The following is a 72089-nucleotide window of genomic DNA, read 5'->3' on the forward strand; positions in this document are numbered from 1 at the left end:
AAACCTGAACAAAAGATAATTAGTTAGAAAAATTTGCCTATTTTGGTGGGCTTCTACAAGCCTAAAAATTTTGGTTTTCGGTTACAAGGAATTTTCTTACAACTCTTTGTTACAATAGCTCTACTCTGTGTGAAAATAGAAGCGCTATTTAACACGAAAGAGCAACAATATTGAATATAGTGCTAAAGTATCAATTCGCGAAGGCGCTAAACTGAGAACAAAAGCCCAAAATTAACATTTAATTTATGGGGCATATTTCTTCACACCTATTTTTCTTTCTTTGAAACGATGCGATAAAACCGCACCGTCTCAAAGAGGGGCAAATGTAGTCACATAAATTTGTCCACTTAATTAAATGAATATTTAGTATTTATTTGATTATTTAACCATCAATCAATAATTAATTAAATTAATATTTAATTAATTCATCTTAACCCTCTTCTCTTATTAATTAAATAAATTATTCAATTTATTTGATTTAATTCACTTAACCAAATTCAGGCCATTAATTAAATAAATAAATCATATTTGTTTAATTAAATCTTCTCTCATATTTAAATAAACTAATATTTATTTAAATCCCCCAAAATCCCATCTCTCACATTTAAATAAATAAATATTTATTTAAATCACCTTTATCCTCCACCCACTTGCATTTTCTTACAAATGCAAGTTGCACAACTATTTTAAATAAATAAATTATTTATTTAAAATTCTATTTATCCTCACCCACTTGAAACCTTTGATGGTTTCCCTTAAAGTCTTCAAACTTAATGCTTTATCTTCCTTTTTTTCATGTAAATAAATTAAGGTTTATTTAAATAAAATCCAAAATATTCAGAAGGTTGTGTGTTCAATTCACGTCAAGTTCACCAAATGATGCTTTGTAAAAAGGATTAGAAAATCTGTTTGATGGCAACACACAAGAGCACAAGAAACAAATGTTAGCGTTAGCAATAAAAGATTATCCTACACAGGCATATCAAGAGAGATATTAAGCATGAAATAGAAAGTTTACAAACATAGAATAGATAAACTATACTCCTCCAAATGCTAATCAAGATGCTCATAGTTGTTCCTCCCTTGTTCCTCTCCTCTCCAAGTTCCACATGAGTGTAGCTCTCAGCTTTTAGCACTAGCCATGGATGTCATATGGAGATTCAAGATGGTTGAATATGATAAGAAAATGCTATGTAAGTGTAGATAGTGATGCTATGAAAAATATCTATGCTAATACCAGTATAACAACAATACTCTAATGCTTCCTTCTTTGCTTGAGGAGAAGGGTTCTATTTATAGAAGAAATAGGGAAATGAAGGGTTAAGATTGAGCAATCTTAACAAGGGTTAGGATTGAAAGATATTCAATCCATGTAAGACTTTCAACCCAATCCCATGTTGACAAGTGTCACCATGAGGAGGCTTGAGAGGAGAGATAAGGATCATTAAATGCTTGAGGAGACATGATGGTTACCCTGGGGGGTTGGGTTAGGGTTAGGTTAATGGATATTCCTTTTATCCAAGGGATAAATGAATGTGCAAGGGTTAAATGGTTACCTTAGTCAAAGAAATAAATGCTTTGAAGAGACCCATGAGTCAAAAGGATGTTTAAGTTAGAGGAAAGTCTCTAACCAAAGGTAAAAGGTGAGTTAGCCATAAATGGTTATGTAAGAGCCTTTAATGGTTTGGAAGACTTTCAGGTTAACCATTTGAAGACATAAAGCCTTTAATGGTTATTGAAGACTTTGAGGACTTTTTGAGAAGTGACTTCCTTTTATTTAGGAATGTGACAATGATTAGGATAGGATTAGGCTAATTAGAAGGAGTTAGAAGAATCTAGAAGGGATTTAGGCATGCAAGTGGATTTTGTAGGAGAATGCAAGTGGGAGGAATTTTGGGATTTTCAATTAAAATAAAATTATTCATTTCAATTAAATGGTGTAATTTGCATTTGGGTAGATATTCAAATAAATATTAATTTATTTAAATGAGAAAAAGGAAGATAAAGCATTAAATGCTTGAAGACTTTTAAGGGAAACCTTTAAAGGCTTAAGAAGACTCTAGAAGGAGGCCATTAAGTTTGAAGACTTTAAGGGAAACCATTCAAGTCTTAAGAAGACTTTAAGGGAAGCCATTAAGTTTGAAGACTTTAAGGAAACCATTAAAGGCTTGAGAAGACTCTAGAAGGAAGTCATTAAGTTTGAAGACTTCAAGGGAAACCATTAAAGGTTTCAAGTGGGTGAGGATAAATAGGATTTTAAATAAATAATTTATTTATTTAAAATAGTTGTGCAACTTGAGGATAAAGGTGATTTAAATAAATATTAATTTATTTAAATATGAGAGAAGATTTAATTAAACAAATACAATTTATTTATTTAATTAATTGTCTAAATTTGGTTAAGTGAATTAAATCAAATAAATTGAATAATTTATTTAATTAATAGGAGAAGAGGGTTAAGATGATTAATTAAATATTAATTTAATTAATTATTGATTGATGGTTAAATAATCAAATAAATACTAAATATTCATTTAATTAAGTGGACAAATTTATGTGACTACAAGATTCATTTGTCGTATGTCCATCCACGGTTATTACTCCATTATCAATCAAATCTTGGATACATGTTTTAATCGATGACAATTATTCGTGAGATGTCCTTTCTTTTGATGAAAATTGCAATAATGGTTGTCTTTCCACCAAGAGGGTTTCACTTGAGGTTCGTGGTTTCTTCCTTCTAGCAAAGTAATCAATTTGTTTGCGAGAAGCTTCTTTAGTGCTGACCCAAGTGGTTCACCAATGTTTGTAAATTTCCTTCGAAAGAAATTGTTGAAAATCGATTTGGTGATTTTTGTTTTGTTGAGCTATTGCTGAGTGAGTGGATAAATTGAAAATTGGTTGTTTCAGTTTTACATTGTTGTTATCCACTATTCCATCATTGATGGCATTTTGATTTCTATTCCAAAATTTAGGCTTATCATTGTTATTATTGCTAACATTTTTGTTAGGAGGATTAACTCCTTCTTTGTATAGCTTCAACTCACCCTCCTTTACCATAGCTTCTTCCATTTTGATTCCGTTATCAATCATCTTTTCAAAATTTTGGTGGCATTGTATTTTTAGATAATACCTCATTTGTCTATTTATGTTGTCAATGAATATGTCTATTTTCTCATATTCTGGCACTATTCGAGGATATCGTGAAGCTTACTATCTCCATCTCTGTAGAAACCTCATGAAAGGTTCTCCACTCTTTTGTTTAGTATTACATAGGTCTATCATTGTGACCTCATGTTGAATATTGTAAGAGTATTGTAAAACAAAATTATCCACCAATTCTGCAAATGATCTAATTCTAGGTGGAAGGTTGGAAAACCATTCCATAGCTAGTCCACTTAAGCTCTTTGGAAATAACCTCATTAGGTATGTATCCTCATTTGCAAACTCCATACTCATCATCCAAAATTCTTGTATATGATCCTGGGGATCAGTGCTTCCATTATATTTATTATATCAGGGAGTTTCACAACCTGTAGGAAATGGTATCATGTTAAGATTTATGTCGAATGGGTAAGGAAAGATTTCTTGAAGCGAGTATCTTCTAACAGTTCCTCTCTACATATCTTGAATTTGTGTTTGCAGTGTTTGTATTTGTTGTGTAAGAGCTGTGATAGGATTATCAACATGATTTGTTCTTGTATAAGCATGAGTTTGCATTCTAGTATTGATCTCTTCTTGTATCATCTCGACTCTTTCTTGTGTCCTCATTAGATTTGACATGGTTGAGAATTTTTACATCATGATTTTTGGGAATGGAAGTTTCCTTATTAGTTCTTGTGTTATTAGGAATTGATGCACAATCATTATTGTGACCGAAAATATCCTCATGTCATTCATTATCATGGAAAGGGTCACTTCTCTTTTGTCCTAATTTGCTCACATCAAAATCTTGGGGGAGTGTAGCACCAAATTTTGCTAACATTAGGAAGCTTTTTTCTTTTTCTCCCTCCAGTATTTTTGCCAAAAATTTAGTGAATTTAGGATCTTGTTTGATTTCCCTGAGATGTTGTTCTGTTATTTCTCTTTCTTCTTGTATTTCATTTTCATGTTCCATGTTCCTATAGTCTTCAATTATTTCAAATGTTTCAATTTCCATTTCTGCGATCTTTTGTCTCTACGCTCTAGTTAAAATGGGCATACACGTGTGTTGGATATTGTGCAAGGATTTTATTGTCTAGGAGGTGTTTCAATAAATGACCAATTATCAACGTAGATATGATAGAGTGATATGACATGAAAAGAAAATTCAAGTGTTTAAAAGTTTGCAAGTTTTTTGATCTTCGGTTTTGGAGTGCAATGATGATGATTTTGATAAAACCAAGTCCAATAGGAACGATATATCCTACGATGTGGGACAAGGTTATCTTGACCAAACATTGTAGTTTCGTGATACAAGATGATAGATCTTGATGAGAAACTATGTTTGAGTGATTAGTTTATCAAAGAGGGTGATAATGCACTTTGATATGTTAGATCTTGAACTTGTTGAAAGTCAATACTTGAAAATCTTGAGGGTTTCTACCTTTTAAAATCTGATTTGACAGAAGATAACTTGACCGAGTGAACCAAGAAGACAATCTAAGCACAGACTAACAGATATCAAGTGTTTATGCTCACTATAAGTTGACCAAAAAACAAGAGAGGTCTGAAAAAGACCAAGAAGACTACTCTGGATTGACAGAGACAAAAACTCGTACAATAGTTTAGACAGCACCAGATGACAATTTAGATACGCCCATACGATAAACTAGAAATCTTGCACAACAGAGGCATAAACTCTTATGACACTTCCCACAGAACTAGAGGACAAAAGATAACACAAAATCCTTTGCTAATCTAACTCGTATGACAATTCTCACCGAACTAGACGATAAACTAGATTTGCCATATGAAAAACTAGAAATCTCATACAATTGAGGATAGAACAGAGACAAAAATTTTGTTTGGACAAAATTTTTATCGAAGAAGTTTGATGTTTTGATTCTGTTTTCCGATTTTTTAGATGTCTGATTTTTTGTTTCAGGGATGAAGACACAACAAACATGTGATATGATAAATGACCTCAAGCACATCACACTAAATCCGAAGGAAATTGGCTGAGAGAGAAAACATTCGCTTGCAAACTTAGGTACACACCCAATAGCTAATCAGAATACGGTTGTTGAGTCTCACACAATGGATTCTCAATGCTATATTATTTGACTCCAAATGCTAATTGGGGCACAATATGGCAATTGTCTTGGGAGAGTTGATATCTCTCTTGTACAAAGATTATCACCCTTTCGGAGGTGAATCAAGTAGCTTCTATCTTATGGTTCATTGTAAGGTTTTCCATTTGAAATTACCCCTTTCATTCGTGCAAGTGCAATTGAGGCCTATAGTCCAACAAGGTATCGAAACAAGAAAGTAGTCACACAAGCGTGATTGAGACTGTGAGGCCCTACTAAATGTACGATATGAGAGATCTCAAAAGAGAAAAATCAAATAATCCCATCCTCTGAGACTTTAATACTGAGAGGCCTATTTTTTAGAGTGAGTCGAAAAGCTTAGGCACAGGGTGATTACTTTTTTCCACTATGACAAGCCCAATAAAGGTAATAAAATCTAAAACAATAGAAGCGCTTCAAGGGTCGGGATTTCTGATTGTCCAAATGGACAAGAGCATACTCTCCTACCTTTTAGACAATTTCTCAAGCATAGAAAACAAGATATTCATTTATCATTAGGAAAATAAGTGTAACTAGAAAACATAAAGAATACACAAAGTTTGGTTGAGTTCTCCTTTAGGAAACTTGCAAAATAGTTACATTAGTAGTCATTTTTTTTATGAAATGAAGCTTTGACAAGCGTAATTTTCGACAATCGTCCTACAAAAACCAGTTAGGTTGCTAGAAAACTCACAAACAGACCAAGGTTAGCATTAGTAATATCCAAATTGAAGCATGAATACCCTAAAATGCAATCTCTTTCAAAAACACAGAGGCAGAAATTCATACTAGTATTCTCACCTGCTCATACGAGAATTCTTGCATACCCGTACGAATGCACAAGGAAACTCGTACGACACTATAAAGGTACTCATACAAGATTCTAAAATAGACCCGGCTAGAAACTTGTGAGATTGAAGATTTGATGATGAGAGAAGCCAAGAAATTAGATTTTTGGCCCTATGGTGGACACAAAATATTGTGCATGTGAAGTAGGGTACTTGCAGCTGCAACACAAACACTCAATAGATCATTACAAGCATGGTTAGAAAATTAAAAGAAAATGAAAGATAAACCATGACAAAGAGACCTCTCACATGCTAATAGATGCGAGTGTGGATTTTCTCTCAGATTTGGATAAGCAATCTCAATGAATTGACTACACCTAGATGGAGGATTTGAAATGATATGATATGAAAGCTAGATGAGATTAATTAATATGATATATTCATCCAAGAGTCTAATTAAGCTAATTATATGCATGATTAAGCTATGATGATGATGCAATTAATCTAGAAAAGAGATTGATTAAGCTAAATGATTCAACAATTATGCTAGAAAATGATCAAATTAAATTAGATCTAAGATGAAATTGCCTATAATAACAATGCTCAAATGATATGCTCAAATGGATATGCCTATAGTAACAATGCCTAAATTGATATGAGATGGGACCCTTTGTGCTCTAAAATGGGGGATATTTATAGGATTTCCAAGGCGAGGGGTGAGGTGGCAGGAATCAATGGTCAAGATTGAGTCTAAAGATATCAAGGGTGAAATTGGAGGAGGTTGGAGAAGAGGTTGGAGGAAGGGACACTTGTCATCTTTGTGGTGACAAGTGTCAAGGAGCCTTGCTCATGAGAGGGCAAGTGTCCAAGGGAGGAGACATGTGGCCTAAGTGCCATGTGTCTTAGGGGGAGAATATCAACACCATAGGAGGTTAGGATAAGAAGGTTAGGATGTGCAAGATAGGATAGGATTAGTTAAACCCAAGGTTAGGTGGAATGGGTTAGGTTAGGGGATGGTTAGGTTAGGTGGTTAGAAGTTAGGAGGCATGTGGGTAATTTGAATTTAAAAATTTAAATAATAAGAAAAGGCTAATTAACTTTCAACAACTCATAAATTGATTTGTTTTAATTAATCAGGGGATTAAAAGAAATGAATTAAATGGGGGGAGGATTAATTAATTCAGATTAATTAATCAAAGCGGACTATTGAAATGAACCTATTAAATAAATCCTTAGATTTATTAATAAGTAGATGAATGGGAGAATTTAATAAAATCGCTAATTAATTCAATTAAATTTGGGAAGGGGGATTAATTAAATAATTGCCATTTTAATTAATTATCTTCAGACCATTTTTAGGTGTATACACTAACCTTTTATATTGTTAGTAGATTTCAACCTTTCATGTTTTCTTACATTGTATAACCACGTAAACTTCCTTATCAACAACCATTTAAAAAAACTTACCTTCATATTGCTGATCAATCCTCAATTCCTTTTATATTTTCTCTTCTGCAAAAGTCATCATGTTGCACAGAGACTGTTAGCTCTGTTACTATGTTCTTCATGCCCCACAACTATACACAAGTTGTTTCAAGTTCTTTATAATCTCTCTTTTTATTTTTGACAATGATTCCCATTTGCATGGAAGCATATATATCCTTCATCTCCTCCTATATAGTTGTTATAAGATAGCCTATTATTTCCATTTTGTTAGACCTGTCATGACACTTTTATGTTGCATCATCTTTATCATTCAATCTATCCAATGATCTGTATCCTTTCCTGTTTAGAAACTATTCAACATACATCATTTTGCAATATTAGTTGTTAATAAATAATTTCCAACACTTGCAGCTGAACACAACCTTATCTATGTCGATATGCAGCTACAACCAAAAGCAATTCTACAATGACCTTCATGCCAACAATTTTGAACCTTAATATACTATCAAGGCATAATCTTTTGCAACACAAACACCTAGATCAGAAATTTACAAACATTTTAAACTAACTCAACATCAACTATAAAATCTGTCATCCCATCTTCTTCCTCCGTGTCTTCTTCTTAGAGCTGATTTTCCTCATATCTACACCATGTTGTTCTTACACCTATCCTTTTCAACAATTGGGGGGTGAAAGATATGATCAATATGAAGCTCCTCCTAAGATCTTGCACATCCTAAAGCTTGAGGAGATATCACTTGTGCATGGAATGCATAGTGTCTGCTCATGAACACATTCTTGTCATTCTCATTTTCTTCGCTGCACTTTCTCCTCCAAATCCGTTTGATCTCCATCTATCTCTCATTTGCAATGTTTGGAGTAGCATTGACCATCTTTCTTTTCTTGACCACCTTTGATCTACAATATTTTACAATATGGCCAAAGTTGTTGCAACTGTACAGTATGGCCAAAGTTGTTGCAACTATAGCAAACTATCTTAATACTAAATTGAGAATTAGTGAGGTATTTGCTGGACTTATTTATTCTCATTCCCCAAAACATATTCTTGTGACCAGTTGATAGAACAAATAAAATTCTTGACAAACCAAAGACCCTTCTATGTTTTTTCCATGCATATCCCCGTTTCTCATCATTTCTACCAACTCTTCCATGCTTACCATAGTTGTTGTATCTTACATTTTGCTGAAAGAATGTGTGTAGGGGCTACCATATAATTGAAAAGTTTTCTTTCTACATTCATGACTTCTATCTCCAACTTTATTGCAGCTATAAAAAAATACATTCATATTTCTTGAGATAGCAAATGGACCATTCCTATCATGAATGGGATTAGATCTATGCTTGTTTCTACAACTTAACATAATATGTCCATATGCACCACATATATGACAAACCAATCTATTATTTCTAGAGAAATCAACTTGACCTTTTTTGGACCATTCTCTACACTCACTTTCTCTAAGCCCATATCCTATGCATGAAGAACAATAGCCAGAGAAAGAAGAATTGTAACTTACAAATTTATTTTTCCATGTATGTGGAGATCTTGTTGACCTGTTTGTTCCTTCTCCTCTTCTTCTATGGTTGGACTTGGGTTGTGCATCTGTACTAGTCCTTTCATCTAATCCTTTAGGTCTCCAACCTTATTTGTGGGTAGAAATTTTTTATCTTCTATGCCTTCTTCTTGTGTTCTTTTCTCTGGTGAAGTCATCTTCATTCAGCTTGCCTTTTCCTTTTGAATCAACGTTATTTTTCTTTATTTCAGAAACTGTGAAGGTATTTCCATTACCATCTTGACTTGAGGATACAAAATTTATCTCTCTTTTAGATGTCTTTCCACTAATAGAACATTGGCCAACCTCATAGCCTAAACCAGTTGAATCTTTTCTTTTCTTTTGTTGATTCAACATCTTGTTTAATGCACTTGTTCCACCCTCATACTTCATTCTTATCTTGAGATCTTCTTGCCACTTCTCTATCTCTTTCCTAAGATTCGTAACTTCATCTTCCAAATTCTGACACTCCTTTCCTTTTGTCTTCAATTCTAGCTCTAACTCCTCACACCTACTCTTCTTCACATAATCCTATTTTATTCCTTCACACATCCCTTTGACTTCTTGTAGTTGAGTTGTATATGTCCTGATATTCTGATTGGACTCTTCAAGACATTTTCTTTGCTGATCACATTCCTCTTCAACTGATTTTTTGTAATTTTTAAATTATTTCCTATCTTTTTTAACTCTTCAAGGGCACTTATCAACTCACCTTCAAGATCCAATTTATCATTATTATCTTCATTGCTTCCAAAAAGGTCTATCCTGCTAGATTGAGAAGCACTATCACAAGTAGATGTTTTCTCTACATTTGAAGTTTCTTGTGCCATGAGTAATTGAGCTTCTTTTTCATCTTCACTGCTACAATAGTCTGATCTTCTTTTCACATTTGTACTCTTACAATGTTCTCTCTTTTTATTTCTTTCACTATCTGACACTGCAATTCTTTGTACCTTTGAATATATTTTCTTTAACTTATCCCATACATCTTTTGCAAACTTAAATTTATTGACCTTTAAAGATATAGTATTAGTCAACCCACTGAGAATAGTCTTTTTGGCTTTAGCATTGCACTCATATTTTCTTTTCACTTCAAGATTAGTAGGAGGATAAGTAGGAATAGAGTAACCATTTACAATAGACATCCAGACATCATAGCCTAAGGCAGATAAATAGACTTTCATTCTTGAACTCCAAATGAGATAGTTTGAACCATCAAACTTTGGAACATTAGCAAAGGGTGACTCATACATCACTATTATGTTCACACACCGTAATCTACCCAAGCTAGAGAAATCTTATCTAATCAAGAACCTAGGGATCTGATACCAATTGAAGGAACAAAATAGACCACTGAGAAGGGTGGTGAATCAGTGGTAATTAAAAAAAACTAACTTCTAAAAGATCTAAGATTTGATCACAGTAATCATAAAGCGATGAGCAGAGATATAAAACACATTAACACACATACACATAAAAAAATCATAACACAATAATATAAGAGGAAAACCCATGATGGGGAAAAAATTGGTGAGAAAATTTGTTGGAGTCTACTACTCTAATCCAGTCTCACAATTAAATCACTGCTTACAAATTTTAGGGTACAAACCTAAAGAGTACCAACTCCATTAGTTTATGGGCAGCAACCTCTAATCTCTGATCTCTGTTGTCAATCTCTGCTCTCCAATCTCTGTTCTCTAATCTGTATTGTTAATCTATGTCCTCTTCTCTTTCTCAACCTCTAATGATGTATATAACCCACTGTGTTATCTGTCTCAACTTACTTCTCTCTAGGTCTCAATTCTCTACACTCCACCTTGGTATTATCCTCTATATACACTTTGTTATGGCTCTTAGCTACCTCTTGTCTCCTCTGCACATTTCAACATTCTGCATACTACCTCTTCTACAGTGTTATTACTGCATTGGCATCGTGTTATTGATATTTGTAGAAAATGATTTCTATGAGTTGTTCTCTCTATTCTATTCTTTCAGAGCTTCTTCACCTATGTGTTGGCTGCAAATCCTCTTCTTTTCTTTAGGTTTTTTCTTAGGATACTCAACTTTCTATTTTTGTAGCACACACTTTTTCTTCCAGTATGCCTCCTTGATTCTTTCACCTTAGCGTCCATCTCATTATCACCACTAGCTCTGCACTCATACCTCTATCACATCCCCTTTCAATAAGCTCTGTACTTGAAGGATTTCCCTACAAAAAAGAATTCAAAGACTGATCTCCTCAGCCTTTGAGAGATCATGTCTACAAACTAGTCAAATTCTCTATGCATGCCACTCAGACAAATAGCCGCCCAAATTTAAATGCATTGTCTTTTGCTCTGCGGTTGATCTTAGATAGTAGGTTACTATTTTTAGTAACTATCACCTACTCTATGTTAAAATTTCATGTAAACTGAGGCTACTTCTACAACCCTTGTGGCTCTGAAATAACACTAATTGAAGATATCGAATCATCTTGTAGCCACCAGCCATCTACATTTGGATTCTCATTAAATGCAGTTATCAATATGATTGGATTTCAAACTGCTTCGATTAGTTTATTCCTCTCTACATTCAATCTATGTTCTATTTTCATCCAAGTGGAACTTTATTTGTCCTATTTTTCCATGTTCTTACTTTTCTTTACTCCCATTGGGTCAACATTAATCAACTTGCCATGTGGACCATTCTCCAATCACCATCTCATTCACACCTGCAAGACATCAAATTTGATTTATTAAGACTGTGAGAGAATTTCGCTCAAACAACTAATCCATCACAATGAAATGGAGCTCCATTTCTATGTCTCTCACGGGTCTACAAACAGAAAAAAGAGTCTTTCAGAACTGTGAGGTTATACGGAAAAGACAAGCGGCCCCCACAAAACACATCAAGTTGCACAGGTGGACCAAGGAATGTGAGGCAGCTGGATGACAGGGAGTAGAATGGCGAAACTATTTATCTCTCTATAGTCCCCAATGATTACACTTACTTCTCCATGTGAACTAACGAATGTTGATGTGTCAGTAAACATGTCACATCAAAGCCCTTCAGGTTTCCTTATGGGCGCCATTTTGATATAGCACTTAAGGGTCATCTCGAGTCCTAAACTATCTTTTCGAAGGTTAAATTATTTCCGAAAATACTTTTCCCACCTCACAAACATGGGCCCCCATGAGCACAACATTGCATGGGAGAGTCAATCGAAGGCTGCCACATGGAATCAATGAGCAATTGCCAAACGGATGTCTACAGACAACTGGATGAGGTGGGCCCAACAAAGGACACATCAAAGGGACATATCGCTCCTCTTTGTTGATATGACAACACTTATGTCACATAGAAAAGTGGCATATCGGTATGATTCCATGAAAGTCTCCCCAAAAATGATATATCAGCAAGATGTGGGGGCTCTACGTAGACCAAATTTGGTCTTGCCAAAACAAAGGGTCACCCTGAAAATAGTTGCATGTCAGTAGTTGGAAGTCTATGGACAAGGAGCAAAGTGGGCTCGACAGAGGTCCCACCATGGCACATGTGGACCAATCAATGGCCGCCAACTAAAAATCTTGTAGACACACGAGTGAAGTGGGCCCAACTATCAAGAGTGGGAGGGTAGTCAGAACTAGACGAGAAAACAAAATAGGTTTTGATTTTCAAGTCGGATGTGATAGGCTAATAAGAGATTCAACTAGGTCACAAAATATGTCACTACCATAGAGAACTAATCAACAATAGCCAGCAGGATGCAAGTGGACATGGGGGCGAAGTGGACCCGATAGAGGTCCTACCGCAAGCAAAGAGATCATGTCGGCAAGTGTTGGGGGCTCTACATAGTTTGAAAAAGGTCTTGTCGAAAGGTAGTGTCTTGCCGAAAAGCCCTTTTGTCATCCCACCACCATGGGACTCACACAACAGGAGAAGAAATCCTTGTCCGACATATGGCACCACCAAACGTAGGTGAACCCACAGTGGGTTAGACGTTTTTGGATGAAGAAATTGCACTCATTTGTCCAAAACATAATTTTCACCACTTTTGATTGAATGCCATGTTCGATCAAACCAAAAAAAAGATTCAATCAAACGTATTATTTTAAATGTGTGCGATCAAATATAAAATTATTAAAAAAGGGGTTTCGATTGAACTCCCTTTTTTTATGGTTTTTTAAAAATAACATAATTGTTTAAAAAAAAATTCTCAAAGGGGTTCGATCAAACCCTAGGGGGTTCGATAGAACATATGTTCTATCGAATTCGCCTCCTAGATATCTCCCCCAAACTCTCCTAGTTTCTGCAAATTGCTGGCCTTTGAAGCTCAAATTGGGGGCTCAAATGGATGAATTTTGACAAACCCAAATGCATGATAGTAGTGCTTGAAGTGATATTTCCAATGATTATTATTTTAATATTATTGAGTTTATTAAGATGTTTTTTTAGGTGAACTAAACATAGGTTTCACACCAAACATCAACTTCTGAGTTCAATGCTTATGAAAAAATAGTAAACAAGTGAAAAAATTTATGAAAAATATCCATTCACTAGGTATTGAAGTCCTTTTCCCAAACAAAAAAAAAGAAGAATTTTGTTATATACACAACAAGTTGTGAACGACCAAATGGACATATGTGAAAATTACAGTTAACTCAACTTCAAAACTTAATAAAATATGAAATATTGAAGATAAAGTTATGAAACCAATTGCAAACATCAGATATGGATGTTACAAAACTAAATTTGAAATAGTCGCATTCTTATCTATTTTTAAAAAAAGTTATGTCTGACAAAGTGAGTATCACTCTTTAAAAATGTTATTTTTTTGTAAAAAAACTAGTTTTCGGAGGAGATAGAAAAATGGAAGCAAATTAATTCCAAAATTTTCCAAAAAAATATTTTTTGAATCTACACACAAAATGCCACAAATAACTAGTTCACATCATCTACAAATTACTTACGTTTTCATAGTAATTAGTGTCTGAATGTGAATTTTTTTTCTTTTGAAAATCAATATTGCAGTGTCAAAGTTGGCAAAAAAGTGTCACCTGCTATTTTGGGTTCACCCACACACAAGGTGAAGGGACCCACACAATCACAAATTGGCAGAGAGGATGAAAGAACAACTATCATTTAGATGAAGTGGGTTTAATTGGAGTGCACCAACCGGGAAATCCATGTCGATGAGACCTTCAAGGGTTGCCACCACAAAGTCAAGGTCTTATCGAATCACAATGTCACACTGATAAGATATACATGTCACTAAGAAATTTGTTTGTCATACCAAAATTTGCAAAAAGAAGGATTTTTGACATTTTTCAATTCTGCGTCTTGCACACATCATTGGTGATGGAACAAACACAATGTGGGACACCTATAGAATATGAAATCATCTTATGTACACCTCTACAACACATGAAATCATTTCTTTTTGTGCCTACAAATTCCACTACAACTTACATTTATGTAGCATAACACAATGTGTTATACACGATTGCATAACTTGTGTGTTATGCACTTCACCTATCTTCTCTTCAACCTCTTGACATCCTTGGAACTTCATCAAATCAATCCATACAGACACACATGTTGATATCAATGACAACCTGAATGCCAAATCCCTTACCAGATCTGTTGCAGGCTATGGGATGAAATCACTCATTGGTTGGCACAAATGAATGGTGAAATAGGGGTGATTGGGGGAGATTTTAATGCCACTTTAGACAATTCAAAAAAGAAAGGGGGTTTGTAAACCATGACAAGAGGACAACTTGACTTCCAAGCCTTTATTGATGGCAACAACCTGAGGAGCATTCCAAACAAGAATGGGAAGTTCACATGTATAAATTGAAGGAAGGATTTCCCAAGTATTGTTGAAAAATTTGATCATTTCTTCTGCTTTGGGATTGGAACAATGAACTATTCATAGATGAGGCTAAGATTCTCCCATATACCAGCTCATATATTTTCTTGGTTCTACTGAGGATCAAACCAGAGGATCCCAAAGGAGGTAGTCCATTTAGATTTAAAAATATGTGGTTAAGGGATCCATCCTTGAAGGAGTTAGTCCATAAATGGTGGATGGAGACAAGGTTTGGTAGTAAATCTAAATTATATCTATTTAGTAAGAAGATTTCTCATGTCAAAAGAAGACTCAAGGAATGGAATAGGAAACAATTCAAAAAAAATTGTAGAAAAGGACAGGATACTAAAGGAGCTTGAGGATTTAAATAAATTCATTATTGAGAATGGGATGGGGTTGAAATAATATGATTTAGAGAAAATATTGAATCAAGAATTGAGCGAGATATCAGTTTGTGAGGAGTTCTACTAGCATCATAAATCAAGAGAAAAATAGCTCCACAACTCAAATGATTGGAAGATGAGTTTGTCCATGGAATAATTCGAGCATGTCTCATTATACGAACAAGTTAGGAGGAGATGAATGACATTTTATTCTGAACTTCTATAAAGTAACATCTTCTTGGCCCAAGAATGACAAGTGTATCCATCTGATCTTGGTTGAGTGTTCTATTTTGAATTGCTAACCATGAAAAGGCTCTTACTTTAGGTAGAGACTCTCACAAGGGCTTCACTTAGTGAACCTAGGTTATAAAAGGTGCGTTCATGGCATACTTAATAATCCTCCTATTTTCAAAAAATATTTCCCTAAAATCTTTTTTTGTCATCCCCTCCCAATACACAAACCAAATTAAAACCCCCTATTTTAACCATATATTGCATTTTTTCATAGCCCAAATCAAAAAACCCTTTATTTTCACCAAATAGGCAATATATTGCACTTATTTTTTCAGATATTAAACCCCCCAATATGAATGCATGTGATATAATATTGCCTAGCCAATGAAGCCCCTGTGGAGACTCTTTCCCCCATAAAATGCGTTTAGCCCATTTCTAATCATCCATAATAGCTTCTTTGATTTTATATCTTTCCTTCACCTTATATTCCTCATCCAGAGAGGCACACCACCAAATTACATCTTTGTCCTCCGATAATTTGAGACTTCTTTCTTCTAGAATCTTAGATAGGGTGGTATTTTGGTCTTGAACCATATTAAAATCATTCAAACTTTTTTATTTCTAGTTTGGGATTCAATTGGTCACCACAAATTTACCATAGTTACATATTTGCTCCCCTCATAACCTATTTTTTCCCTTCTAATATCATCCAAGATGGGATTATTGATCAGAGCCAAATGTCCCTCCCATGAGTCCTACTAAAAGGATGCATTTCTTCTATTCTTAACTTCCCAAGTGATGTGCTTGGTGATTATCTCTCTACATTCTAATAGATAGTTCCAAATTGTAGACCCCCTAAATGGGTAAAGGGTGTTGAGGATCCATATTGCTTCATCAAAATCTAGATACTTATTTTCTAAAAATTTGTACCCACATTTGATTGCCTTTAGTGTACATGCTCCACACTAGTTTATCCCCCATTGCTAAATTCATAACATGAGGGCTTCACTTAGTGAACCCGGGTTATATCACGTGTGTTCATGGCATACTAAAGAACCTTTTTTTTAAAAAAATATTACCCTAGAATCCTTTTTTTCCACCCCCTCCCAATACACATCTTGAATTAAAAGCCCCCGTATTTTCACCAAATATTGCATTTTTTCATAGCTCGAATTAAAAACCCCCTTATTTTCATCGATAAACCATATATTGTACCCTCATTTTTGGGATATTAAACCCCCCAATATTTACACATGTAATATAATATTTCCCAACTAGTGGCACCCCCATGATTCAATTCTTAGCTAATTTAGATCTGGTCCACTAGGTACTTGTAATCAACATATTTTCTCCCACAAAATGAAAGGGACTTTGTGTGTTTCCTCCAACCCATTGTAAAAAAATGTCTCATGATTTGAATGAAAATGTCATCAAACGCCCTAGGTAGCTTCATGTAAGACATTGAATAGACGGGTATTGCTAATAGAACCACTTTTAACATGAGGATTCAACCTATGAAGCGAAGCCACTTTCCTTTCCACATCTGCATCTTCTTCTTCTAGTTGATAGTCAAAATTTCTCAATAACATTTTACATAATTAATCCCAACAAATAAAGGAATCCCAAGGAATCTTCCTAGGAAATTGGCTATCCTCAAATCCAAAATTTGAGCAATCTTTCTTTGTACAATTTGTTGGATATTTATGTGAAATAGTTCTGACTTCTCCTAATTGATGATTTTCCATAATCATCCAATACTTTTTTGATGTTCCTAGCCTCAACTCTACAAACTTTCTAAAATAGATAGTGTCACTTTAATGTCTTTTCATTGGACTTCCCTCCTGACAAAGGATATATATCTCCCTAGTGCTTCTGCCTTTATTATGGAAAGAAAAGGAGACAAGGGGTCCCCTTGTCTATTGCCTCAGGTAGAATACAAAAACCCATGTACTACCCCATTCATTAGTACTGAAAACTTCGGAGTGCTAATACATTTTCCTATCCAATAAATTCATTTTCCTTCAAATCAAAACCTTCTTAAGATAGATAGAAGAAACTTTCTATCACCAGATCATATGCCTTGAGTATACCTAATTTAATCACCATGTTGGGGGTTCTTGTTTTCCTTTCTATATGGATAGACTCATGAGCCACAATTATGCCTTTTACTATAGATCTTCTAAGTGAAAAAGCACTATGTTCTTCCGAAATATTTTTTTGCAAAACCTTCTTCAATGTACTATCAATCACCTTTGTTGCCACTTTGTAGATAGTATTACATAGTGTAATGGGTCAGTAATCATTTATACATATTGTATCCTTCTTCTTTGGGATCAATGCTAAAAAAGTATGGTTCAACACTCCCAGCATACTAAATTTCTTCATGTATTCCTCTAAAGCCTTATGCACATCATCCCTTATAATATCCTATAAATATTGATAAAATTTGGTCAAGAATCCATGTAGCCTAGGACCTTTGTTTGGATCAAGTTGAAAGGTAGTAATTTGAACCTCTTCCTTGGTTATGATTCTATACTATTCTGCATTATCATCTTCACCAATAATTGCTAGTATATTTTCCAACACATCATCCCTAATTCAATCATAAAATAGGGTATCACAGATTGATATTGTTTGGAAATATCTCATCACTTCCTAGTTAGCTTCCTCAATCATCTGATTTGTGGATCCATCCTCTCTCCTTATCTCCACCATAGCATTTTCATATACAATAGCTTGAGTCAAACTTCTTAACTTAGATTGCAAAGAAATAAAGTTGGGGAAGGTTTTGTTCATGCCCACATTCACACGGAAGTGAGAAAATACTAACCTAGTCTTTGATTTAGTCATCCTATCAGTAGTCATGTAGTGACCAAAGGTGTTGCAAATCCATTTAAAGATATGTTCATCCCAAAACTCAAGTAGGAGACCTAGGAGGCAAACCCACATAGGTGCAATTTTATTCAAATCTACATCTAGATCAAAACTTAGCTTCCATCTACAGCTTGACCTATGATGTTTTCCATAAGATTGTGGTCCTTTAGTTAGAACTACAATGAGATCTTCAATTCTAAATTTGAATAGAAAGAGTACCCCAGGCATGGCACTAGTAGTAACACTCCCCTCGAGCTTCCATTTGACTACAACCCAACTTCAAACCATATCAATGGAAGGACAGAAGGAGAAAAATGTACCTACTAGAGTGAAGCTCATGGTTGAGACAACACGGTTCACTATAGTGAAGCAACACACTAGTTGTACCATCTTCTATTTGTAAGTAACCTAGGATCACTTAAAGAATATTATGAAACATAGACTCTCTTGTGAGCACATCTTTTGACCCATTGGGTTTCGGGATTGCCTTTGGCGGTGCATGCTCCAGATTCTTAGTCATTGCAGGACTATCATCATTGTTGTGCATGTGTTGGTTGTTAAGCTATGAGACACACATAAGTCCCTATAATTGATTTTATAATCTATATTTTGAAAGACATAAAAAATATTAAAATTTATATTTATATAGAATAATCATTTTATTTACAATATTATAAGAATAAAAAATGAATTAAAATAAAATCATCGTCCTCAAAAATTTGCTCCTATAACACCAAAATTTAAAATCAATTTTTAAAATCAATTATAGTGTAGATAAATAATTTTTATATCATATTAAGTTTAAAAATACAAATCTCAACTTTATAAAAGTCAAATTTATTTTGAAAACAAAAATAATAATCAGTTTTGATTGATGCAAAGCAATTAATTAATTGAACTTTAAAATAGAATTTATCTTTTTCTCTCCCATCATTTTATGTATAGACTATTAATAAATAATATATAAATCCTCTTTTTTAGAAAGATTTATTCTCTTACCATTTTGATATATTAAAATTTTCTAACGTGCATCAGGTTTTAGTGGGCACACATGAAGTGTAAATAAAATTTGGATGTCTGTTCACATTCCTTTCTTTGAAATAAAATAGCCGCACATTTCGTAGATGGTCCGAGTAAGGAAAAAAAAGCACGTATATTTCGCTGCTTTAGAAGATGCCACCGTACGAAAGTAAATAGAAAGTGATAGATAGTTACTTTTCGTATATATTGTTTTTATGGACCGCCGACCGATGATGGGATAGGTGGAATAATGTTGAGCTGGAATTCAACTAGACAAAGGGTAATGGGCAGCTTTTAAGGAATATAGAGTTCAAAGAAAAAGGAAAAGTTAATGGGCATGAGATTTTCATTTTCATATTTTATTCAACATTTTGATGTTTGTATAAATTATTAGGAAGAGTAGGTTAATGTAGAACAAATAAGTATCATGGAAATTGATTATTAGAAAATATATGAATATTATATGTGATTGTGTGTTTTTTATGTGTGTTGGCATTTGATTTGGTGCTTTATTTTTTTAGCAGAGGATCCTTAGTTTGGTAAATAGCTTTCCTTCTGGATCTTTATAATAAGAAGCAAGCAACAAAAAATGAAATCTGAAGTTATGAATTTGATTTCTGAATTATATCATTTCACTAAAAAATTCAAATTCAAATTGAGCCTCCACCTTTGATTCCTAGTGGGCTGGTGATGATTTGAGCTCAAAATTTGCATAATGACAATTGAAGGTGGGTTTGTAAACATGGGAAAAAGTCAATGATATACTCTCTTTGCATGATGCTAATTTGGAAAATTCAAATCTTTAATCATTATTTCAACTCATAGAAAGAGGAATAAAACTTGCACTTTTCCTTTTTTCATGTTAGTTATGAAGTAAGAATATGTGTGATCATCGTCCGCCATTATTTTAAAAGAGTCTCTGTGTCGTTGAAATGTTATGCGATGACAAGATAACACATGAATGGGGACTATTACAACAATGTAAATATTATTAAAATATAATTTAAAATAATGTTTTCACCTTCCCACTCCCCTAAACAAGAGAATAATATCGAGGAATGGATAGAGAGGTTGGTAGTGATGTTTAAAATTTGTATAATGTTGTGAAATCAACACTCACATTGTCTTATGCTACAACCATCATTTCAAACATCATGTGCAATTTGAAAATGCCAAAGCCATGTAAAAACCAAAAAAAAAAAAATAATATGATTCCTAAATATGTTGGGGTAATTAATTAACAAAGTTGAAAAACATCCTATAGTTGATACAAACTACTTTAGCCATGCTTTCAAGTTCATAACTCAATGGTAATTATCTTGCCATACAAATATTCCTAGTAGAGTTAAAATGTTAGGTCATAAATGATGAGACTTCCAACAAAGCAAGGGAAAATTCCCTTTCATTCAATCTAGAAGAGAGAGGGAGCTAGTCATAATCACATTTGGTATTTGTTTTCATTGCAATTCATTGATAAAATTTTTGATGTTGCATCTACTTTTTTTTTTTTATCATTTGTTTTCCATGCAATTTTTTCTAGTGCTCACATTTCTTTAAAAGTTATACATGAATTTGACATTAATCATATCTCGAATAGAAGGATATGATGTTTGGGGATAACCTAAAGAGACTTAAAAAAATGTTTGTAGATTATGTTATATTAAAAAAGTAGGCATAGGAAAAATGTGGAAATAAAATAATTGTAGGTTGTGTTTAAAAATATTGTATTTCTTTAAAAAGAGAAATAAGGAGCTTTTGTACTAAAATTTCACAAAAAATATTATTTTTTATTTGAAGGTGAAGTGATCTAAATGCTGATGAGTTCGTTTTTTCACACGTGAGGTGAATTTCATGTATGGAAACACATTCTACATATGGGTAAACAATTCTCATTTGAATGCAAGTGAAATTTTGAGCAACTAATTTGAATTTGCTAAAATGAAAAAAAATATATGATATTTTAAATATGGTATGACAGATTCATGTTTTTTACAATAGATTGACTATATTCTCAATATTATATAATTCTTAGCCCTTGTCATGGGTTGGGAAACTCATCCTAAAGGGGATATTGAACTTGAAGTATTAGTGATGTAAGCCATTTTATGAAAGAATTAAATATATTTTGAATTTCTTAATTATTGTACTAATAATCTTATTCTATTACTTTATATAAATGACAATTTATAACAATGTTGTCTTTTTTTAATATTGTTGTTTTCTTGAAGGGATGTACAATTTCAAGAAGGTAAAAAAATGTATATTCGTCATATGATTTGATCATATGTTTAGTATACTTTCAAGGAGAGTGGGAGGTCTTTTTAAGAAAAAAGTGATATTTATCATATCCCAAAGGGATTATTATGTATGATTTTGTAATTAAATTACATATATAGGTTCAAGTTATTGTAAGTCAAAAACAATCATTGTAATTTAGTAACTTTTGATGATTGAACCCCAATGATAATCTTGTTAGTCTAGGGTTACATGTGCATTTTAAAGCTCTACATCTCTAAGGAAATTGTGTTGATTTGCCTTCATTTTATTGACCAAATTATTATCTTAAAAATGGAAACAAAAAAAAAGATAAAATTATTGTGTTGATTAAACTATTCATACTTTAGAGTTCATGGTATACAAAATGTTTAAATAACTAGAAGATTCTTGTAAATCCTTAACATGTTTTTTATGAATATCTTATCTACTATGCAAGTTGATTTAAAATAATTTTTTTTCATATAAAAAAGAGTGTGCATTGATATTGAACAACCTTTTTGGTTTTGTAAAAACTAAATTATAGGAGAGAATCAAATTTCTCAATTGGTGGTCACCCTCCTAGGAATTCTAAGCATTAAACTTCATAGCCTCTCAAGAATTACTAAATGCAGGTTGAAGAATAAATAGATTGGTGATTCCATTAGGAACTTGTCATTCCTTTTACAACATGCCCTATTTTGATCTTGCTAAAATAGGGAACCCCTATTTTTTGGAGCTTAAGCTAGTCTCAAGTATAATAGTGATTTTCCAGTTTAGGCTCGAAATATACAAATAGTCCCTTTTTGGGGTTTGATCTACTTATGTTAAGAGAAAGCATGAAAAATAATCCCAAGTCTTTCTTGGAAGTTTATTAAAAAACAAGCGAAGAAAAGAAATAAATAATCATGCAAACTTCACCCTTTCAAGTGAAAAAATTTTGGCTCACATGAATTTTCCTACAAAGTCTAGTTTGCTTTAATATATCCTTGCAACGAGAAGTAACATTAATTTTTTTAAATATCCATTTTAAAAAAATTGATATCTAATTTAATGTTTATTTGTAACAAATAAATAAATTTTAATTCACTACATTTATATTATAAGCTTACATCATTATTATATCATTATAGATATTTCTATTACTACTAAACTTGAGGCTTTTCACTTGCACTTAAATATGTGTTTCAATTTCCTTCTCTTGCATATGTACAATGATGGTGTCATATGTACTTGATCATGTCAAGTTGATATCATTATTTTTCTTATGACTCTCCTCATAACATCATTCTTATGTCTTAAACATGTACTACTTCACTAGGGCCTAATTTTTCACCCTTATCACTTCCACCTTACTCTTTGTCCTCCTAAATAATTGCTAACGGTTTCCCATGAAACCCCAAGCTCTATTTTGCTCCCTATGGCTACTACTCTTGATCCTCCCATTTGCAATTAACACTCTATTGGTTGGTTTCACTATGTTGTCATTGATGGCAACATGATTTTGTGTTTTGGCTTAATGTTTTGATTCTATGGTGTACCGACAGGCACTTCATAGATACTACATCGGCACCAGCACTGGTAGGATAGAAGGATTTCTTTGGTCACTGGCAATGCAGGCCAACATGGTATAGTAAAGGTTATCGATACTGAAGGCCAACATATCTTGGACCCGACATCGGCAATTCATTATAATGCTTATGCATTTATGTTATCTGGCCGGCATGTAATTTGATATTGTATATATCTTTGTAAGCCGGCATAAGACATAAAAATTTGTATAAGGTATATAGGTCAGTTAAGATGAGATCATTTTGAGATATAGACATGTTGATGGATATGTGAATGTAATATGATGTGAAATTATTTACAGAGATTATGTATATGAGGAAATTATTGTAAGGGTAGTTCTGGTAAGGGGTTTAGGGTTTCAAATCAGAATAGACAGAGCTTAAACCAGAACTGATACTCACATAGAAGATGTTATCTTAGTAGTTCACACTTCTCTGGATTGTAGTTTGGAATTTTATGTAGTCAGTGAGACTAGTTGTAAGCCTTCCTGCAAGTGCAGGCCCCTCATATTTTGTAATATCTCTTCATATGGCTAGTGGATTGATATTGTGGGTCACAAATCCCACCATGGTTTTTCCTCTTTGATATTTTCCACGTATAAATTTATGTGTTATATTTCTCATTTATGTGATTGGCTTATTAGTTTCTTTACTTCTTTCAATTTTGTATGTACTAGTATACCAGTTGGTGTATGCATGTTTTAATAAGGCTAAAATTTTCTATTCCGGTATAACACCAATTCACCCCCCCTCTCAGTGTTATTGATTTCCAACAATTGGCATCAGAGCCTTGTGCCTCGAAGGAAGTTTAACAGCTTGAGGAAAATCCTGAAACTGGAATCCATAAATATGACCGGTATACCGATTGGTGTATGCATATTTTAATAAGGGTAAAATTTTCTATTCCGGTATAACACTAATTGACCCCCCCCCCCTCCCCTCTCAGTGTTATTGGTTTCAACAATTGGTATTAGAGCCTTGTGCCTCGAAGGAAGTTTAACAGCTTGAGGAAAATCCTGAAACCGGAATCCATAAATATGGCTTTGGAGAAGAAACTTGAGATGGCACTTGAAGATTATGATGCTGAAAGATTGAAGAACTTAAAGCGACAAGATGAATTGAATTTTGCTAAGGAATTCATTCTTGTCCTACAAAAGAGGCTATCATATGTTCAAGCTAGGAGGAAGGAACTTTTGCAAAATCAGGATGATGAAGAGAAAGATGCACTTAAGGAATAATGTTAGAAATTGAGTCAAGAGAACATGGTTATGATGAATGAAATGTAAGTTATAACTACGAGGATGTCTAAGGAGATTGAGGACAGAAAGAAGAAGGAAGAAAATCTTGTTCTATCCCTGAAGAACAAATTTGAAGAATGTGGTAGGTTGGTTCATGAAAATGATATGTTGAGAATTGATTTGGTACAATCCTAGAGTAATGAAAAATAGCTTGAGAGACAAATGATAATACTGAGAAAAGATCTAACTATTGCAAGTGAGTATAAAGAAAAATTCAAGATCAGCTCAGCACAGCTTGATGAGTTATTGAAAAGACACAGCCAGATTGGAGATTCCAGTGGACTTGGATTTGAGCAAGGACAAAGTTTTGGTACTGCTAATGAAGATCAAAACCATAAGGCATCGGTAAGACAATTTAATGCTTATAAGGGTATGTGCAGGATCATGGTGTGCCAAAATAGGCCCTTAAGTGGCAATAAAATTTCAAAAAATCAGAGTTATGCAACTTGACATGAAAATTTGAATAAGTTGTGAACATTATTTTTAAACTATGTAAGAAGAGAATCTATAGAAAATTGAATGTAGTTTCTAAGCTACTAGTTGTTTTTTGAAAAAAAAATCCTATTTGATGAAAATTTCAAATTTCAATGCAGTTGTACTAAAATTTTAGGAAAAAGATAAGAAATAGACGTATGTCTGACCACCCTAATCACAATAAAATCATAATATTTTTTAATAATATTTATAATATAAGTATTAGACTCATGTTTGGATGTGACACATAATTTTTTATAATTTTTTATAGAGTAAATAATTATTTATGAATTTTTTACTACAGCTTTTCAGAAATTTGGAAACTCCTACATCTGACCATCTTAACTTGGTCAAAACCTTATGAAATTTTATTTTTTTCAATTTTCCCCTATAGTAGACGAAGCATAGGATGTGATGCATGTTTTTGTTTCAAAAACTGTAATACCATTTGAAAGTTATGAGGGTAAGTGCACAAAGATGGTGGTCAGAAAAGTGGACACACCAAAAAAAAAACATGAAAAACACCAAAATGCGGATGGGGTATTTCAAATTTAAAGAACCTCATAAGCATTTAGGCTCATTTTTTTGAGCCTAACCAAAGCTAAACCATGTACGTGGTTTAAATCATACTAACTACATACACGATTTAAATCATACTAATCGCGTATGCAGTTTTAGTTTGTAAACGATGTACATGTTTGTCTGTCAATAAAATGCAATTCATTTAACATTCCATTAGGTTTTTTGATAGGATATATACATAAAATATAACATTTAAGTATAAGTACTTATACTTTAAGTTATATTTTATGTATATATTGTCAGGATGTTTGAGAGTGGTTCCAGATCTCTAAGAGTTATAATGCAGATTCTAGTTTTTTGAGTATTCTTATAAATTTCAGACTTAGTCAAATTTTAGTAATCAGCATGCTCATATCAGCATTACCTCTCTCATCTCTTCCTTGTATTCCTCCTCTCTCTTCCTTAACCCCTACCTTTTTGTCTCTTAGGAAACTCCCTCTCTACTTTCTCCCCTCTCGGGTATGTCTCCCTCTCTTTCTCATCTCCCTCATGCTCTTTCTCTCTTTCATCTATCCCTCTCTTTCTCTCCCTCTCTCAAATATCTCTATCTCTCACTCTATCCCCCTCTCTTAAGTTTCTCTCTCTCTCATTCTCTCCCTCTCCCTCCCCTAACTTTCTCTTTCTTTGTCAAGTATTTCTTTCCCTCTAACTCTCTTTCTCTCTCCCCCTCTTGCTTCATTTCTCTTTCTCTCAAGTCTCTCTCCTTCTCTCTGTCACATCTTTGGCTATCAACCTCTCTCTCTCTCTCTCTCTCTCTCTCTCTCTCTCTCTCTCTCTCTCTCTCTCTCTCTCTCTCTCTCTCTCTCTTAAGTCTCTCTCCCTATCTACCTCTATCTCTATATCTCACTCTCCTCCTCTGTCAAGTGTATCTCTTTCCCACTCTCTCCCTACCTCCCCCCCTTCCTTTCTATTTTTCACTTAAGTCTCTCTCTCTCTCTGTCTCTGAAGTCTCTCCCTCTCATCCCCATTCTCTCTATCTCACTCTCTCCTTCTCTTAGGTGTGTCTCTCTCATTTTCTCCCTCTCCCCTCCCCCTCTCTCTCTACCTTTATCATTACCTCTCTTTCTCATTCTCTCCCTCTCTCCCTCTCTTCTCACCTCTCTCTCTCTAGTCTCTTGTAATATCCTTCCATTGCTTCCTCCCTTTCACTTAGACTCTCTCTATCTCTCACCCTCTCTTTCTCTCTCTCTCTCACCTTTCCTCCCTTCACCTCTCTCTTTCTCTCCCAAAACCTCTATCCACCTCTCTCTCTCTCTCTCTCTCTCTCTCTCTCTCTCTCTCTCTCTCTCTCTCTCTCTCTCTCTCTCACACACACACACACACACACACACACACTCCTCCTCTCTTAGGTGTATCTCTCTCCCATTCCCTCCCTCTCCTCCCCCTCTCTCCCTCTCTAGGGTAAAATGGTATTCTTAGGGGTCATATGGTATCCTAGGGATCCATGCATGTGTCCTAAGGGGTCATAGGACACCATATGACCCCTTAGCACACCATACGACCCATAATGACACCAAATGGTGTCCTAAGGGGTTATAGAACACTATATGACCTCTTAGGACACCATATGACCCATAACGACACCATATGGAGTCCTAAGGGGTTAGATGGTGTCCTAAGGGGTCGTAGGAGAACCTGAACATGAAGGACAACATTTTGTGTTTTTTCATGTCATATGGTATTCTTAGGGGTCAAATGGTATTCTTAGGGTTCATATGCTATCCTAGGGATCAATGCATGTGTCCTAAGTGGTCATAGGACACCATACGACTCCTTAGAACACCATATGACTCCCTAGGATACCATATGACCCATAACGACACGTAAGAGGTCATATGGAGTCCTAAGAGGTCATAAGACACCATATGACCCCTTATCACACCATACTACCCATAATGACACCAAATGGTGTCCTAAGGGGTCATAAAACACTATATGACCTCTTAGGACACCATACAACCCATAATGACACCATATGGAGTCTTAAGGGGTCAAATAGTGTCCTAAGGGGTTGTAGGAGACCATATGACCCCTAATGACACCATATGATGTCTTAAGTGGTCATAAGGTATCCTAGGGGTCATATGAAACCATAAGAAACATAACGATACCATATGGTTTCCAATGGGTCATAGGACACCATGTGACCCTTAGAACACAATATGACCCCTAACAACATCTAAGGGATCATATGGTATCCTAAGGGGTCATAGGACACTATATGATCCCTTAGCACACCATAGGACCTATAATGATGCCAAATAGTGTCCTAAGGGGTCATAGAACGCTATATGACCCTTTAGGACACCATATGGTGTTGTTATGGATCGTACAGTATCATGAGGGGTCATATGGAATCCTATGACCCCTTAGGACACCATATGGTATTGTTATGGGTCGTATGGTGTCTTAAGGGGTCATATGGTGTCCTAAGGGGTCAGAGGACACCATATGACCTCTTAGGAAACAATATGACCTCTAATGACACCAAAGGGATGATATGGTTCCCTAAGGGGTCATAGAATACCATATGGCCCTTTAGGACACCATATAACCCATTACAACACCATATGGAGTCCTAAGGGATCATATGGTGTCCTAAGGGATCATAGAACACCATACAACCTGTTAGGACACCATATGACCCATAACGACATATAAGAGGTCATAAGACACCATATGACCCCTTAGCACACCATACAATACATAATGACACCAAATGGTATCCTAAGGGGTTATAAAACACTATATGACCTCTTAGGATACCATATGGAGTTCTAAGGGGTCAAATAGTGTCCTAAGGGGTCGTAGGAAACCATATGACCCCTTAGGACACCATATGACCCCTAAAGACACCATAAGGTGTCCTAAGTGGTCATAAGGTGTCTCAGGAGTCATACGACACCTTAAAACTCATAATGATACCATATGATGTCCTAATGGGTCATAGGACACCATATGACCCTTAGAACACAATACGACCTCTAACTACATCTAAGGGGTCATATGGTATCCTAAGGGGTCATAGGACACTATATAACCCCTTAGCACACCATAGGACCTATAATGATGCCAAATAATGTCCTAAGGCGTCATAGAACACCATATGACCCTTTAGGATACCATATGGTGTTGTTATGGGTCGTATGGTGTCCTGAGGGGTCATATGGTATCCTATGACTCCTTAAGACACCATATAGTGTTGTTATGGATCGTATAGTGTCTTAAGGGGTCATATGGCATCCTAAGGGGTCATAGGACACCATATGACCTCTTAGGAAATAATATGACCTCTAATGAGACATAAGGGATCATATGGTATCCTAAGGGGTCATAGAATACCATAGGACCCTTTAGGACACCATATGACCCATAACAACACCATATGGAGTCCTAAGGGTTCATCTGGTGTCCTAAGGTATCATAGAACACCATATGACCCCTTAAGACACCATATGACCCCTTAGTACACCATACGACCCATAAAGATTATCCAACCAATACATCCACACAATCCAAAGAATCCAATACATTCATTTTCTTCAAACGTTCTACTTTATATCCTATCTTCTTTATAAAAAAAAGAAAACCGACCACCTTACCAATATTCTTATATGTATATACACATATTATATATACAATATCATATTATATAGACTCCCAAAATTTAAGCAAACTTAGCGCGTACGTGCTATTTATAATAAAAATAACACGTACGCGCTTTTTATAGTAAAAATAGCACATATGTGCTTTTTAGAGTAAAAATAGCGTGTACGCACTTTTATAGTAAAAATAGCGCATACGCACTTTTTATAGTAAAAATAGCGCATACGCACTTTTTATAGTAAAAATAGCGCATACGTACTTTTTATAGTAAAGATAGAATGTACGCACTTCTTACACCATAAGTACCCCATACGCGCTTTTGATACCATAGGTACCCCGTACGTGCTTTTGTCTGTTTAGGCTTGGAAATAGGCCTGGATGACAAAGCTATGGTTTGGAAGTTTGATTTCCTTCCATTTCCCTCCTTTTTGGCATGTTTTATTTTATCAACTTGGTTTCTCGACTTTGTCATCATCAAGTTTACACATCATCAAGTGGGTATTTCTAAAATTTCCACCATATTTTCACCCATCTTCTGAGATTTCTAACCATATAATTTTTTTAAAATTTGAACAACAATAACATATTATTATTGAATTTCTTTTACCAGTGTCTCCATAGTTCTCACAGACATGCGTGCACCATTTTTTTAATAACTTTTTTTTTTAATAAGTAAATAGTTGCAGAGGGGCAGCATCCTTGTATTAATCAAAATAGGAGAATACAAGGCCTGGTTCAGTGAGAGCGGTAGGGGGAAAGAACCAGGAAGAAAACCCCTTACCCTAGCTCTATTCCTCATATAAGAAGAAACCAACAATGGAGGCTAGACAAGTACAAAACACCAGTCGACAATCGCTGGAAGTGGATAACAGAACCAGTTAGAGGCCTTCAAACAAAAAACAATAACTAGAAAACAAAGAAATATGAGAAAGGTGGCAAGACTGAAATCATTGGGGGTCTTTAGAGTCATCTTCCACAGGAGCATGATCCGCATCCAGGATTATTGGGCAATCAGTGCCACAGGTCGAGTGAGCCACCGATTCAACCTTCTCCCTAGGGAGTCAATAGTCATTTGGGAACCACTCCTCACCAAGCCCAAACCCCCAGACATTGCCATCAACCAAATCTCCATTCTCCAAAATGCCAAATCCTTTTGCACTTGCTAACCCTTCATCTCGAAGATATTTTTCCCTCTATTCCAACGTGAAGCCATTTTGAATGCATGCCACCTCCGCCCTGTTGCCCAAGGACATATAGTAATTTTGGGGAGGTGGTATTCTCAGGTTGCCATCAATATTGTCCAATGCGGCATCAATTTCTCCCAGCAAGTAGTGTTTAAACACCATTTGAGTTAAAAGCTTTGCTCTCTACTTGCTAGTCCCCATGTATATCACCATTGCAAGGAAAAAGGCTGGGATATCGGCATTGGCTCTGTACCTATGATAAGCCATAAGGAATTCCTTCACCAGTATCATTTTAATGTTGTGAAGAATGAGAGGGTGTCGAGAGTAGAGGACCTCCTACAAACATTTGTCAATGATTTTGCCCAGGAAGGCCATCTATCGACAAGTAGCTTCAAGGAGAATTGGGGATTCCATTGCAAGTCACCGAGTGAAGAATGCAAATGTTTGATGGGGAAATGAGGGAATTCCTTTGTTAAGTAGGAAGACATCAAACCAAGGGAAATGAGCGCCTAGCAAGTAGTTCTATTGAATACACACATGCATGAAGTGACAGTGTCCAATCAACTTCAGAGACAAAGTTCATCAACTTAATGTCGATTGTCTTTATCCATCAAGTAATTACATGCATATCCTGATAGGATCTAGTCATAACTAGATATCAATTAAAAGTTCACACATGTCCAATTGCCACAGGGCACATATCAGCATAGGCCAATATTGATGGCAGAGAGCCATGTCTCAGTGGCAAGAAGAAACCTTAACTGGTGACCCAAATCAATTGACCGATCAATCCACCAGGAACCACGACCATTAGATTAAGTAAAAAATATAGAGGCCCAACTCGGGAGGCAATACAACTGGTTTGCACCACAACTGGTAGGTCAATCAGAGATACATCTCAACTGGTGGGAGAAATGGAGAATGCAACTAGCAAGTACCTCAACCAGTGAGCACCACCACCAGTAAGATAGTCAAGAGTCCATATCAACCGATGGAGACAATACAACTAGTTAGCACCATCACCGGTAGGTCAATTGGAGAAACAAATCAGCTGGAAGGAGAAGACAATCAGTTGAGACCACAACCGACAAACTCAACTGGAAAGAACCATTACTGGCAAGATAATTGGACCATGTCAACCAGTGGAAGCTCATGTGGGATAACAAAATCAGTCAAAAAGACCCAATCAAAGTGCCTAGGGGGGGTCACCATTGGCTATCACCATTTTAGAGAGTCTATCAGCCTCTCCATTGCCTTCCCTATAAATATGGCCAATCTAAAATTCATCAAAGGTGGCTAACAGCACCAGAACCGGTTGAAGCCATTGGTTAAGGTGCCAACTAGGGGTGTTGTTACAACAGACAACATTAACCACATTTAGTGAGTCTCCCTCCAGATGAATTCTTTGCACCCCAAGATCCATCCCTAGATGTAGTCCTCTTAAAGCTGCTTTGAATTCAGCTTCGTTGTTAGTAGCAACTCCAATGTTTTCAGAGATTTCTTTTATACAAATACCATTAGAATTCCTCAATATACACCCAATACCACTTTGATCTGGGTTACCAGTAGAAGCACCATCGAAGTTCACCTTGAACCACCTAGGCTTTGGCGCTTCCCATTTAACACCCAATCTTGGATTGACCTAATCCATCGAGGATCCCTTGCCAAAAAGTGGTGGAATGAGCAGATTTGGAAATGCCAACTTAATCTTCCAATCCCAGTCCATATATATATTTTTCTTTAATGATTTGGATTGAGCAGCCTCAATCAGGAGCTCAGTCAGATGGTTATCAATTTTCTCACATAGAGTCATTAAGCTCATCTCTTTATCCTGGAAAATTATGCGATTTCTTTCTTTCCAAATTTCCCAAATTAGAAGAGATGGTAAAATATAAAGTAAATCAGCAAATATAGCCTTTCCTTCTGGTTTAGGCCATTGCAAAAACCACTCATCCAAACCTAATGGAAAGGGGCCAAAGATTCTCAATTTTCCCATGAAATGCCACCAACAGTGACTAGAGAACTTGCAGTGGAGAAGTAGATGATCCGCAGTCTCTTCTTGCTATTGACATAAAATGCATCTACTCGGTCCATTGATGCCCATTGAATGGAGTCTTTCTTTAGTTAGAATCTTTCTTTGACAAGCCAACTAGGCAAATGAACCTGTTTTGGGTAGGAGATGTCGATGCCAAAAAAGATTAACAAGCCAATCTTTTTTGTCTATAGCCGCTTCTTTCAATTTGTAACCAAAACATACCTTGTATTTACCATCAAAGGAACCACACCAACTAATAATGTCCTTATCAAGGGAAGGGAAAATAACCCTTTTGCTGAGAATGTCGGCAAACACGTCTTTCTGGTGCTGATCCAAGTCCAAGGGATCCAAGGAGTTCCATTTCCACTTAGCAATGCCATTTTCTTGAATAGGGTAACCATAATCACAGATATTGTGACCAAAAAGGCAACAAGTTTCTACCATAATAGGTTGCAAAGAAGGGTTGAGACATAAGGCAGCTTAACTAGCCCAAGAATCAATTTAAAAAGAGGCATCCCTTCTGTTCCTGACATCCCAGGTAACCTGATCACTTATGATTTCCCTACTTTCCACAGTAAAAATCCAGATGGCCGAACCTCTTGGGGGGTTATTTATAGTAAGAATCCTTTTTGGCTCTAGGGAGTCCAAATATTTACATTTTAGAATCCTTGCCCATTTTTGTTTACCACCACTACAAAATTCCCAAACCAATTTAGCACCCGTAGCTAAATTCATAATCGAAATTTGTTGAATGCCAGCACCCCCTGCCTTTTTTGGTTGGCAAATCTTTTTCCAAGCTATTATAGGAAATTTCCCTTTATCATCCAAGCCATTCCATAGGAAATTTCTCATTATAGAGATTAATTCGTCTTCAATTGCCATCGGTAATCTTAGACATGCCATGGAAAAAACCGGTAGCACGAAGAGGACCGATTTTATCATAGTGAGTTTTCTAGCAAAGGACAACCACTCGCCTTTCCAATTTGTAAGCTTGGATTTGCACTTATCAATAAGATGCTTCCAATAGAAAGTTTTGTTACTGGCAATGAAGAGAGGGGTTCCAAGAAATTTCCCTGGGAAGTTTGCAACTCTGAGATTAAGAATCCTTGATAAGACACCTTGCAAGTTAATCAGAGTGTTGACAAAACACACTTCAGATTTGTTCCAATTGATTTTTTTCCCAGAAGCCATACAGTAATCATCGAGGCATGATTTTATTGTCCTTGCCTCTCTCCTACAGGTTGAGCCAAACAAAATGGTATCATCGACAAACTGCAAGTGAGTCGTATTTTCAACCCCTGGTGCCACATTGACTCCAAGCCATTGATCATCTTGTTGAAGAGCTCTTATTGATTGACCTACGGCTTCAGCCATTACGATAAACAAAAATGGTGATATTGGATCACCTTGTCGTATTCCTCTTGACGTGGAAAAGAAGCCATGAGATGAGCTATTAACCAAAATGGAGAATATAGGGGATGATAAACAACTCATGACCCATGTGATCCATTCCTTGCAAAAACCAAATTTATTTAATATTTCAATTAAGAAACCCCTATCCACCATATCATAAGCTTTTAGAATATCTAGTTTTAAAATCATGTAGGAATCCTTGGTTTTCCTAGCCATATGAAGTGTTTCATGGGAAATGATAATGTCTTCCACAATATATCTTCCAAGGGAAAATCCACTTTGTTCATCTGATATGATGTGTTTAAAAAGAGGCTTCAATCTATTGGTAATGATCTTTGTTACAATCTTATAGACCGTGTTGCATAAAGCAATGGGCCTAAAATCACTCATTTGTTGAGGGTTTTGCTTTTTTGGGATTAAATCCAAAAAGGTGTGATTAATAACACCTAACATAGTCATTTTATTACTTGATTCTTCTACTGCTAGGTGTAGATCTCGAGCAATGATATCCCAGAATTGTTGGAAGAAAGCCACAGGGAAGCCATCAGGGCCAAGAGTCTTATCAGGATTCAGCTGGAAGGTAATTTTCCTTACTTCATCAATTGTAATAGGATTAAAGAGAGCCGCATTTTGATTATCAAATATTATGGATGAGATTGAGTTATGAAGTCTAACTCTTTCTTCATGATCATTCTGGCAACCACCATTCATTAAAGATTCAATGAATCTTATAGCTTCCTACACAATATCCTCATAGTTTCTGACAATGTTTCCATCCGGTCTCTTAATCTTTGATATTTCGTTCCTATTGCGAATGGCAATGGCTAATCTATGGAAGAATTTGGTGTTTTTGTCACCTTCCTTAAGCCATAACTCCCTTGATTTTTGTCACCAATGGATTTCCTCACACCGAAGGATTTCATTTAGATAAGATTTGAGGGATTTTTCTTTGTTAAACAAATCCTCATTCATTCCTGAAGTAATAACAGAATTCGTTATTTCTTCCAACTCGGCATTAATTCTTAATTTCTCCATATGAATATTCTTGAAATGGCTCATATTCCATTCTTTGATCTTAACCTTAATATTCTTGAGCTTATTATTAGGTATGAATAATCTCAAATTATTCCCTAGAACCAGTTCATTTCACCAATCAGATATAAGATCATATAGCTCAGACACTCTGAGCCACATTTTCTCAAACTGGAAAGGGGTACCTCCCTTCGATTGTCCCTTGGCAACCTCCAGATAGTATGGGTAGTGATCTGATCCAATAAGCGAGAGAATAGATGACTCTAATACAAGATTTTGTCCTAGCCATTCAGCATTATTAGTAAAACCCGATCTCCTGTTCGTCCATGTGAAAATTCCATTAATAGGAACAATGTCTATAAGGTGATTCTTCTCAACAAATTCCAAAAAATCCTTTTGGGACGTACCAATCCTTTGAATGCCCCCACTTTTTTCATTGCTAGAATGGATCACATTGAAGTCCGCAGCAACCACGCAACTGCCTTTGGTAATACTGCAAAGTCTGATAGCCAAAAGATCCCAAAGAGCGTGTTTATCACCAGTAGAAGATGGTCCGTAGACATTAAAAATATTGAAATTTTCATTCCATCCTAGGATAGTTACCAGAAAATGTTGCCAATACTTGTCTTCCCCAACAAGAGAGATCCTAACATTCATGGGATTCCAGATGATTCCCAAGCCACCAGAGGCTCCATCTGATTGCCTAAACAGACCATTCCACTGTTTCCAAACTCTCATTTTTGCATCAATCTTAGAATCACTCCATTTAGTCTCTTGTAGTAGCCGAATATCTCCTTTGGTGTCATCAATCTGGTTCTTAATCAAGCGTCATTTGTCAAGGGCATTGATGCCCCTGACATTCCAAGATAAGAGTTTCATTTCTCTTGGGGAAGAGTGTTTCCCTTCCCTAAATTAAGTTTAGTTTGTCTTGTGCCCCCACATTCCTTTTGGCTTGAAGTTTGGTTTGTCAATGGTTGAATCCGACTTCCTAATGCCTTTTGTGGAATCCTCCAATGTAAGATCAAAGTCAAGCTCAAAGTCTTCTACCCACTCCGAAGAGGAAGACTCAATTTCTCCATCTTCCAATTCAATAGCCAATGAAGAGAAAATCTTATCTCCCATCTCCCCTAGATTTTTAGTAGCGTCCTTTTCCTGAGTGTGAATTTTGTAGTCTTCAATTACCAGCTAACTCCCAATCTCAAGAGGAGAGGATGATATTGAATCCACTAGTTTAGTTTCAATATCCGTCTGTAAGGTTTTAGTCTTTTCCAGAAGCATGAGTAGATCTTGTTGGCTCTCACTTTGATCAGAGGAGGGAGGAGCTATGTTCAAAGGAGTTACCTTAGTCAAGGGAATATTCTCATTTTCATGAATTTCATTTCTCAAATCCTCCCCAGTATCAATGGAGATAGGAGGTTCCGGTTGCAGATTTTCTTCAATAGGAAATTGCATACAGGAATAACTTTTCTGTATCATAGCCGAAACATCACAACCTAAGCTGGTGTGATCCAGGGAGAAGCGTTTATGAAAAATATGCAACTGATCTTACCTATCAATATTTTGGATCCAGAACTTCCCTACACCAATAATTTTAACTTCTTTGGGGATCTTGGTGATTTGATCTGTGCAAATGCATATTCTGAGGAAGCTTCCCCATATTTTCTCCTCCAAAATGTCATCAAACAATACAAATGTGTCAAGATATTTGCATATATCCTTAATGACATCAATATGCCAGTAATCTGAGGGACAATTATAGAGTCTTATCCATACCTTACTATCCGATAATACATGAGTCCGAGGATTGAAATTGGGCTACCATTCAATGATGTGAACTTCAATACCATCCAAGATATATGGACCTTTGTTTTTAGCTTGCCATTTCTCCTCATTACTCATAAATTCGATCATATAGAAGACATTTGGGAGAATATTGATGTTAATATCCTTTCCCCATTGTGCTCTACACCAAGATTCAAAGTTACCCCTAACCCATTTTGCACCTCCCCATTTGATGAAAAAGAAAAACTCAAGCAAATTCGACCTAGTAGAATTAATTTTATTTTCATCCAAAAAGATAGTAGGTCTTGAATTTTTTCTTACCGGTTTAGGATGATGGGGACGATGAGGGGGAAAGGTCCATCCTTAGAAATTAGTATTTCCCACTCGATTTGAACAAGGGTTCCAATTTTTTGGATGAAAATTAGATCTCCAAAACTTGGCATGGTCTGCCTTAGAGTTGTCTTGCCCGAAACACCCATTTTGTATTTGGAAATTACCATGAGATTTCAGAGGGACCAAATTGGGTTCATAATGTGGATTACTTTTCTTGATTACCGCACCAGGGATGCAAGTTTTAGGCAATGGTTGCCAGTTTCAGGGAAACTTGGAAGCATGACACTTGGCCTTCGGAAACCAACCTTTATTATTCCAGATGAAACCATTTTCCTTCAATTTTAGCGGGTCAATAGGGAACTGGTTGCCACTTGAATATGGATTTCCATAATTCATCCATGGTTTGGAATATCCATCTCCATGGAAACTGTCTTTTCTCCCAGAATTAGCTGGTTTCTGAGAGGGTTGAAACCTACCTGCTTCAATAGGAAAGGCAATATCTTCTTCATCACTCCATGAACCGATCTTTGGAGCGACTTTGTTTTGATTTGGAATCTTCGCAGCATGAATGCCCAAACCTTGCATATCGGCATCCCTACTCCTACTGCCATTGTCACTTATGCTACCTTCAAATGCCACCATTCGCCCCAGAAATATCAGTTTTTGTAGCCTTGCATATGTTGTGAGAGTGTGTGTGGAAGTTTTGAATTTTATTTTTTTTAAGTTTTTATATACTTATCCAAATTGAAAAAATTTATATATTATTGTAGTGAACTTGATTCTTTACAATTTAAAAAAAAAAATTGCATTTTCGATTATTTTAGTGCAACTTATGCTTCATGCACGAATAGGTATCTAATTTTTCAGGATGTGCTCGATCGGAAAAATCATAAGAAACAAAATACTCAACAAAAAAATACACATCTTCTAGTGCTCACTCTTAACCATCTTTTTGCCAAAGGATTTGTCAAAATACTAAATCTAACTATGACTTTTTTGATGCGCACATCAGACACTATGTTATGTTTTTTTTGAAAAATCAGGGTCTATTTTTTGTGCACGAAGGATTTGACCCCCTTAATCTTATCCAATTTTGAAAAAGTTTGTAATTTGGAAACTAGATTCAGAGTACTACAATATTTGATCTTTGATTATCTTCATATCTTGAGTGGATGACTTTCAAATTTTGCCTCCAAGTTTAGGTTCACCTGATTTCAAAAAAAAAAGTGTCCACTTATACCCCCCTTTTTGACCACCATCTTTGTGCACTTACCCATGAGTGTTTTTCAATGAGTCTATCAAACAAGACTATTGTTAGAATTCAATTAGAAAATAAATAATAATTATTTATTAAAGTCGAAATAAGACAAGTCTTATATTGTTGGAAAGTTGAGAACATCCTTAAAAAACCCTTTTCGTTTTATCAATTTTGGCTACAAAAAAAGTCGTTAGCCACTAGTGTAAAGTCTGGAAAACCAAGAAATACTGAAAAAACACATTTTTTTTCAGTTGACTTTCTAGGCTTGTCACTTCCAAGCCAAATCCCAAAGCATTCCCGAACCAAAATTTGAAATTTGAAAATTTTACAACAAAAATCGGATATCCGATTTTAATAAGTAAATTCACTAACTAAATTTGCACATAATTAGGGGATATATATATATATATATATATATATATAGAGAGAGAGAGAGAGAGAGAGAGAGAGAGAGAGAGAGGGTGAAGGGAGAAAGAGATGGGGAGAGGGAAGGGAGAGATAGATAGAGAGATTAGGGGAGAGGGAGAGAGAGATTATGGGTCCTATGGTGTCCTAAGGGGTCATATTATGTCCTACAACCCCTTAGGACACCATATAACCCCTTAAGACAGCAAATTGTGTCATTATGGGTCATATTATATTTTAAGGGGTCATATTGTGTCATATGACCCCTTTAAGACAACATATGACCCCTTAGGACACAATATGATCCTTTACGACTCTATACAGTATCATTATTAGGTCATATGACCCCTTATGACACCATACGGTGTCTTTAGGGGTCATATTGTGTCCTAAGGGGTCATATGGTGTCCTACGACCCCTTAGGACACCATATGATCCCTTATGACACCATATTGGTTCATTATGGGTCCTATGGTGTCCTAAGGGGTCATATTGTGTCCTATAACCCCTTAGGACACCATATGACACCTTAAGACACCAACTGTTGTTGTTATGGGTCATATTGTGTCCTAAGGGGTCATGGGATGACATATGACCCCTAAGGACAACATACAACCCCTTATGACACCATATTGGGTTGTTATGGGTCTTATGGTGTCCTAAGGGGTTATATTGTGTCCTACGACCCCTAAGGACACCATATGACCCTTTAACACACCAAATTGTGTCGTTATGGGTCATATTGTGTCCTAAGGGGTCATGGGACACCATATGATTGTAGAAGTTGAGAAAGCCAACTTCACAGACCCTGAAGATCACCTGCATGCAAATAACCTGTCATAGAAAGAAGAGATGGAGACAAACAAGCAAGGGTGCTCTGAAAGCTAAAAAGATGTATTCATCTGAGAGAGAGATAAATTACAATGATGAATCCTTATAAAAGGATAATGTGCAACCCTAAAAGAAACCCTAATAGGTAGACATTTAATAATTAATATAATTATTAAATGTCACAAATGCAAACTAAAGTGAAATCTTAAGAGAGGAATAAAGGTAATTTAATCAACATGATTAAATTAAAACCTTTACTCTAACACCCCCCCTTAAGATGAGCAAAAGTGCAGTTACAAACATGTGCAAGAAAGCAAAGGTAACTACAATGCAAGAAAGTAAACTTGGGTCTCGGCAACAAGGCCTGATCAGGTACCCAATTACAACCAAATCTTTGTAAAGTGGAGAAATAGAGAAAACCTCATGGGAAAAACTCTACTCCAAAAAGAGATGAAAGAAATAAATGCACTAATAACAGAAGGATAGGAGGTGGATAACATGATACCCCCCATAGACAACTTCTATCATATAAGTACATATACAATGGTCTCCATAGGAGAAAAAGAAAGAGACTAGAAGCCCCCCCCATAATGAAGAAACTCAGGTCGCACATATGGATGCCTGAGGTAGAATCCAAAAAGAGATCTTGAAGTGGCATATAATATTCCTCCCCTTGGGAAGAAATGAATCCAAAGGATGAAGATGAAGAAACCCTGTGAAGAGAGAAGAATCAATCTATCTCAAGATGTGTGCCATAATAGGATGCTAAAGAATCCCTCTGTCTGAATTGAAACAAAAGATGTCAAATCCAAACTGAACTGAAGACTCAAAAACTGCAACCTCGGAATGCACAGATGATGGTGGGCTAATAGCTGGAATATGGCTGTCAACAAAGAGGAGCTGAAAATCCTCAAAGTAATCCTCCAAGTTTGCAATATAGGACTCTACAAACAAAGACGAAATGCCTGCAAGATAAGAATCCCAAGTAGCCATGTCTAAAAGATGTATGGTGTCCTGCTTAGCTGAATCAATAGGAGCCAAAGAAGAGGCAATATCAAACTGATCAGGAACAAAAGGAGATGATGTTGATACATGTATAATCTCAGTCTGAAGAGTAGGAACTGTGAGACAATCCTCTGATTCATTGGAATATGTAAGGGTGTCTAAATATTGAAGTTCCTTTAAAGTATCATGATCAAAAGGTGTGTTATCTCTCCAACCAATGGGTACAAGACAATCTGAAGCAGGATCCTTTGGGAATGGAGAAAGACTGGGCTCTCCATAGATCTCCCAAAGACGTGTCCAAAGTGAGTGAGGACAATCAATGCCCGATATAGCCCACACAATGTTAGAATCAACACTAGACAAAATAACTCCTACTATGTGATTTCTAATGATATCCCAAGCTAGTTTTCCCTCTAAAGTTGCTGGTTTAGGTATGAGATCATACAAATAAGGCAAAATATTAAGCCACCTACAGTGTGTAAGTATGCCCTTTGCCCATGACTCATAATTACCCCGCTCTAGAAATACAACTGAAGGGTGAGTAGAAAAACCCATGATAACTCTTCAAATTAACAAATCTGAGACTAAATGACTTTAATATTGATAAAGCAAATCAAATAAAGCCATCCCACGCAAACAAATCATTTCCAAGTCTGAAACGTCCAGGTAATTGACAAATGTGTGAAAAAACAAAGTAATAAATAAAATGTAATTGGTGTAAATTCTAGAAAAATAAATGACAGATCTGGAAAGAGCACAGAAACCCCTTTCCAATGCCTATTCGTTTGCGAAAAATGGAGTCCGTATGCAAAAGATATGGCTCCTAGAATGCAAAACATTTGTTCTAACTTTGGCTGGCAAAAAACACTGCAAAATGGAAAAATCAAAGAAAAAGACCTCATCAATTAGATCGGGCTCAGAACCAGCTTTCCAACGCCTATTTCCATTTGAAAATCTGAGCTAAAATGCCCGAGTTATGCCCGATTTCATGAAGGTAGGTTGAAAGGTAAAAAAAAATTCACAGCCCTCAAGGGCTAAGACCTTCGGCCCCTAGTCACATGACTGACCAGGGGGCTGGTGCTGCGGTGGCGGCATGGCTGCATGCTGGCAGGGCGCGGGCGGTGTGTGGGCGTCGCTAGGCGGCGTGGGGGCGGTTACTGCCGGTGGCGGTGGCCGCCGAGCTGCGCACTGGCGGCGCTGGCTTTAACACTGGCTGCGCTCGAAAATATTTAAAAAATTGCATTTTTTATTTTTCTTGGAATTTTCTGCCTCGTACTGCATGCCCTAGGGCCGTACGGCCTTGGGGCATAAAAAAATTGGCCTTCTGGGGCAACTGTGTCCAAATCGGATGAATTTTATATGGAAATAGGGGTTTTTGGGCACTATGAGCTCAACGGTGAGGTCCGTTTGGGCTCAAAGTGCACCGAAAAAAAATACATCCCCCCCCCCCCATTCCAAAATAAAATAGAAGACAAACACAGATCTGATGCAACCAAAACCTGAAAGTTAGATCTAACCCTCGTAGCTCCAAATTCTTCAAAAGACGAACAGGAAGCAGCAGGTCTGGAGCTCTGATACCATGTAGAAGTTGAGAAAGCCAACTTCACAGACCCCGAAGATCACCTCCATGCAAATAACCTGTCACAGAAAGAAGAGATGGAGACAAACAAGCAAGGGTGCTCTAAAAGCTGAAAAAATGTATTCATCTGAGAGAGAGATAAATTACAATGATGAATCCTTATAAAAGGATATTGTGCAACCCTAAAAGAAACCCTAATAGGTAGACATTTAATAATTAATATAATTATTAAATGTCACAAATGCAAACTAAAGTGAAATCTTAAGAGAGGAATAAAGGTAATTTAATCAACATGATTAAATTAAAACCTTTACTCTAACAATGATCCCTAAGGACAACATACGACCTCTTATGACAATGTACTGGGTCATTATGGATCCTATGGTGTCTATAGGGGTCATATTGTGTCCTATAATCCCTTAGGACACCATATGACCCCTTAAGACACCAAATTGTGTCGTTAGGGGTCATATGGTGTTCTATGGGGTTGTAGGACACAATATGACCCCTATGTAAAACATACAACCTCTTATGACACCATATTGGGCTGTTATGGGTCCTATGGTGTCCATAGGGGTCATATTGTTTCCTATGACCCCTTAGGACACTATATGACCCCTTAAGACACCAAATTATGTCATGAGGGGCCATATGGTGTCCTAAGGGGTCGTAGGACATAATAGGACCTCTAAGGACAACATATGACCCCTTATGACACCATATTGGGTTGTTATGGGTCCTATGGTATCCTAAGGGGTGATATTGTGTCCGATGACCCCTTAGGACACTATATGACCCCTAATGACACAATTTGGTGTCTTAAGGGGTCATATGGTGTCCTAAGGAGTCATATTGTGTCCTATGACCCCTTAGGACACTATATGACCCCTTAAGACATCAAATTGTGTCGTTCTGGGTCATATGGTGTCCTAAGGGGTTGTAGGACACAATATGACCCTTTAGAATACCATATGACCCCTAACAACACCATATGGTGTCATAAGGGGTCGTATGTTGTCCTTAGGGGTCATGTTGTGTCCTACAATCCCTCATGACACCATATGATCCCTTAAGACACCAAATTGTAGCGTTATGGTTCATATGGTGTCCTAAGGGGTCATGGGACACTATATGACCCCTAAGGACAACATACGACCCCTTATAACACCATATGGTGTTGTTAGGGGTCATATGGTGTCCTAAGGGGTGATATTGTGTCCTTAGGACACCATATGACCCCTTAAGACACCCAATTGTGTCGTTATGGGTCATATTATGTCCTAATCGGTCATGGGACACAATATGACCCATAAGAATAACATACGACCCCTTATGACACTATATTGGGTCGTTATGGGTCGTATGGTGTCCTAAGGGGTCATATTGTGTCCTATGACTCCTTAGGACACCATATGACCCCTAATGACATAATTTGGTGTCTTAAGGGGTCATATGGTGTCCTAAGGAATCATATTATGTCCTACGACCTGTTAGGACACCATATGACCTCTTAAGACACCAAATTGTGTCGTTAGGCATCACATGGTGTCCTAAGGGGTCATAGGACACAATATAACCCCTAAGGACAAGATACAACCTCTTATGACACCATATTGGGTCATTATGGGTCCTATGGTGTCCATAGAGGTCATATTATGTCCTACAACCCTTTAGGACACCATATGACCCCTTAAGACACCATATTGTGTCGTTAGGGGTCATATTGTTTCTACAACCCCTTATGACCCCATATTGGGTTGTTATGGGTCCTATGGTGTCCTAAGGGGTCATATTGTGTCCTATGACCCCTTAGGACACCATATGACCCCTTAAGACACCAAATTGTGTCATTATGGGTCATATTGTGTCTTAAGGGGTCATGGGACACCATATGATTCCTAAGGACAACATATGACCTCTTATCACACCATATTGGGTCATTATGGGTCCTATGGTGTCCATAGGGGTCATATTATATCCTACGACCCCTTAGGACACATTATGACCCCTTAAGACACCAAATTGTGTCACTAGGGGTCATATGGTGTCCTAAGGGGTCGTAGGACACAATATGACCCCTAAGGACAACATACGACCTCTTATGACACCATATTGGGTCGTTATGGTCCTATGGGGTCCATAGGGGTCATATTGTGTCGTACAACCCCTTAGGACACCATATGATCCCTTAAGACACCAAATTGTGTCATTAGGGGTCATATGGTGTCCTAATGGGTCATGGGACACAATATGACCCCTAAGGACAACATACGACCCCTTATGACACCATATTGGGTCGTTATGGGTCCTATGGTGTCCTAAGGGGTCATATTGTGTCCTACAACCCCTTAGGACACCATATGACCCCTAATGACACAATTTGGTGTCTTAAGGGGTCATATGGTGTTGTAAGGGGTCATATTGTGTCCTAAGACCCCTTAGGACACCATATGACCCCTTATGACACCAAATTGTGTCGTTATGGATCATATGGTGTCCTAAGGGGTCATGGGACACCATATGACCCCTAAGGACAACATACAACCTCTTGTGACACCATATTGGGTTGTTGTGTGTCCTATGGTGTCCATGGGGGTCATATTGTGTCCTTTGACCCCTTAGGACACCATATGACCCCTAATCTCTCTCTCTCTCTCCCATAATCTCTCTCTCCTCCTCTCCCCTAATTTCTCTCTCTCCCCCTCCCCAAATGTCTATTTGTCTCTCTCCTCCTCTCTCCCTCTCCTCTCTCTCTCTCTTTGTCTCTATCTCTGTATCTGTCTCTCTGTCTCTTTCCCCCCTCTCTCCCTTCCTCTCTCTCTCTCTCTCTCTCTCCCTCTTCGATTTTTATACTTAAATTATTTTAAAATAATATTATATTATATAATATAATAATATATTATATAATATATTATTATATTATATAATTATATAATATATTATTACATTATATACATTATAAAATATAATAATATAATAATATATTTTATAATCTAATATTATATTATATATTATGTATTATATAATATATAATATAATAATATATTATATAAATATTATTATATTACATTATATATTATATAATTAATTTTTTAATTTAAAATTACAAATAAAAATCGGATATCCAATTTTATTCGATATCCAATTTGCTTAGGTGTTTACCAGGCCAAGGTGTACTAACACCCAGAGCAAGCAAAAGGTCAACATGGATTTTTGCATTTTTAGGTGAGTGGAGAAGGCTATTTTTTTCACATCGCCACTTTTTGGCCCCCCATGATCCTGCACTAACCCATAAATTTAATGGTAGATGTTTTGTTTGTAATAGTTTTGGTCACATGGCTAGGCAATGTAGAAACAGAGCAAATCAGAACCCTGATTCTGCTCCTAGTAAATGTTCTAAATGCAATAAGGTTGGTCATAAGACAAAAGATTGCAAAATGAATGTTAAATGCTATGCTTGTGGAAAATTTGGACATATGGCTAAGTGCAAATCAAGCAATTTCATTGGTTTTAGCAAAGCAATTCAAAGGAACAATGTTACATGTTATGCATGTAATGAGATTGGACATATTGCTAAGTTCTTTACAAGCATAAATCCACTGGTTAGTAATCAAGGATCAAATAAGAAAGGAAAAGAGAAGGTTAGTGAAATCCAAAAAGATCATACTCAGAGATGGGTTAGGAAGACTGAAGAACAATCATCAAATGGGAATGTCCCGATTACTTATCTGGTAGAAAAGGTTGCTCCTGAATTGGCAGGAAGTTCATCCAATAACTAAGGTAGATGCCTTAGAGGTAGGCAAAGTTCATGAAAATGATGCATATGCCCTGAGAAGAGGTTTTGGAAAATGTTCTAGATATTGGAAATGATTATCTGGCATAGATATGTTTTGAGCAAGATCTGGTATCTTTCATCGGCAGTCATTTATGTCAATAGAAGATTAGGGTTTTCCTTGAAGGTTAAGAGGTCAAATACACTTCATTGTTTTGATTAATAAGAAAAACAGGTTTTTAGGACTCGAAACCTTTAACATAGAAGATTAAGAAATATCATCATAGAGTATCCAGACCATAAAAAATTGCTTACAAAATGACTGGAAAAAAAGCCACTAAATAGAAAGGACAGCAAAAGATAGAAACAACAAAACAATAGAAACCAGGAAAACATTGCATAGTTAAATAGTCTTCAAGAGGTTCTTCGCCTTAATCACCAACTGGTCATAGGTGGCCACAACAACTTTGAGTTCATCCAGGTCCTTATTAGGCTTCTTCTCCTTCTTTTTACCTCTGGTTCTTGTTTTGGGTCCTTGAACATCTCTTGTGCCTTTAGTGTCAGGGTCAATTTCCAGGGTGTCCTTCTCCTCATCCAATTTACTGATGAGAGTTTTGGTATTGCCAACAGAGACCTTCAGAATGTTTAATCTTTTCTCTGCAATACTTTTGAGACATTCCTCAATTTTGTTGACTTTACTGACAGTTCTTGAAATAGTTTGATCCATAGCATTAGCATTTGCTTTCCTTTCCAACAGGTCTTTCTCAATTTGCTCGAATCCGGGGTTGAAGGAGTCTCTTATATTTTCAGCTTTAGCAATAGTATTTGTCAAATCCTCCATATAATCTGCCATAGTCTTCCCTTCACTAGTGTTGATAGTTTCTAGAATTTGGATTTTGTGGCTGAGATTCTTATTGTCATCTACAACTTTCTTGTAACTGGTGATTAACCATTCCATGGTGTCCATAAAAACTTTCAAACCCTCAGGAGGAGGGTTTGAGGAGGGATCTATCTTACCGGAGTTGTCCTGATCCTTATTTGGGGTGTCACCAACATTCACTTTATCTTCATCCCTATGAACATCTCCAGTGATCACCTCCTCCAAGTTCTGATCAGCTTCCAAAATCTTTTTTTGCTTATGTTCCTCCATCTCCTTCAGATTCTCATCCTTTCTCTTTTAATTGTTTCTGGCCTTAGTATGGACTTTAGTTTTCTTTTTCAGAGAACCCTGGGGTTTCTCCTTCTCTAAATCTTCAGAGACCTCCTTCTCCTTTAAGGAGCTTATCTGGAGAATTTTGCCATTAGATTTCTTTCCCTTTGAGGAGGAAGGCCTGGTTTTCAAATGTTTCCTCTTCTTTCCTACTTGAACTTTTGAGTCATCCATACTCTCCTCAGATTTGTTCATTCGATCACTGTCAGAACCCTCATCCAAAGAAAAAACAGAGTCTGACCCATCCCCCTCAGACTCAGAAATAGAGGGCCGTGGGCGGGCTATTTGGTTAGACTTGAGGTGGTCATAAATAAGAACCATTAAGCCTTGATGCGTGGTAGTGTCACCCGTAGGGTTCTCTTTATAGGCCTTACTGGTGGCAATCATAGAACATAACAGAAAATATGGAATGTTAACCTTCTCATCATGCCTAAAATGATTTAGCAAAACAAAATGGTAGCTGTATACTTTAGTGAATCTACCATCCAAAGTAATATAGCGCATTATAACAAAAAGGACCTCCCTCCATGGTTTAACAAAAGCCCTAGGGGGATAGTAATTTTTAATTAGCTTCACCAGGCATTTTTTCTCCTTTTTAGTTTCAGGATATCTTTCAATGGCCTCCTTGCTCACTTTTCTATCTTTGTAGTAGTTGCTTCCTTCCCTTCGGAGACCCGTGGCCTGGGCAATAAGGTCTTCATCTGTGACAACAAACTGGTCTCTCATCTTCAAAGTGCTCTTTCTCCAATTTTTACAAAAGAAATTAGTGATTGTGGCGTCCCATCCATGAAGCCTCTCCTTAAATTTTGAAAACCCGCCCTTCTGCAGAATGTTCCAGACCACCTCCTTTTGCTTCCACTCCTTACAACTGCTAGGTTCGTAGCGGCGTCTATTTCCTCCCATATTTTTGCTATTCAGAGTTGAATGTCAAAACTTTTAGAGAGCTTCAGATAGAGAGTTTCTCAGAGCTACTAAATTTACCCAAAAAGCATGGGAAGTGATTGATTGAGTGTTATAATAAATGGTGCTAACAATATTATAATTGCTCGAAGCACTCCTTTTAATCCGTTTCATTATTGTTTTGTACATTAATGATCTTTGGGGTGCTATTATATCAGACCTTAAAAATGATTAATCTGACATCCTCTAAGAGGCCTTGTTCTCCCTTCCAATTAATCATTTCATCTTGATTGAACGCCTCATTGGCTGCCTAGTCAACAGAACCATTCGCTTCATGGTAGATATGAGATATGTAACTTTTCTCAAAAGTGTTAATGAGGTCTCTAGTGGCCTTTATAATGTTATTGATAGACCATGAGGGCTTAGAGGTCCCCTTGAGACATTTGATGATGTTGTTAGAGTCCCCTTCAATCCATATGTAGGGACAATTCCATCTTTTTGCGAGGAGAATACCTTGGAGTGCTGCCATTACTTCTGCCTTGTGGTTTGTTTGGCTTCCTATTGGAACATCGATCATTTCCTTGCATATACCTTTGTCATCTCTAAGAATAGCTCCACATCCTGCAAGGCCCAGATTACCTTTTGCAACACCATCAAAATTGACTTTGGACCAACCATGAGGGGGAGTTTGCCATCTTGCTTCTAATCTTTTGTTTTGCTTGGGGTCAGAACTGCCAGCATTCTTCAAATTCCAAGAACTTAAAATGTGAGATTCCAATGGGTTGGTCAAAAAGAAGGAACCCTCAATGATCCCAATGTTCTCCACAATTGCCCATTGTATTATCTGGAACACAATATCCTGAGTAAGAGAAGTGTCCCTAAAAATATGATTATTTCTTTCTTTCCATAATCCCCACAGAATGTGAGGGAGTGATAGCTGCCACAAAGATCTCAAAAAGGAGTTAGACCAATGGTAATTCCAGGAGTAGAACAACTCACTGATAGTGTTAGGAAACACCCAATCAATACAAAAACTCTTAAGAAATCTTTCCTAGATCGAAGCAGAATAAGAACAATGGATAGGGAGATGGTCCACTGACTCTTCCTCCTTAAGACACAGAGCACATCTATTAGGAAAGGCAAATCCTCCACCCTCGAGGTTATCTAAGGTCAAGATTTTATTTTGAAGAATAGTCCAATAGAAAAAGTTGATTTTGGGGGTCAAACCCTTTACCCAGGCTTTAGACCAGAAAGGACTTTTAGAAGGGGCAGGAGAGAGAACACCATACATTGAAGAGATAGTAATATTACCTTTGGGTTCATATTTCCAAATGAGGGAGTCTTCCTCTTTATTCAACTAGGTTGAAGACAGATGATTTTTGAGCTTGATAAGGCTTGGGTGAATACTTTCAATGTTCTGCCATTTATTACCAATCCAATACCCTTCAACTAAAGGACCAAAAGTTCTAATACAAGAGGAGGCATAAGGGGCCCATTCTGAGAAATCAATCAAAGTTTTATCAAAAAGCCAGGGGTCTTCCCAAAATTTAACTTTCCTACCATTGCCTACTTTCCAAGTAACCCCTTTAGCAATGCTATCTTTGGACTTAGAGGCATGATTCTAGATATGGGACCCATTAATGCTAATTTCTGAATTGATAAAAGAGGAATGAGAGGAGGATAGAAGAGAGTATTTACTTTGCCAAATTTTTCACCATTCACTATCTAAGTGAAACATTCTCCAAACCTGTTTAGACAGGAGAGCTTCATTTAAGATCTAGATTCTTCTCAGGCCTAGACCTCCTTTACTTTTTAGTCTGCATACCTGATCCCAAGCCACAAGAGACATTGTTTTCTTATCCTCAACCCCTGACCATAGAAATTTTCTTTGAATTTTCTCAATTGCATCAGCATACTTGACTGGAATTCTAAAAAGGCTTAGGGCATAGATAGGTATGCTTTGAAGAGAAGCTTTAAGAAGTTGAAGTTTTCCAACATGACTTAAAAGGGCTCCTTTCCAATCAGATAGCTTTTTATGAAATTTGTCCACTAGGGAGCTCCAAAAAGAATTAGGAGGTGCAATGCCCAAGGGGAGGCCAAGGTAAGTGGTAGGAAAATCAGTGATCCGACATTCCAAGATTCTACTAATTCTATGTTGTCTTCTCTTTGGTGTATTGACGAAAAAAAATTTGCTTTTGACCCAATTAATGAGCTAACCAGATGCAGAGGCAAACTTACAAAGAGTGTCCTTCAGGGTTCTAGCTTCTGAGATACTAGATTCCCCCATGACAATGGTATCATCCACAAACTATTGGTGAGAGCAAATAAGATCAGCTGAAGAAGGTTGGAGTCCCTTAAAAGATCCTCGCATAACCATGTTTTCCATAGACCTACCAAAACATTCAACCATAATAATGAAGAGGATAGGGGAAATGGGATCCCCTTGCCTTAGTCCTCAAGATGCTTGGAAGAAGGGGGTTGGGGAACCATTAACAAGAACAACAAAAGAGGCTGAGGTAATAAGTTGACTGAAGAGGTCAACACATTTGGTGGAAAAACCATAAGCCACAAGAACCTTCACAAGAAAAGACCAGTCAACCTGGTCATAGGCGTTAGAGAGATCAAGCTTGAGGATGAGACCTTGTTTCTTAGCCCTAACAAGATAATGAATATTCTCATGGATAGTAATAATGGAGTCGATAATTTGTCTTCCTGAACAAAACCATTTTGCTAAAGATTAATCAAAGAACGAAGGGCAGTCAGGATTCTGGTGGTAAGAACCTTGGAGATAATCTTATAAAAAGAATTGCATAAGCTGATTGGTCTGAACTTGTCCATGGAGTCAGCACCTTGGGTTTTGGGAATAAGAGCAATGAAAGTGCCATTAATTTCTTTCAAAAGTCTTCTAGCCCCCCAAAATTCCTTGACCCCATTGGAAACATCTTTCCCGACAATGTCCTAGAAATCTTGGAAAAAGAACATGGGGAAGCCATCTGGACCGGGGGCTTTGTTACCATCAAAAGAAAAAATAACATTTTTAATTTCCAAAATCAAGGGAATTGAAGAAAGGGGGGCATTCATCTTCTCATCAATGAGACAAGGAATATTTTGAAGAAAGGAAGATTGAGCATTAGCATCCAACCTGTGATCCCTCCTTAGAAGTTCTGAAAAGTACCTTTTGGCCTCATTCCTAATTTCTTCCTCCTTGACCAGCTCCCTGTTGTCCACTACCAATTTAGTAATCCTATTTGTCACTTTATGTTTGATCGTTGACACATGAAAAAATCTTGTATTCCTATCTCCTTCCTTTAGCCAAATGCATCTTGATCTCTGCTTTCGAAAAGTTTCCTCTTTAGCAATGATTTCATGGTATTTTAAGGGTCTCATTTTCTTCAGCAATAGATACAGTACTTAATCCATCCTTCTGAATTTGGACGTATATTTTCTTAAGGTCATCCTGGACTTTACCTTTGGCCTCAAAAATGTTCCCAAAGCTGGATTTATTCCATAGTCTTATATTGTCCTTAACACTTTTGAGTTTCTTTACAACTCTGTACATAGTTGTTCCCTCAACTTGGATACTCCACCATTTCTAAATATTACGAGTGATATTAGGGTGATGAGTCCACATTTTTTCAAATCTAAAAGGAAAATGTCTTCTTCTATTAATTGGGTCAGCAATGAAGGTGATGGGAAAATGATTTGACCCAACCCGAATGTGAGCAGACAGGGAGCAGAAGTAATGTTTGTACTAGTCATCAGAGATAAGAGCCCTATCAAGGCGAACTTGGATAAGATCATTACCAGTCTCCTATTAGTCCATGTGTAATTGCATGCCTATATCTCCACATCATTGAGAGCCTGTGTATTTATAAAGTCCATAAGGGCCAACCTACTTTCCATCTGAGAGGGGCTTCCACCAAATTTTTCCTCCTCTCTCAAAGGAGTATTAAAGTCTCCCATGACCAGCCAACTAAGATACTTGAAGCTGTCCCTAATTTCTATAAGTTTTTTCAAGAAGGAGTTTCTAGCCTTCAAGGTGTTGGGTGCATAAATGTTGGTGAGGACCCATGATGTTCCATCTTTTAAATGCTCAAATCTAATGCAAGAGAATTTTTTTTCTTGAATAAGAACATTGCCTTTGACACTATTAAGATTCCAAATGGTAGTTATACCTCCTGAAGCACCTTCTGAGCTACCACTACTAATACTCCCATTTTAAAAAAACTTCAGAGATTCAACTTTTTCTCTACTCATTTTGGTCTCTTGAATTAGAAAAACATCAAGTTTACTATCCCTTATCATATTCCTAATAATATCGTGTTTGTGAGGATTATTAAGTCCCCTAATATTCCAAGAGATAATGTTCATAGTTACTTACCGATTCCTAACTCCTTAAGAGTCTTCTGAGTCCCATCTGCAATGTTCTTACTCCTCTCCTTGTCTCTGAATTTATGGTTAGAAGGTCAACTTGGGGAAGAGGAGATATACCCAACATCAACTTGAGCTATTCTGCTAGATTTCCTTAGTTGAGAAGCCGAGGGAGTGGAAACTTTCTTGTTCCTATATTTTGGAATTTTCCAGTCAGCTTCTTTCTCAAGAACCGCTTCCGGATTACTGAGGATTTTGGATATTTCATCTTCATTTCCCCAATTAGGGAATCTAGAATCATGTGAAGCACTATTTACAGATTTTGAGTTTTGATCTGAATCCAAAAGGTTCACACCCAGTATTGCACATTATTGGGCTTCTTGTATTTCAGAGCTTATCATGAGTGAGGAAGAGTCAGTCTCTTCTTGGGAGCCAGAGATCTCCCCTTCCTCAGATTGATCTTCTTTCTTTTGCATTTCTTTACCAGCATAAGTATCAGCGATTACTACTTCAGTTGTATCTTTTGAAGATTTTGTCTATTCTTCCAATTCATCTATTCAGATCTGTTCTGTCATAGGGTTGTTTACTTTGGTTGACTCATTTCTCAATACTTCCTGAGTTGGGGGGTTGGAGACAAAAGTTGATACCACTTATTTTCCCCCAAGGGTTCAAAACAGTTGTTTTCAGGAAAGTTAGCTTCCTTATTTTCTGAGTTTTTAACTTGTCATACCTTTTTTTTCATAACCTTTTTACTTTCAACCTGGGGTTTAGTCTGCTTGAGCTCTCCTTTAGGCTTGATAGGACAAAATTTTTCCCAGTGTCCTACTTTCTTACAATGGAAGCAGGCAAAGGGGATGGATTCATATTCTATTTGTTATTTCCATGTTCCCAACTTTGACACTATATCTATCTGTTCTGACATGTCTGCATCATGGGCTATCCCTACACAAAACCTAGCATGAGTGAGTCTCCTTTTTGAAGCTATGATTGGCTCTATAGAGAGGACTTCACCAAAGGAGATTTCTATTCCTGCGAAGATGCTTTCTGCCCAATATTCAAGAGGTAGACCTGGTAACTTTACCCAAACTAGAACTTGTGCCAAAAGAGAGTCATTCATGTTTAGATTCAGATGCCATTTTCAAAGAACCAAGGCCGTCTTCCCTACCATCCAGGGACTACCACAAAGTATCCTTAATTTATCTTCTTCACATGAAAAATTAAAAGACAAGTTGCCTTTAGGCAAAGCTGATATTTCAACGTTACCCTTCAGAGCCCATTTCTGTTTGACATAAGCCCTTACAACTTTGATGTTTGGGTGCAAACCCATAAATTTGCCTACCAAGGAGTTCAACATATTGTTTATATTATGATCTAGAACCAGATCAAAGATAGAGATAGAGAACTTTCCATCGGATGGATCATAAATATTCTTGACAGGAGGTAAAGAGGATTTACTAGATGGTTTTGTTCCAAAAAGGGATGACCATTTTCTAGATTCTTTTCTGTTCTTCAAGGTCTCTTCATGCGGGTTGGATCCCTCCCCCGAAAACATAGAACCCACATTCTTCTCTAGCAGAGTACCACTAGTCTGCAGAATGTCAACAACCTTCAGAATGTCTGGAGGTTTGTCATTCTCTCCTATAGGACTAGTTCCTTTGTTCTAGCCACTCCCACCATTGGAACCAGAATTCTCGCCTTTCAGAGAATTTAAATTTTGAATTCTCCCATTGCCGCTTCCTACTCCTTCCAGCTACATGTTTGCATGTCATTCACTAAGTTTTAATACACTTCATTGTTAATCAACTTGCATTCAGAGTGATTTCAGAGCGATTCAGAGCGATTCAAAGCGACTAAGTGCAATCAAAGGCAATTAAGAGCAATCTGATTTCTTCTTGAGCGATCTCACTGACGTCGGGAAGAATTTGTTGGAGGTTTTCACCGAGAGCTATCAAAAGGCATTTGTCTTTAAACATGGAAGGATGATCATCTTCTATTCCTATTTTTTTTGCAAACTTGATTGCAGTAGAGGTCAAGGATTGCCCCAGGCCAATTTTCAAGTGGTATCCACATGTGGGTACTCTGGAAGATTCGGTTGGAGCATTTTCTCTTGTTCTGGAGGGATTTGTGTATGTAGAGGATGTTAGTGCATATATTCATTGTCATATCTAGGACTTGGGAACTTCAAAAATTAAGGGCATGTACATGAGTGAACTAATGGGAGAATCTAGAAAGATCAAACCGACATACAAACATATTGAAGAACTAGGGTTTACATACATTCTGGATATTCTGGAGTTTGAGGATGAGATAATCTGATATGTCTTGAGAAGAGTACATGTGGAATTCATATAGTTGAACAAACCTTACAAAATCACCAAAGAAGCCATCCAGGCAATCACTAGTTTACCATCAGTTGTGCAACATCAAGACAAGAAAGTTTCAAATGATTTCATGAGGAAGATCACCGAAGCTACATCTAACAAAAGATCCATGAAAGTGAGCACTATCACTGACACTGACATCAAATTTGGTAGCATGATCATTGAATATAAGGTAACTTAGTCAAACCGACTGTATTCCATTTCCAGTTTATGCATTTTGGCTGCATACAAAATGATGAGAGAGAATGTGAAATTAGATCTATGCGGTTGGATGCTTGATGAGTTGTTAATAAACTTAGGAAAGATTAAGGGTGAAAAGAAGGGTACATTCTAGTATGACAACTTGTTAGTTTTCCTAATGTTATATTTCTCGAATGATACACTCGGTTCTGGTAAGAGGTAATGGGCTTTTGACATCCCAGTTGGGAGACAATTGAAATAGTCAATTGCTACTTTAGGAAGCCAGAGAGATGATAAGGTTTGGGGGTATTTTAAGGCATTTTAAAAATCTATGAGGTCTAGGGTAAGAGTACCTAAGCATATTATAGAAAAATATTCTACTGACATATGCTTTATGGTAAAGAAGGATGAGACACTCATGGAAGCAGTTAAGACCCAAAATATTTGGATTGAGGAAATGGGCTATGAGGTGGATGCATAGATTCTTAATGCCTATGCAAAAATTCTGATTGATGCACCAATTGATGAGGCAGAGAAGACATGTGGTACTACACAATAGAAAACTAAAGAGGTTGAAACAAAGTTCAATCGGAAGAAAAGAGAGAAACATGAAGAAAAAGCAAGCAAATTTGTGCAGAAGGTCTCAAAGGATATCAAAGCATTAATTGATGTTGTCCCAAAGAAAGGTAGAAAAAGGAAGGATCTTGAAGTTCATATTGAGCTTGTTACTGCAAAATCAGAACTAGAGGATAACACACCATTGGCATTTGAGAGGGTTGTTAGGAAGAAACCGAAGGAAGCAAAGGCAGAAGCTAAGAAGCAACTGGTTAGGAAGGTTACAATCAAGCTACCGACACAGAAGCAAGCACCTAAAGATTCACCTGTAGTTGCATTCGGTATTGCCAATAGGAAGAAGAAGAGTGACATCGACTTAGCAATTGAATCTGGTAATGTGACTATCATACCACCTGAAACTTGTGTAGTATTAGTAGATGAAATTACTAAAGATGGCATGTTGAAAAATGTTCAATTTATTATGAAAACTTAGAGGATGATGAACAAAGAGAGGTAGAGGAAGTAGTCCTATTATACTTGGATAAAAAAAAGAAAGCCTTAATAGAGATAGAAAATCAAATACCGACTGAATTGTATAACATGTTAGATGCTAGAAGATTCTCAGCTATGCAAGAGGATAAACACATTAAAATTCAAGAGCTATTATCTATCTGTGTTTCTATAGCTCCATATGAAATTGAAAAGACACTTTAGGTGGCAGATAGAAAAGTTTTCAATAGAAAATATAGGATAACTAGTCTGATGCTAGGAAGAGTAAATGAAATAATAAAGGAGACTCAAATAGCATGGGTTAAATTTCTTGGAGAAAATAGAGGATTCTTTACTTCACCAAAAACCAAGATAGACACTATAGATACCCTGATTGAAGGAAAAGGAAAGGGGATTATGGGTACTTCACCCTCAGTTTTGAAAAATATTAAGATAGTAGAAATTGAGCCCCTGGTAAATATAGATGTACAAACAAATATTGAGATACCGGTTAATATAGAGAGTGAACCAGCTAATATTGTACATGATACTAATATTGAGGACAACTATCCTCCGAATACAAATGTACAGGTTGAGATTATTGTTCCTACAAAGGAATTGACAGTTACATAGACTGCATCAAGTGGCGAAGCCACTGGTGCAAGTGAGGAGGTTATTAAGGATAAATCTTCAAAGGAGAAAATAGGGGAATCTGATAGGGAAATGATTTTTGGTCCATCATTATTGTCAATTGACACTTCATGGGTAGAAAAGAAAAACATCATAGAGATGAGTCCCATTGAACTGATGATGATGGCAACACAAAAAATAATGAAGGAGGGATCCACAGACAAAGGGATTATAGATCAATCAATCACTGTTTTACACAAATTGGTCCCGGAGTGTAAGATTGAAAATGAAGCGAGCCCATCCGGCAAGATTAAGGTAATCAATGAGCATATTTCAAAGGACTTTCAATCCTTACAACAATTCTCAAATTGACAAGCACTAGAAAGATTTACCTAGGCTAAGAGAGCAACATTTGATCAGGTAATTGAAACTAAGAAGAACAAGATTGAGGAAAAGCTAATCCTAATAGAAAACTCTTTGAAACAATGTACAAATATATATAGGGTATGCTGTAACACTGAAATACTTACAACTAATGTGGATAAAAAGATAAAGGAGATTCAAGAGAAAATTGCAGGTATAGCTAACTCTTTTTACATATTGATTTCATTGACTACATCAATTGATGGTCAAATTTTGATTTTGGAGAACCAAATTTCTACTCTTGAGAAGGAGAGAGACAAAATAATTAGAAGAGCCAGAAGTCTAAGAGGCTTGGTGAATCCATGGCTGGATTCACTCTATGTACACAAGATAGAATGCATGGTGTTTGGGGGAAAAAGTGACACTAAGTTAATATGCCCTAATCTCACTTTCAATCACACACTTGTGGAATACGAAAGAGCCTAGAGGTATCACACAATTGGCTACTTCTTTTTGTGGAAGAGAGAGCCATGGGCTACCTATTAGGATTTCTATTCCTTTGTTGCAAATGATAGATAGAATGATGCAAGTTCAATCCCTAACCCTAAAGTGCAAGTATGAACTAATAGCAAGATTTGCAGAATTGAGATTAAACAATGGAAAGCTATAAACACAAGGACAAGGCAAGAATGCAAATGCGTACCCGGTGTTAAAATCTGAGTGAAAATGTTTGGGATGGGGGCACGAGTGCCACTGTTCTGATTCTGCCCCTGAAACTGTTGTTTTTGGCAACCTGAAAGCTATTGAAAAGTGCTGAAAACTTGCTGTTTGACAAAGGGACCAGGGCGCCTAGCGCCACTGTCCCAGGGACCAAGGCACCCAACGCCCCTGTCCTGGTAGGACCAGGGTGCCCCATGCCCCTGTCCTGGTCTTTTTCCCTGAAATTTGGTGTGAAGTTCTGTCTCGGTCTGCTTCTTCCGAATCTGCAACTTGCGGCATCGTCCGAATTTTGAAACCTGCACTTATATCTGAAAAGGTGTGATGGGCAGCTATATAGGGTTTTGCCTTAGTCAAACCCCCGCTTTGGTGATTTCCACCTCCACGAATAGCCAAGTTGTATTGTAAAAGTAATGTGTGTGCAGACCTTGTGTGTGTGCAAGATCCTGAGATGCAAGTAAGCAAACTAGAGCAACCTAGAAAGTAAACCCTAATTGCTTGTAAATGATAATGTAAATGCTCCAAATCAAGATGCAAAGTGATCTAAAGCATGAATACAAATGATATAATGAGGCCTATGCAAAGACATGAAAACAACATGAAATCATACCCAACCCCAAGGGAGGGGTACAAGCCAATCTTCAGTCGGTGATCCCTTATTGCTCTTCAATGTCTTCAAAGCCCTAAATGGATGAATGAAATTGATGAATGCTTGATTAATGGATGTTGAGTGTTATTGAAGTCTTCAAAGATCTGCTCTTTCGCTGCATATAAGGTCCCTGAAAACCAAATTCCGATCCTTTCAAATGAAGAAAGAGAGCTCTTATATATGAAACCCTAGGTCGTAATTTCAACTTTTGGCCGACCTAGAGATTGAATCTCCCACCAATTTCTTGGGTTTAAGCTTTATTTTATGATTGGATCGTGCTCCTAAAATTTTGGGAAAAATGTCTGGGACCGTGTGCACTCTGGGTGCCATGGTCCTCTCCGGGCGCCATGGTCTTGACAACTTTTCACCAAATTTTCAGGGCCGTTGGATATGATGATTTTAGAGAGAATCCCAAAGTTATAGGTGATTTCAAGATGTTTTGACCCCCGAAATCAGGCCTTAAAGTTCAAAATAGGACCTAATTAGGGTTTTAGATTAAATGATGTATTGGAGGAATAAAATGAAAGGGGCACACTTTAATGAAAAGGGCCCAACTTTATGATGTGGAAGATGATGAAAATAGAACCTTAGACCTAATTAATTTAATTAATTAAGTGCTAAAGGGAAAATCCGATGCAAAATGCAAAATGCGCCAAGGCGGGTGCTAAACTAGGTGTGAAATTGTACCACCCTAGCAAGTGCGTACAATTTACGATGGTACATTTAGCCCCCACTTTAGCGGTCATATGAACAGTACGTGCATATGCAAGCTAAAGTACAGAAAAGTAAACATTATTTGAAAAAGGTATATCCATAAGTCTGTCAAACGAAGCCCCCAGCGGTATCTGCAGTACACAGTTAGGGACCGCACCCTACAAAAGACACATTAGATCACAAAATCACCTAATGCTTACTAAGGAAGGTGATGAGAATTCGAGGTTAGCTATATGCCCCCCCTATTTCGGCTTGCTAATTTTAGTGAGTTGAAACAAGGTATCATGTTTACCACTTCGAATTGTTAAAGAATATTGATGACAAATGCTCACAAGAAGATTTGATATGAGATCAAAAACTAATGGAGAATCATTTGGTAAGAAAGAGGACGAAATCTAAATTCCAACACAACAAAGAGTGTGAGGATTTGAGAGTTCTCTAACACAAGATGAAGGATGTAAATGGAAACAAAATGCAAAGAGAAGAAAAGAAAGGAAAAAAAAGCATGAATACACACATTGGTGATCCATGAAAAGAATAGTGAGAGAGAAAACATGGACTTCTCGCCCCTAGATCTTGTCTAGGTGATCCATGGGAAAAAGGACATGGAAAACTAGCCCCTAGAGTCTGTCTAGGTGATCCATGTAAGGGAGGAGAGTGAGAAAGTCTAGCCTTATGCCGCTAGTTCCACTCAACCTCGTGCATGTGTGTGTAAGGGAGGTTAGAAGCACCTCATACGAGTCTATGCCCAAGTATGCTACAACCTGTATATGTATAGTACAAAAGCGTGTCATCTCGCTCTAAGAGTCCATGCTCTGGTTCCGAGAATGACCCATTGCTCAAAAAGTGTAATGTTTATGTCATAAGCAAAGTAGAACAAAGATACCTACCTTCATCACAAAAGAAGATACCCCAAAAATGCAACAATGTCATAGATCCAAGCAAGAGAGTTTTGCACTCTTTAAGCAAGGATAAGATAGTTGAAAAGGGATATCTTGTAGTATGTATAAAGGAGATCCTTAGAGGAGAAGAGATCTTTGTACAAAAGACACCTATCCTCGAGAGGAATTGTTTTAGACAAATATAACATCTTCTAGAATAAGACAAAGAAGAGAATAAGAATGCAATACTTCCTTCTTTTGCGAAGTGAAAGTGATTCTTAATGAAGGATGACGCTCCTTTTAACCAAATTGGGAGAGTGAATTCATTATGGATGTATTTTACCAAGTGCAAAAGAGGTTGTAGTCAAGGACTTACACCTCTTGTAAGAGAGAATCCTTGAACAAACAACAACAAATGCATACAAGGAATAACATCAAGTAATAAAGTTCACACCATCCACGAAATAGGAAAAAGTGGATCCTTAGATAAAAATAAGGAAAGATCATTACCTCCCAAGGATAAGGACAATGAGAAGGACTTACACAATCTTCTAGGGAGAGATTTAGACATAAGCAAAATGTACTACATACTCACATGAGTTCATGCAAGCAAGACATTAGTGTATGTAAAATGCTCCTCACAAGAAGTGGGTAGGATAAGAAAGAGGATACACATCTTCTCCCATATCTAGGAAAAGAGGATTCTAAAGAAAAGATGATAACATAGAAAATTAGGCTATTATGTTGCTTCAAAAATATGATTGCACTCAAAATTGTACCATCATGAATGACAATGAGCCCCTAGTAAATGAGCTACCAATGTCACATAATGATGAGCAACATAATAGCCATTAATGTTATTTAAAGATATGATAGATTGAATGAGGTATTTGAATATGACCTGCTAAATGCTCAACTATAAGTGAGATCAAAAACATGTATAAAATTGAAGAAGAAAAGTCATAGGAAATCTTAGAAGAGGGATGAGTGTAATTTATTAGAGCCTTATCCCTGGGGGAAAGGACTTTATGATGAATAGGAGATAAAGATTCATAAGTGGAATTAGAAATTTGAGGGGAGTCATAAAGAGATTTGTTCATCACCAAGATTTCCTTATGAGGGGAATGAGAGTTGATAGACGTAGAAGATGATTTAGTTGAAGTGAGATCATCATCACTACTAAATATAGCATTCACATTGAGAGATGGTCTTTTAGATGCTTTGGTGTGCTTGTAGGGATTATAACCAAGTCCAAAGGTCTCATCATAAAGATTATTCCCTAGAGGAACCTTTATCCCTTGTTCGTGAGTGCCACAACCATTTCCATTATACCCATACTTAGCTAAAATATGAAAACCATGACCATAACAATTAGCCATTTCAGAAAGAGAAGGTGGTTTTTCATAAGACAAAGAATCAAATTCTTCAGAATTAGAGGTGTGAGGAGAAGAAGTTTGAGAAGCGGCCACAAAATTATTGTTCATAGGTTCAGGTAAGGTTGATTGATCTTTAGTTTCATCCTTCTTTTTAACTTTAAGCTCTCTATGAGGAACCCTATACTCACCTACAAAGGTGGGATTAAAGTCAAGAGATCCCCAATCATCTTTTGCGAGAAACTTCTCAACTTCAAAAACCTTTCCATGTATAGATTCAAGTTGAAAAGAATCTTCTTCAGAAACTTCAGATTCATCCAAAGAATTTTGATTATCAGAGGGTGATGATTCATCCATAGGTATTTTGTTTAAAGAGTCATCACTAGAAGAAGAAGAACTCCCTTTGGAAGTAGATGTTTGCAAATAAGCTTGAAAATTAGTATCACCTATCAAGGTATATGTCTTATTGTTATAAATAAATTTAACTTGTCTATGCAATGTAGAGGGGACAGCTTGCATACTGTGAATCCAAGGTCTCCCTAATAACAAGTTGTATGTTAGATTTCACGACATAACATGGATAGGAGTAGGCAAAGTAATAGGTCCCACTATGATGGGTAAGGTGATAATACCTAATGAAGACTTAGCCACATTATCAAAGCCTCGAATGGGACGAGAGTCGGGCTCAATAAGGGATGTATCCACATTCATCTTATGCAATAGATTAATGCTACACACATTAAGGCTAGAGCCATTATCTACTAGTGTTCGTCTTATAGCAGTGTCATTTATGATAGCCACAATCATCAAGGGATCATATTGATGTTGAATTTCACTAGTAGGCAATTCATCTTGAGTAAACACAATTTGAGCTTTAGGATTCATCACAGAGTTAACCAAAGACACTATATTACTAGATGTATTAGGTGGAGGAACATTCAAATCTTTCAAGGCATCTTGTAACATTCCATGATGAGCGGAAGAAGTTTGGATCAAATCCCAAAGGGATATCTTAGCAGGGGTAGCTTTAAGTTGTTCTATGAGATCATATTCCTTAACAATAAATTGTGAAATACGTGGAGCTTGTGGAAGAATTGGTTGAGGATTAGGAAGAGAAACTAGAGGAGGATTAGGTTGCCTATTGTTTCTTGTGTTATAGGTTTGAGCAACCGCATTATAACTCTCTCTAGTCAATTGCTTAGCATACTCATAAGGGCTCTTAGAAGAATAACCTCCTTGCACAGTAATCATAGGTTTCTTAGGAGTGCAAAAAGAATCATTAGCATAACCACCTTGAACCACTAAGATAGGCTTATTTAAAGGTTGAGAATTTTGAGAAGGACCAGCACCTTGGACAGTGAAGAGAGGTTTGTTAGGTGTTTCATTCACATGTATCAAATTGATTGAGGATGGTTTAGAGGAATGAACAAAAGTGTTGGAAGAATTATTGATAGTCTTCTCTTGCACTAAAATCTTATCATGGATTAAATAAATTTTAGGAGAGAGACAAGGGGTAGGCATTGATGTTCTAGTAGGAAGAGCAATACTAGGAAAGGTCATATCATCCTCTATCATCAAAGGATCTACATGGGGAATAAACTCTCTAGGAGAAGGATCAACATTACTCTCTAAAGTCTCACTTTTGAGAGGGAGATCTTTGAAAGAGATGTTAACCATCTTGCTTTGAACTAGGGTATCCTTATGAGTAGAACCAAGTTGAGGAGAGGGAGATGCTTTATTTTTAGAGGGAGAATAATTGAGATTCAAGGAAGGTGAGAAACTATCAAGGGAGTTTTAAATCTTGATTTCATCCCCTTTGGCTAGGGTTCTCTCATGGGATAGAGAATAATCTACACCTTCTTCTAATGGTTCATCCCAAATAGTGAAGTGGTTGAAAGGAATGTTTGAAGTATTGTCAATTTCAGGAGGGGAGATAACATTGTTTATTAATTCCACATCCTTAGGAGGGAGAGCATCAATAGATGTGTTAAACTCATCCTTTTTCCTCAAAATATGTTCAATATGATCTTTAGGGGAGAGAGAATTAAGGAAATTGCTTATTATTTCATCTTCTTTCTCTAAGGGATGCTTATGGGTAAGACCAACTTTAGGAGAAGGGTAAGTGTTTATCATTAGTTCATCATCTCTAGTGGGAATTTTGTTGGAAAAGGAAATGCCATCACTAGGAAATATAGGGATAATGTCATCTTCTTGCACAAAAGGATCCTCATGAAGGGAGTGTTTTTTAGGAGACACAAAGTCATCAAGGGCATCATCCAACAAAGCATGATCATATCTATTAAAAGGTTTATCTTTTGATTCAAAAGGAGACATCTCTTCATAGAGGGGATCATTGAAAACAACCATGTTACTAGATTTAGTGGAAGAGCTGATAGGAATGTACCCTTGAGAGGAATCATTCGACTTATCTTTCTCATCACAATGAAATGGCATAGTAACAATGTTTATGAGTTTTTGGTAAAATGAAGGTTTGGTATCTTTAGGGTTCAAAAACTCATCTAAAGCTTCATCTATTTCATCTTGGCTATGCAAATAAAAATATGACATTTTGAAATAAAAATTGCATAAAACTTAAACACACAATGCAAAGAAACAAAGAAACACACTCTTTCTTTTCCCTTTTTTTTTTCTCTTTTTTTTTTTCCTTTTTTTTTTTTTATGAAAATGAAACTGAAATGAAACACACTAAAACTAGATCTAGATCTAACAAATGTAATGCCAGAGAAAACAATAATAAGATTCACGTCGGGTTCACCAAAATGTGTGGGGGAAAAAGTGACACTAAGCTAATATGCCCTAATATCACTTTCAATCACACACTTGTGGAATACGAAAGAGCCTAGAGGTATCACACAATTGGCTACTTATTTTTGTGGAAGAGAGAGCCCCGGGCTACCTATTAGGATTTCTATTCCTTTGTTGCAAATGATAGATAGAATGATGCAAGTTCAATCCCTAACCCTAAAGTGCAAGTATGAACTAATAGCAAGATTTGTAGAATTGAGATTAAACAATGGAAAGCTGTAAACACAAGGACAAGGCAAGAATGCAAATGCATACCTGGTGTTAAAATCTAAGTAAAAATGTTTGGGATGGGGGCGTGGGCGCCATTGTCCTGATTCTGCCCCTGAAACTGTTGTTTTTGGCAACCTGAAAGCTGTCGAAAAGTGCTGAAAACTTGCTATTTGACAGAGGGACCAGGGCACCCAGTGCCACTATCCCAGGGACTAGGGCGCCCAATACCCCTGTCCTGGCAGGACCAAGGCGCCCCATGCCCCTGTCTTGGTCTTTTTCCCTGAAATTTGGTGTGAAGTTTTGTCTCGGTCTGCTTCTTCCGGATTTGCAACTTGCAGTGTCGTCTGAATTCTGAAACCTGCACTTATATCTAAAAAGGTGTGGTGGGCGGCTATATAGGGTTTTGCCTTAGTCAAACCCCCGCTTTGGTGATTTCCACCTCCACGAATAGCCAAGTTGTATTGTAAAAGTAATGTGTGTGCAGACCTTGTGTGTGTGCAAGATCCTAAGATGCAAGTAAGCAAACTAGAGCAACCTAGAAAGTAAACCCTAATTGCTTGTAAATGATAATGTAAATGCTCCAAATCAAGATGCAAAGTGATCTAAAGCATGAATACAAATGATATAATGAGGCCTATGCAAAGACATGAAAACAACATGAAATCATACCCAACCCCAAGGGAGGGGTACAAGCCAATCTTCAGTCGGTGATCCCTTATTGCTCTTCAATGTCTTCAAAGCCCTAAATGGATGAATGAAATTGATGAATGCTTGATTAATGGATGTTGAGTGTTATTGAAGTCTTCAAAGATCTGCTCTTTCGCTGCATATAAGGTCCCTGAAAACCAAATTCCGATCCTTTCAAATGAAGAAAGAGAGCTCTTATATATGAAACCCTAGGTCGTAATTTCAACTTTTGGCCGACCTAGAGATTGAATCTCCCACCAATTTCTTGGGGTTAAGCTTTATTTTATGATTGGATCGTGCTCCTAAAATTTCAAGAAAAATGTTCGGGACCGTCTGCACTCCGGGCGCCATGGTCCTCTCCGGGTGCCATGGTCCTCTCCGGGTGCCATGGTCCTGACAACTTTTCACCAAATTTTCAGGGCCATTGGATATGATGATTTTAGAGGGAATCCCGAAGTTACAGGTGATTTCAAGATGTTTTGACGCCCGAAATCAGGCCTTAAAGTTCAAAATAGGACCTAATTAGGGTTTTAGATTAAATGATGTATTGGAGGAATAAAATGAAAGGGGCACACTTTAATGAAAAGGGCCCAACTTTATGATGTGGAAGATGATGAAAATAGAACCTTAGACCTAATTAATTTAATTAATTAAGTGCTAAAGGGAAAATGCGATGCAAAATGCAAAATGCGCCAAGGCGGGTGCTAAACTAGGTGTGAAATTGCACCACCCTAGCAAGTGCGTACAATTTACGACGCTACACATGGATATGATGGGAAAGCCCACATCGATAGAGGTAAATGAAAAAGAGTCTTTTGCACATTTATTGAGTGGAATTGTATCTATTTTTGGCACATTCAAAACCGGCTGGGATACTTGTGTGGAGTTACTGGAGAACGCTTATCCAGAAGTTTTGAAGTTGGTCAAGCTCTGGTAAGACATTTTTGGGGATATTCATTGTATAGTTCTTATTCTTTGACATTCCTTTTTGAATTATTTTTATGGCATTGATGTCAAAGGGGGAGTGGTATAGATGTGAAAAAAATAAAAGGAGTTGTATACATTAGGGGGAGTTTTGGAGTTTTTGGAGTTTTGGAGATATGGATTATTTTACATATTCCGCTCAGGGGGATTAGGGTAGGATGAAACCGACAAATGAAACCTTGACCATTTTTCACAGAGTGTTGCCATCAATGCCAAAGGGGGAGATTGTTGGCAATTGACAATCTATTGGCTGAATTCACTATGTTGTCATTGATGGCAACATGATTTGTGTTCTGGCTTGATATTTTGATTCTATGGTGTACCGATAGGAACTTCACAGATACTACATTAACACCAGCACCGACAAGACAAAAGGATTTCTTTGGTCACCGACAATGCAGGTCGACATGGTATAGTAAAGGTTATCAGTATTAAAGGCCGACATATCTTAGACCCGACATCGGCAATTGATTTTAATCCTTATACATTTATGTTATCTAGCAGACACGTAATTTGATATTGTATATATCTTTGTAAGCCGACATAAGGCATAAAAAGTTGTATAAGGTATATGGTCAGTTAAGATTAGATCATTTTGAGATGTAGACATGGTGATGGATATGTGAATGTAATATGATGTAAAATTATTCAAAGAGATTATCTATGTGATGAAATTATTATAAGGGTTATTTCGGTAAGGGGTTTAGGGTTTCAAACTAGAACACACAGAGCTTAAACAGGAATTGTATACTGGCATAGAAGATGCTATCTTAGTAGTTCACACTTCTCCAGATTGTAGTCTTGAATTTTATGTAGTCAGTGAGACTCCTATTGTGATTGAGGAATGTGATCTAGGCTGTAAGCCTTCCTGCAAGTGTAGGCCCCTCATATTTTGTAATATATCTTCATATGGCCAGTGGATTGATATTTTGGGTCACAAATCCCATTGTGGTTTTTCCTCTTTGAGGTTTTCCATGTATAAATTTGTGTGTTATGTTTCTCATTTATGTGATTTCTTATTAGTTGCTTTACTTCTTTCAATTTTGTATGTATCGGTATACCGATTGGTGTATGCATGTTTTAATAAGGCTAAAATTTGCTATTCTGGTATAAAATTGATTCATCCCCCCTCTCAGTGTTATTGGTTTCCAACACCTCCTAGGGGTGGGAAAAAAGAAACATTTAAAACTTTCCTTGCATTAGCCAAAACTCCCTCTCGCCCTAGCTTCGTTGTGACCCCTAACCCTCACTAGGAATTAAGCGATGAGCTACCTCCTTTGGGTTTGAGAAGAAGAGGAAGACCCAAGTACCCTATATTGCTACAAAAGCTAATAGGCTGCTTGATGAGTATAACTGCTGACATAATTTTGTGGGGTATGAGGAAGATTCTAAGGAGGAGGACTCTATTGAGAGTGAGGAATTTATGGGTAATGAGGATGTTGAAGATGACACATGGAAAGTTGAAAGCTTGACTAAATCTACCAGTGAGGGTTTAAAACAAAGTGACAAGATTGAACCCTTGGACCTCACCCACGATGCAATGTTAAAGGAGGTATACAAAAAAGGTGACAACATGAGCTATAATATTTTTGGAATGGATATCCATTTTGAATGGACATCCCATTTGGAAAAAATGACATCACAACAAGGATGCCAAGAAACAAATATCAATTATTAATGGATATCCATTTTTCCTGACATATTTTTTTCCCTCGAGTTTACTTTGGGATTTGGCTTGGACATGCCAAACTTGGAAAATCAACACAAAAAACATGTTTAAGAGTTTTCCTTGCTTTTCCAGACTTTGCCCATGTGGATAACGACCATTTTTTTTACTTGAGATTGATAAAGCAAACAGGTCTTTTAAGGAGATTCTTAGCTTTCCACTAATATAAATTATGCCTTTTTTTGAATTTAATAAATAATTATTATTCATTTTCTATTTGAATTACTACTAAAAAACTGATTGATAGGCTGATTGAAAAATATCTATAACTTTCAAATTGTATTACATTTTTTGAATTTGAAATATGCATCACATTCTATGCTTCACATACTATAGGATTTTAAAAAAAATATCATAATGCTTTGACCAAGATATGGTGGTCAGACATAAAAGTTTTTATATTTTTAAAAAGTTGTAGTAAAAAAAATCATAATTAATTATTTCCTTTGAAAAAAATTACAAAAAAAATATGCATCACATTTGGACACGAGTCTTCTATTTATATCTAAAATCTTATAAAAATATTATGATTTTGTTGTGGTTAGGGTGGTCAGATAGACACATGCTTCTTAACTTTTTCCTAAAATTTTAGCACTAGAATTTCAAATTTTTGCCAAATAGAATTTTTTTTCTTTCAAAAAATAACCAATAGCTTAGAAACTACATTCAATTTTCTACAGATTCTATTCTTACATATTTTAAAATAATATTGATAACTTTTTTAAATTTCTACGTCAATATGCCTAACTCTATTTTTCTAAATTTTCATTCCTACTCAAGGGTCTAGTTTGGCCCACAATGATCCTACACATACCCTTCTTCTAAACTTATACAACAGTAACATCTTCTTGGCCCAACAATGCTAAGCATAGCCAACACATCTTGGGTGAGTATTTTGTTTTGAAACGTTAACCATGCAAAGACATCTACTTTAGGTAGACACTCTTTCCCCCATAAAAGATGTTTATGTCATTTTTTATCATCCATAATAGCTTCTTTGATTTTTTATCCCACCTTCACCTTATATTCCTCATCTAGAGAGGCACACCATAAAATTACATCTTCCTCCTCCATTAATGCAATACTTCTTTCTTCTAGAGTCTTAGATAAGGTGATATATTGGTCTTGACCCCATTCAAATCATTCAAACTTTTCCATTGCTAGTTTGGGATTCCATTGGTCACCACAACTTCACCATAGTTACATATTTTCTTCTCCTACAACCTATATTTTTTCCTTCTAATATCCTCCAAGCTGTAATTATTGATCAATGCATAATATCCCTCCCATGAGTCCTACCGAAAGGATGGATTTGTTCTATTCTTAACTTCCCAAGTAACATGCTTGGTTATTATCTCTCTCCATTCTACTAGATAGTTCCAAAATGTAGATCCCCACGATGGGTCAAGGGTGTTGAGGATCCATATTGGTTCATCAAAAACTATATACTTTTTTGTAAGAATCGGTACCCACATGTGATTGCCTTTAGTGTACATGCTCCAAACTAGCTTAGCCTCCATTGCTAAATTCATAATTTTCTGCTGCTTCAGATCTACTCTACTAGCTTCTTATGGTCTACATATTTCTCCCATAAAATCAAAGGGACCTTTTGTGTTTCCTCTGGCCCATTCCATAAAAAATGTCTCATGCTTTGAATCAAAATATCATCGACTTCCCTAGGTAGCTTCATACAAGACATTAAATAGACAAGTATTGCTAATAGAACCACTTTGAACATGAGGAATCAACCTATGGAGCTAAGCCACTTTCCTTTCCACATCTCCATTTTCTTCTTGTAGCTATTAATCAAAGTTTCTCAATAATATTTTTTAATAATCCCAACAAATCAAGATGTCCCAAGGAATCTTCTTGGGAAATTGGCTATCCTCAAATCCAAAATTTGTTCAATCTACCTTTGTAGACTTGGATGAACATTTATGACAAAGACTTATAACTTCCTACTTTTAAAGCTCTTCCTTGAGGCTTTGCCATAGTCATCTAGTACCTTTTTGATGTTCCTAGCCTCAACTCTACAAGCTTTCCCAAACAGAATAGTGTCATTCTCAAACTATTGGTGGGTGAGAATTTATACCAAGTGTCACTTTAATGCTTTTTCATTGGTCTTCCCTCTCGACAAAGGAGATATATCTCCCTAGTGCTTCTTCCATTTTTATGAAAAGAAAAGAAGACAAGGGGTCCCCTTGTATAATGCCTTGAAGGCCAAATTAAAAAACCCTTGTGCAACCCCATTCACAAGTACAATAAACTTTGGAGTGCTTAATACAATTTCCTATCCGATAAATCCATTTTCCTTGAAATCCAAACCTTCTTAAGATAGATAGAAAAAATTGTTTTTCCACTAGATCATATGCCTTGAGTATATCCAATTTAAAAAACTTGTTGGGGGTTCTTGCTTTCCTTTCTGTATGGATAGACTCACGATCCACAATTATGCCTTCTAGTATACATCTTCTAGACAAAAAAACACTTTGTTCTTCTAAAATAACTTTGTGCAGAACCTTCTTCAATCTATTAGCAATCACCTTTCATGACACTTTGTAGATAGTATTACATAGTGCAATAGGTTGGTAATAATTCATACATACTGCATCCTTCTTTGGGATCCATGCTAAAAAGGTATGGTTCAACACTCCTAGCATAGAAGATTTCTTCCTGGATTCCTCTACAACGTTATGTGCATCATCCCCTATAATATCCTAGAGATATTGATAAAATTTCGCTGAGAATCCATCTAGCCTAGGAGCTTTATCTAGATCAAGTAAAAAGGTAGTAATTTAAAACTCTTCCTTGATTATGATTCTATACAATTCTGCATTATTATCTTCACCAATTATTAGCACTATCTTTTCCTACACATCATCCCTAATTTGATCATGAACTGGGGTGTCTTAGTTTGATATTGTTTGGAAATATCTCATAATTTCCTAGTTAGCTTCCTCAATCATTTGAGTCATGGATCCTTCCTCTCTCCTTATCTCCACCATAGCGCTTTCATAAACAATAGCTTGAGTCCAACTTCCTAACTTAGATTGTAAATAAATGAAGCTGGGTAAGGTTTTGTTCATGTCCACATTCATACAAAAGTGACAAAATACTAGCCTAGTCTTAGATTTACCATGTTAGTAGCCATGTACTGACCAAAGGTGTTGCCAATCCATTTAAAGATTTGTTCATCCCAGAACTCAAGTGGGAGACCTTGGAGGCAAACCCACACAAGCGTAGTTTCATTCAGATTTGCAACTGGATCAAAACCTAGCTTCCATCTAGAGATTGACAAATGATGTTTTCCATAAGATTGCAGTTCTTTAGTTAGAACTAAAATGAGATCTTCAACTTTAAATTTGAATAGAAAAAGCTTCCCAAGCATGGCACTGGTAGTAACACTCCCCTTGAGCTTCCATTTGGCTGCAACCCAGCTTCAAACCATATCAATGCAAGGATAGAAGGAAAAAAATGTACCTACTAGAGTGAAGCTCATGGTTGAGAAAATACGGTCCACTACAATCAAGCAACACAATAGTTGTTTCATCTTCTATTTGTAACCTAGGATCACTTCAAGAATATTATGAAGCATAGACTCTCTTATGAGCACATTTTTCTACCCATTATGTTTCAAGATTCCCTTTGGAGGTGCATGCTCTAGATTCTCAGTCATCGCATGACTATCATCATTGTCGCTCTTGGGTTGGTCGTCAGGCTGTGAGGCACACATAAGTCCCTATAATTGATTTTATTACCTATATTTTGAAAGATTAAAAATACTAAAATTTATATATCTATATGGAATAATCATTTTATTTACAATATTATAAGTAATAAAAAAAAAAAAAAAAAAAAATACCATTCCTAAAAATTTGCTTCTATAATACCAAAACATTTAAATCAATCATAATGCTATAAATAATTTCTATCACATATTCATTTTAAAAAACAAAAAAAACTCTACTTTATAAAAATCAAGTTTATTTTGAAAGCAAAAATAATAATAATCAGTTTTGATTGGTGCAAAGCAATTGACTAATTGAACTTTAAAATAAAATTTAACTTCTCCTCTCCCATCATTTTATGTATAGATTATTAATAAATAATAATAAATAAAAGCAAATAATATATATATCGTCTTCTTTGGAAAGATTTATTCTCTTACTAATTTAAAAATAGTACAGTTTAATAATGTTTGATATGAAGTTTTGTAACGTGCATCACTTTTTAGTAGGCCCACATTATTAAATGTAAAACGTCCGCAAAGAACGCACGTATTGCTATTGCGCTGCTTTAGAAGATGCCCCCGTATCGGAAGTGATTGAGGGGCGCTGCTTTAGAAGAGCTTTACTTACTTTTCGTACAATGTGGACCCCCATTTCTATTT

This window comes from Cryptomeria japonica, chromosome 8 (genome assembly GCF_030272615.1).
Source record: "Cryptomeria japonica chromosome 8, Sugi_1.0, whole genome shotgun sequence".
In the NCBI taxonomy this organism is placed as follows: domain Eukaryota; kingdom Viridiplantae; phylum Streptophyta; class Pinopsida; order Cupressales; family Cupressaceae; genus Cryptomeria; species Cryptomeria japonica.